The following is a 72,089-nucleotide window of genomic DNA, read 5'->3' as shown; positions in this document are numbered from 1 at the left end:
AGAAAATTTTACTGTTTTTTTACTGTTCACAGCAAAACAGCAATTTTCAAAAATGCTTAATAAATAGTAAAAAAATTCAAAAAAATGTAAAATTTGGTCTCCAAGCACATTTCAATATGGATTAAACATCTAACGGTTCGGATCGGTCGTTTGGACTTTCAAAATAAAAATACGGCGTGAAGTAAAAACGCGTTTTACTTTGCAACTCACCGTAGCCCACCTCTATATATATATATATATCTCCTCTATATTATGCACCTTAAATTGAATTGGATGACAGAAAGTCCAACGGTTGAGATTTATTGATCCAATTTCGGATTGAATCTGAATTCTCCAATTAAATAATCTGTCTTCTTTTGATTAAATACATCTTTTATATGTGTAGAAGTCTACATTTAGTTTAAATTGAACCCGCCACACCTATTATTACACGTATTGCCACACTGGAGAGGAGATAACTACAAATTTTTTCGCTTCTGCAAAAAAAAATTTCCCAGCGAAATTTCATCCCCTCCCCTCCCCGACTCTTCTTCCAATGGAAAAAAAACTAAGAGAGAGAGATGGAGAGAGAAGGGGAAGAAGGATTGTTCCCTCCCGCTCGCGCCCCCTCATATCGTCCCCGCACGCCTTCCTCTACCCCCTCCCTCGCGCATCTTGCCTCAGTCGTGCGCGAAGGTGATGCATCATTGGACCGATGAGATGGCAGCAAGAGATCCGATTCAGCGGAGTCCCCAACTCCCAAGTGAAAACGAAAGAGGGCCGGAGTAAGACGGGGATAGAGAGACAGAGACAGAGAGAGATGAATTGATATGTGAAGAAGAAATTGTAATTAGATCTTACCTAAGGTGGATTGATAGTAAAAATTGACGATTATTTGCCTTTGGAGCATATATAGGTATGTGAATGTAATTGAGCAGTTTTCTTTCCTTTGTTTGTTTCTAACATTGATAATTGGTTTTAAGTTTTAATAGATTTAGTTTGTTTCACAATTTTTGCATATAATGGCAAGTCAATTTTTACCCTATTGACGAAGCACTATCAGAGATATATAGTGGTGGACAACTAAGATGAAAGATGAACCAGAAGTAGATATCCAAAAGGTAGAACCAGATAACAACAAGCTTGTTGATTTGGATTCCGAGAGCCGTCAAACTGTAGAGCAAATGATGGTAAAAAATCTTTTAGATTTTTTATCATAATGCAAAGATATTAGTATATTTATTACAATTGAGTGTTGTTATAGTAATTAATTATTTTCTTGGTATGAGGTAAATTAATCATGGCCAGCTGAGAAGTTGAAGTTTTACATTGCCATTCCACTGTTTCTCCTTTTTTCTACACTTTATTTCAGGAGAAAGAAATTATAATATGGAAGGTTCAGTCTCAAATTTCAATACTTTCACACCTTTAGCAGTAAAAGATATAACTTTAGCAGTAAAAGATCCCCCCCAAGTAAGTGCCAACACAATTTCTCATTTTTATGTTACCAGTTTGTATTTGATACCACTGTGGAGCAAAGGGTGTGATCGGATGCTAGATACTCAATTTGGTACCACTATAAGTACCTTTTGTTGCAATATTTATATTTTTCTTTTTTGAGTGATTATTTGGACTAATGATGCAATTATTCATTTACTTCATCATACTTTTATAGTTAAATTATGGAGAGTATATTTTTGGTATTAGCTCAAGAATGAGTTTTCAGTTGTGGATATCGATATCTATTAAGGCACAAATTATTTCTCTAGCAAATAATAACCTCTCATGGAAAGTGAGGTTATCGTTATTACCATGAGTTTGTAAGTATTGGTCTTTGTCATCAGAAAATGATTGGCATTAACAATATACCAAAAAAAAAAGATAAAATAGAAATAATAAATGAATGAAATAAACTAATAATATAGCATGTTTTACTGTTAAAAGGGCACATTTGTGAGAATATGTAATTTTGTAGTTGTCGATTCAAGTAGTCAAGCAGTTTATGTGCATAACATGTAATTCCTATTTGATGGGGTTTTGTTTTGTTTGATTTGATTTGATTTGATTCAGGAAATATGAAGAGAGAACCGTAAACCCCATGTTGAGTTCTTCTGTTTTATGTCTAACAACACATGCATTAAGGAAGAGGTGAGCATATTTGTCTTACTCTCTCACTTTAGTCCCTAATTTTGGAATATTACCTTGCTATTATGAGTATTATTAAGTTCTTTCCTTTATTTCATACTTTTCAACTTACGAGTCCATTCAAGTTTTCTGACAAGTGACAACACTTATCTTACCTTTGATTTTTTTTTTTAAATCTAACATAAACATAACTTAAACTCAGTCAGGTTTTGGTGCTGGCATGTACCTGAAGGTCCTGGTACAACACTGATAGTGAACCTCCAATAAACACGAAATTAAGAACCATACCAAAAATTGCAATTGGATCATACCTAAGGTGGAATTGGGTGGAGCTTACACAGTGTGGTAGCTTCTGGCACAAAATAAATTATGTCTTAGTAGTAATTGCCTGATCACTCTAATGCTTAAAATTTTCCTTTCAGGCTAGATTAGTGTTGACATTCATGACGCGACTATTGTTGTTGCTATTTTCCCCTCTATAGTGTTTTGCTATGATTAATTATACTTTAATGTCACAGAAAGTGAAATCGTTTAATATTAAAGACATGGATGTAGTGGCTAAACCAGAGTCGGATGGATCGCACTTGATGAATATCTGAAACCATATGGCCATATTTTTGCACTAGATCCAGGTATGAAACCATATGGCCTTATTATATTTTTTGATGAAATCCATGCATTTAAATGTTATTCTTTTATATTGGGATAATTTTGATTCTTTCTTTATTTTAATTCAGTTTGTGATTAGTCAACAGGGTTAGGTGCTATGTATTGTTCGTAGAAGAGAGATTTGAATATCTTGGCGTGCTCAAGATTGCTTGAATTTTAGTTTGTCTGATTGACATAGAATTTAGAAAAATTATTAATATTGATTAGGAATTGCAGATGTCTAAGGACAGGGGAGTTCTTTTTATGGTTTTTCACCTTTGGTACCAGTGTTTTTTGTCATGCGGTACCAGCAGAATTTTAGTAGTTTATTCAATCACTGGCGGTAAAATCAAAAAGTGATTTTGTTATTTCATTCTCTTAAACGAAATTATTGCATTAAGAAATAGTCTTTACGTTTGTGCTGTATCAAACTCTCTGTCATACATCAAAGAGGATCAATGGCAATGATACTTCAAGAATTTTTTCATGTTATATTTTTTTTTTCATTTATCGTTGTTTCTTTTACTGTTATTTATTATTTGCCTTATCTTTTTTTTTCTTAATTATGTATGAATATCTATAACAATTATTTTTCATATTTAATTTAATTTTATAATATGTCCCCGTCGCAACGCACGAGTACGATACTAGTATATATATATATATATAACAATTTTGAGAATTTTTGGTCACTAAACTCTCTCCATGATGATACCGGTTCATTACTACAGCCACAACACCTAAACAATACTCTGTTTCAGAACTTCAAGAATCTCCTTCACAAGATCACTGGAAACACTCAAGCCTTATGGTGCTGTGGAAATTGTAGGCCCCTGCAAAGGTCAAGATCTTCCTTTGGATAGCTCTGCAAAATAAAATTCCGACGAAACAAATTTTAACTACTAGAGGGTGCAATACTCGCTGTGCAGAGACAACAATCTAGAGATGAGGGATCACATTCTTTGCCATTGTAGCTACTCCAGGCAATTTTGGAGAGGGCTGCTGCAACACTCCAATTTCCCAATACCAACTGGTAACCATGAAACGGTACAGGAAATCTGGTGGTACCAAAGGGAAAGACTACAGCCTCCATCACAAAAGAGTCTTCTCCCAGTAAAGTAGAACAGTGGAGATGACCGTAAATGATACCAGCAGCGAAATTAAAAACTAGTACCATAGCATCTAGAGAAACTAAAGGCGTAAACCAGTATAGGCAACATGTGAAGGAGCAAACTTAAAAGCCTTTACTGATTTCTAGTTTTAACTCATTTTTAAGTATTTTGTGCAATTTATAACTGATGTAATTATGTAAATTAATGGAGCTGTAAACACTTTTTGTTATTCAATGCTATAAACAAAAAATTGTTATGCTTGATACCTGGGTGCAGCCGAAGAGTTTAAGAGTCTTCAAGGAAAAACAGCTATCAACAATCAGGCCAAGTGCTTTTTCACTCATATTACGACAGAAGGATAGATCGAGCTTTTGCAAAGTACCACAACACTGCGTAGATATTGCTATGGCGGTTTGGTCACTTACCTACGCATAAATTGCATTAACAAAATTAGCAAAAGTATGCATTTATAGAAACAGAATAAGGAGAACTGAGTTTTGTTATTTCCAGGAATGTAAAACTTTTCTTTTCATTTGTTGTGCAATTAAGCAAATTTGCAGGTGATGCAATTTCCTGATATTCTAGGGTTTTGTTGGAAGTGTCATCTTTAGAGATAAGTATTCTATTAATCCATATAATGTACCATCTTTAGAGATAAGTATTCTATTAATCCATATAATGTACCATTCATGCCAAGAAAATCACAGAAATCACATCCACATAAACATGTAGAAAACAAGGAAAATAAAAATGATAGATACCATACAACCTTAGTACTGTTTAGTGAAAGCTCGATGAGTTTTGTTCCCGATGCTTCCACAAATGCAGCAATCACTTCGTCACTGTCATATGCAGTTAAAGTCAAATAAAACTAATATAGGAGAAATCACAATCCCACACACATATTTTGTAAACGTGTGACATCTTAGAATAAAAAACATAAATATTTAAGCTAACCTAAAGGAACTTTTGCGAAGTAGTAGTTTCTGAATGGCTCTGCATCCATTTGCCAGATGCGCTATAGTAGAGTCCTTTAGTTCAGTCAAGTTGCGGATATCAAGGACTGACAGATGTTGGCAGTTTTCTCCAATTATTTTAATTGCAGATGAGGTCAATTTGCTGTAACCGATAGAAATACAGCCCACAGAGTTAAATCAAATTATGTTTCCAAATAATAGATAAATGAACTAAAGCAAGACTAGCAGCTTGTTTGCATGCTGGTACAGTGACATCTCTTATGGTACAAACCATTACTCATTACTGGACTGAAACTAACTGGGATGGAACAAACCTCAAAGCAATAACTCAATGTTCACTAATTTAATGTGCAGCTGTAAACCAGAAAACAAGGTTCATTTTAAAAAGTTGCACCAGAATGTACCCTCAGTTGTGTAATAAAACACCAAATAAGCAGAGTAAGGTGGGGGGAAGAAGAGGGATAATAAACATGGCTCAGACTAGCGCTAACTATAAGTACTTACAAAAAAGAAAAAAAAAAAAAAAAAAAGAACAAACAAACCTACTTGCAACCAGCAAAATTAAGCTCAAAGATTGTTGATCCACAAACAGGGATCAGCTCATGGACAAATTTGTTTGACACTGATGGAATCCCTGCCATTGATAGCACCTCCAAGCACTTCACTTTCTTCAGAGAAGGAAGGATGGACATAGCACTTATGTTCTGACATTCATCAATGTAAAGTTCTTTGAGCAGAAGGGCCTGCTTATCTAACACATTTATTATACCCTCAGAGGTGAGGAGAGAGCACTGACACAAATTAAGAGAATTCAGCAGAGGCGCTGAAGAAACAATAGCAGCTACTGCTTGGTCGGATAGACTATAGGCGCCCTTGAGAGAGAGTTTTGTCAGTGAAGGCAACTTGTTTTGCCCACATGCCAAGGTAGAAAACACAACATAATCTGGCATGCATCGCCCGCATCGGTCCAGTTGCAACACCTTTATTGCATTCATATGTGAAGAGTTAAAAAATGAATATGAACAGATTTATTAGGCAGAAAGGAGCTACTGGTACCAATTCTGAATGGTCTATGCCATGTCAGAATTGACTGGCATGACCAATTCACAAACAAGATTTAGTCATTTTATTGTCTTAGTTAACCATAGTCGTATAGTGTAGCCTGACTTAACCCTAAGTCCCTAACTTTGCCTTCAGGCATGAACCTCAGACCTGGTCTTAATGATATGTTCCCTGCAAAGATAAATCATACATACTAGTACATATTGATATATAATTGGCTTGACAGGTAGTGTAGAAAATAATCCTCGTAATCATGAACAAAATCAAAATTTAACAACAGGGCATAAACATATACACCCTTGCAACTGGCCAAGCAACTAACTTGCCAAATAACACACAAGGCCAAATGACCAGAAGAAGGTCAATTTGGAGCATTTTGACCTCAAACAAAGTAAAATGCTAAGAACAAGCCAAAATATAGGAACTACTAATACTAAATTAGACTACTACTAACCTCTGTCCGTCCTTAGAAACTCACAATGTGCACTCATTTAAAAAGAATAAATTACACAAATTACTGTCCTTAAATTAGCAAAGTTACCAATTTAATTAGTCCCTAAAGCTGTCAATTTGTAACAAATCGGTCATAAGGTTAAAATATGTTTTAAAAAATGAATGAATTATGTAGTTCCTAACATTAATTGGATGCTAATGTTAATGTTCGTATCAGTAGATGATTGATCATCTAGATGATAATATTTATATCTATGCCATTTTTGTCAATGATACGGGTCAATTGGTGATAACTTTAATTATGATGCAATTGAATATCAATTTTTTTATCCATATTATATCATCAAGTCAGCATGATAGTGGATATAATGATGTGAATTCACATGTATTTCTTGATTAAACTTCAATGATAGGACCAATTTAATACATTTTTTATAACTATAGGTACAAAAATGGTAATCTTCAAACTTTTAAGGACCAAAATGGTAAGAAATGATACTATAAGGACCATTCATGTAATTTACTTCATTTAAAATGAAAGTTTTCAACGGATACAAACACAGATAGTGGTTTCCTTTTACACAATATCTTGGGTGCTAGAAAGTATATGTTTGCCTTCTCACATCAAAATATATATTAGAAATCAATATTATTTCATATGATAAAATATATCCCGAGTCAGTAGGATAAAATTCTTAGTATCTTTAAGATTGCATGTGCTTGTAATATATTATTAGCTGTTATATTAGAACTATCTTTTATTTTCTGCACTAGTAGCTTGGTCTTCCAATGACACATATTTTGAACTTGTGTGTTGTATCCAGTTTGAAGTTTCTTTAATGAAACGGGCTTTACAAAGCCTTTTATCAAAAAAAAAATATATATTATTTCATATGAAATATATTAAAACAAAAGCATAAGCTCTACCTCAAGGTTTGACTTGTCGAATTTTCCAAAAGCATCTTCGAAATTCTCTTCATTGGCCCATGAGCAATCACTCAACCGCAACTCTGTCACGCTGTCTTCCATCAAATTAGCTAGATGATGCATGTTCATTTTTCGACTTTGACAAAGCATGAGACTGAGCTGGCACCTCATAGCACAAGGTATCCCCATAAGAGATTCTATCTCGTCAGCATTTTTAGCCAAAGCCTTCAGAGACAACTCCCTCAGTGTCGGTTTCTTCATGCCAAACAACCCATTTGTCCCCTCATTAGATGGTGTCCATGAAACCGTTACTCCAACTACTCTCTCTTTAATTATCTTCATGGCCGTAGAAAATGGGCCTGGCCCGTTGGGCAAAGGTTCGTCATCTTTCATAGTCTCTTCTCCTTTTTCATTGGTAAAGTGAGCAAAATTAGGTGCCAATTCTATGGCTTTGTTTTTCTGAGCCTCCCTGCGTCGATTATGGCGTATAATAGTTATATCTCCAGGCATTGGTTTCATCCGTTTTGGTGAGGATTGGGACAATGAGAACATATTGGCAGCACCTTCCATCAGTAGTTCATCGAGCTCATCAGAATCAGAGTCAGAAACCTTAACATACTCAGCATCCAAATTTTCAATTATAATTTTCTTCCCTTTGTCTTTATAGCTCAGTTCTCTTGCAAATTCCTCATTTAAAATTCCCTTCCCCTTATCTATGCCCCTGCTAGTAGACCTAACATTCACAAACTCCTCACCGGTAAATTTGTTGACAGTTAAACCATCATTATTTGCAACATTACTATCTCCCCGCACTTCTTCTTCTTCTTCATCTTCTATTACTACAACATCGTTAAGAATCTCTATTCTGTTTGGTTGTGCTGGGCTTCGCCTGGCCACTGATTCATCTCCATCATTTCCTCCAATTCTGATGCCCTTTGGAGGTCGACCCCTCTTTTTCTTACTCTCTGATTCACCAATAACTGACTTGGGAACAAGAAGAAACTTACCACCTCTGTTACCAAGTATCCCCCCTGTGGACATGCGGGGATTCCGTCTGGGGAAACGTGACCACAGATGGGGCAACGCTGAGGTCGCTTCAAACCCTAACTCTAAAGATGCCTCAGCGGATGATGTTGGAACGACATGCATGGCTGGTTGTGGCGATTGACTGCTCGACGATGCTTCTGAGATGCGGAGACTCCGCCTAAGGGGAGATGGCTCCGCCGGCGCTGAGTTCGACGGAAACCCTAAACCTGGGGATGTCTCGACAATTCGGACATTAGACGATGAATTTGCACCAACACCTGGCGCTGGGCATCGAGCATTGTCGGGGTTTTGAGGGATTTTGCCTCCGTACCTCGAGGAAGGCATGGCGGCGGCTGATTTGTTCTTATTTTTCACTAAATTTTCTTTGATCGAACGGGGTTTTGTTTGTGAAGAAATTGAGGGAAGAGGACAATAAATTTCTTTCCTCTTTCGAAAAAGGAAAGTTATTATTTAGGAACACAGTGGAAGCGAAGAAGAGAGTAGGGGATTGGTAACTTTTGAGTTTCCCTCCCTGGGTTGGTGCTGACTGAGATTACGAAGTAACTTTTGAGTCGTACGATTTCGATCGCACGGTCCCTGATGGCTTGAGGTTTATTTAAAGGGATTTGGAGGAAGCGAATCATTCTCTGGGAGGTCATATAGATTTCTTCCCCTATTTGCCCCCGTATGAAATATTCTCTGGGGTTTGGAGGCTTGCCATAAATCGATACAGTTTGTTGCTTAAAAATTGTAAATTATGATGTGATTCATCTGAACCACATACAAAATTAATAAAATAAACTAAAATGACAACTCACCAGAAATACTTTTTGGTCACATTTTGGTCGATATTGTTCTTAGTCGGCTATTTTTTACTATTTTAATTGCGTCATATTACATTAGGTAGAAAAAAAAAACTTGACTTGTCCTATGATTAAGTTAAAGGCGTATTATCACGTCACATTATATTCAGTTATAATTCTACTTCATTTGCTAAATATGTATGAGAAGGGGCAATTTTTTTAAAGATAGATTTCTTACAAATTTTAAATCTAGTGAGCGTTGACCGTTGTAAATTTTAGAAGAAATTTTATGCATATCTTTTAAAACATTGGAAATTAATGTATTTCCTCATCTAAATTCATAATATCATATTTATTCCTTAAATTTAGAAAACTCATAAATTTACTCAATTTATTGACTTTTCTTTTAAAACTCATTTTAAATTTATAAAATACCAATTTTGTCAATTATTAAAATAATAAAAATATGTGTAAGAAAAATATTTCGTTTTCAAAATGATTGATTTTTGAGGAAAAAATAAACTTCATCTATTTTGATGAGTCCTATTAAGAAGAGGAATTATTATTCGGTCGTCTTCAACGACAATTCAAATAATTAATATTTATCTATTTTGATGAGTCAAGAAGTCGAAAAATAAACTTTTTTACTTTTAAATTAATTGTCCAACGATCATGTTTCTTATTTGTATTTTTTATAAAAAAAAAATACTTCTTATTTATATAGAGAAAAAGCATATCCGGCCGTACAGGCGAATCACTTAGTTAATTATAGTGAAGATCGTTTTTTAACTATGAAAATTACACATTGTTATTTTTCTGCGAAGTTATATATTCTTGGGATGCAGTATTATAAGGGATGATGATTATTTCATATTATAATTTGTAAATTAGAAAAAAAGAGGGTAAAAATTCAAATTGCAAAACTCATATTTCGGATGAAAAAAAAAAAACTGCCGATAGACTTATAAGATCACATCAGCATGCCATTTGCTTCTAATTAATGTATCTCAATCATAAATGATGGCATAATAACTACAATATCAATAACATGAATCTAGAATAAATTACTCATTAGCAAACTTGCTTATTTACGATCTAGCTGAAATTTACAATTACTAATTATAAAGATGTAAAATTAAAATCTGTTTAATTATTGAATTAGTCTTATAAATTGAAATTCTAAATGAATGAAGGGTGAAGATGTTTCATTTTGTTTGACAAATGATCTTTTTAGACGTAAATTTGAAATATAATCGTAAAGTTAACTGATACGATATAAAATATACATACTTCTTTATTACATATATAGAAGTACATCAGTAGATGCTATCTTATCTCAACGAGAATAAACTCTACAAATTCTTCTCTTTTGTACCCTTCTTGGTCTATTATCTATACCAATTGATATGTCAAGTAAATATTCAAAATATGAACAATTTATACGAATTTATACGAATGGATCCGTATGTGGATATATGGATCTTGAAATTGAGTTTGGATTTGCATATGGTAATAAAGATCTAAATTCAAAATTCGTTTAGAATTATTTTAGATCTGCATTTAAAATTCGTTTGTAATCTGTAGCAAGTGCCTACACGGCACGGAAACAGGTTTTATTTACTGTGCCTGATAAGCAATAACCCAGATTTGCTATTAACCAACTGTTTATGCAGGTTGACGCTTTGACTTGCTGTCATCAGAGCCGCTGGTGATTCGAAAACTATATGTACTGCTTGCCATTTTGCTTGTATATGAGATAGCGAGTATGATTTTAATGTTATTCTGTGACTGAGATTATGTACAAATTAGGCTACTTCAATTGCATTCTTCATGACGCGAGCTTGTATGCTTACCCCTTAAATTTACTTGTATTCAGTAGTTGGATATTTTGAATGAATTTCGGTAATTTCACTTTTGCATTTTCGTTTGCAGTTATAAAATTTAAACAGAGCAAGGCTCATGATGAGATTACCTCCAAAAACCAAATGTGTATATATCGGAACTTGGTGACTATTTGAAATTGGAGTAGAACTACGGTGTTCTTAAGCTCACCAAGTTATATGGTGAGCTTAACTTCAAACAATAAATCTAAACCGTTGAAACCGATTTACTTCACGAGTGATGAATTTACATGTAAAGTTTTTAAAATTTCGAATTAATTTTATATAAAGTCAAGTGGTCAAAAGGTGTTAAAAACATGAATGCACTAAATTTAATTTATATACATTTTAATTTTGACCGCTTGACTTTATACTAAAATAATTCAAAATTTTAAAATATTTGCATATAAATTCATCACTTGTGAAGTAGATGAATTTCAACGGCTTAGATTTGTCGTTTAAAACTGATATGATATATTTTTGAGTTAAGCTCACTAAACACCTTGGTAAGCTTAAGAACACCCTAGTTTTACTCTTGAAATTGATATTTGGTTTATTTTCTATCCATGACTTAAAGTAAGAGTCTGGCTTTTATGTCAACATGAGGCACTTTGATGACAAATCAACACTACATGCGCTGCTTCTCTAAATTTGCTTAAAAGCAATTGAGCAAATGGACCAAAATAAAAGAAAAGGAAAATAAAAGTGACCTAAAATGTAAGTTTTCTTGCTACTTTATAGAAACAGGTAAAAAACTGTATCATGATCCGTTGCTGGGTTTCGAGCGGTGTGTTTCAACTTTGAAGAGTCTGTGGCAAGAAATGATTTGCTTATACAACAATACAAGTGGCAAGAAATCATTTGCTTATACAACAATACAAGTACCGAATAGTTATCAGTGACTTGCTTTATTGGCTCCATGTATAATTACCGAGCTTCTAAAATAGCTAGCTATAGTGGTTTTGAACCCAGAAAGCTAAGTTACGGGTTAAAACTGCACTAATCAAGCTACGACCGCTATAGCGGTAATAGCGGTCCGCTATGCTACATGGGTTATGATTTTGCAATTTTTTTTTTCTGAAAACATGATTTTGCAATTTTAATGGGTCTTAATATCTAGATTGGTTTTTTTTTACTTTATTAAGCTATATCAATACAATGGAACATGTGCGGGCTATACCGCTATATCAATTAAATTTTGTATCATGCATTAATATATGGTAGTGGTATATTTTGAATATAAAATATATCGATAGTTTTTGAATTAGGAATATTTTGAATGACAATTTGAACTTTGTATTGGTTTAATATGAATATTAGAACTTCTTAATTAATTTGATATTTTTTTTTCTTGATGAGACATTTTTACTATTAGTAGAAATATAAAATATAATTTTTGAAATAAAAAAATGCTATTTATAATAGCTTTCGCTGTAGTTCCGCTATTCGGTAAAGCTTTTTTTTTGTGTCTCCCCGCTATGCCGCTATAAACGCTATTTAGAAGCTTGATAATTACTGAGCACCACCGCTAACTAGTGCAGATTATGTTGGTCTTTCTAAGCACTACTAGATTGGAATTGAAGAATTTAATTAACAACCCAAATTCAAAATTACATCATAAAAAATAAAAATAAAACAATCGCCGCATCCAAAATATTGCCACATCCAAAATATTGCCACAGTGCACACCCAACCAAGGCAGTCAAAACAAAAATTCTCAGCTAACTAATAATAAGTCAAATTACTTTATTCATACTATCACCACCGGATATCACTGGAGGCCGGGCCTCCAGTTATTCACATAGTCTGATGATGGCTTCATGACATACCTACAAACAAACTCACTCAGCATAGACAGCACAGAAACAAATAATAGCATCTAAAATCAGATCAGATGGATAAATCTGATACTGTACTGGTAGATTTGATATTGCTTCAGATCATGAAAATTAAAATTTTCTATCTTACTACTAATCTTATGATGGCTATTCTGTAATACATGCAAAATTTCCAGAAATGGTGCTATCATAAGCCCACAAGACTATAAACCCTAAACCTCAAAAAAACTCAAATGGTACCAATTGTCAGGTACATGCACTACTTTAGACGAACATTCTTTACCTTTTAGCTAGACTGAACTGGAGGCTTCCAGTTATTTATCCATTCTGTTAGAGTAGCCACATTATTGCTGATATCCTCTACATTATCACTACGCAATGGCATAATTATTTCTGAGGCATAGCTTTCTCTGGCCTCCTCTAACAAAACTTGAAATATTTCACACTCTATATTGTTTGTCAGCTTCGCACCCATGTAACCTCTGCATTTGATCAATTTTTAAGGTTTATTAGGAAACTGAAAAAACCCTAAAACATCAAGAATACTAACAAAGAAACACCAAAGTTTCTTGAGAAATCCAAAGTTACGTCATTATGTTAGCTGGTTCTAAACACCATTTATCTATATATTTCCAAACCAATAGAACATGGTTAACATTTCGAGTCCGTATCCTCTATGGTACCGGACCAAGTCCAATGACCTGAGATTAACTCCCAGCCGAGTAATTGGCATTCGGTGCCAATTTACACATTGGGGGGGGGATCTTTTTTTGAGATTCATGCTGCAATTAAAGAACGGTCTGGATTTAGTAATTGAACGTGCAGTACCGGGGTTGATCCGATTCTAACATTTCATAGTAGTTCACTACCAATTATAAGTTATATGAAGGAAGCTAATTGATTCTGATTCCCCAAATCTCAAAAGCACCATGTATAACCCATGAATTGAAATACAAAAAAAATAATATTTGAAGTCACAAATTGTATATGCTTGGCATAGACAGGTATGTATGGTTAATGCTAATTAGGCACTTTTTATTGTATTTAGTAATTACCGACTAGTAAGGCGATCATGCAGAATAGAATTGTCAGTTTGTAAGACGACAACAAGGTCAAACCACCGCTCAGGGAAGAACTCACAACCATGATAGTCAACTATATTACCCCCTTCATCCATTTTGTCTTCAATTTCATCACAAACCTACATTTCATAAAACAAAGATCAATTGTGAATTAAAACAAATCTGAAATGCTTGCAACTAAGTGATGCAACTGACTACAGAGCTATAGTATTATGGAGACCCCAATAAACATACTAGATTTTGTAAATATACTATCCCTTACACAATTTGTGTAAGAATTAATGGAATTTGGGGGCTGGACCCTCATGTTTCTCCTTCAAAAAAAACATACTAGATTTTACTATTATGGTAAGATGCACCTAAAGCAGTTTTTAACCATCAAAACCTGGAAAAGAACATCAATTTAGCTTCAAATGTGAGAGGCAGACTAAAACTACACCAAATTTCAATCAAATAATCTTTAGTTGAACGACTAAGGCCTCAATTAGGACTAAAATAAGCAGTTATGTTCAAATAAGAATCAGATCTCTGATATAGCCTAATAATTTTTCATGCTGGTTTAAGTCTACATGCGCACTGATAACCAAAAGGAAACCTACTTCTCCACAAAATCCTCTAGACTCCGATTTGATTCCTGCCTACCCTTCTTCCATACAAACACGAAAATCTCAAAAAAGAAAGATATAAAATCGGACCAGGTCTTCGTTGATGACGTGGCAATCGAGCTCGTCGTCCCAGCCGTCGTGCAGTCCCTTCTCCCGCGACAAATCGCTGATGTTGAAGTGGTGCATCCCGGTGGCGTCGGCCAGGAGCGAGCTCGTCGTCGTTTTCCCTGTCCCCGGCGTTCCCGTCACAAGCACGTTCGGCCTAAGCCTCCTCCTCAGCCCGCCTCCGTTCTGCTCACTCTCCGCCATTGATCTGTTTGTTGATCGAGAAAGAGAGGGTGAGGCGGCAGGCTTGATTTTATTGCTCGTCCGAGTCGAATGTTGGTTGTACTGGTGCAGGCAATTACAATGCTCTAGCGACTCACTGTTTTGTGGGACGCACAAGAAAAGTCACTGTTTTTCTGAGGTAACATAATCTCTGGGTTTAGATCAGAGCCGTCCAATCAAAATCCGAGTCAAACCGGCCCGATGTAAAAATGTAAAATGTACAAGGTGTCTTGAATATTCGTGCCATTGAAGATTCAACGGTCCAGATATAAACATAATATTTCTGTTACCTCAGGTTATATTTATTCGGTTTTTTTCATTATTTTTTTGTGAATGCTGCGAATGGACTTGAAAGTTGAAAGTTGAAACGGACTCTGCATGAATGATACTGTTAAGACGGGTAGTGTACTTTTAACGGGTCAGTCCGGGCTGGAAACGGACCCAAGACGGATTTAAGAGTTTTATCATACGGGCCAACTTGGGCCGAATTTAAATGGTCCATTTTTAAGAAATGGACGGGTCAACTAGGTGCTGCTGTTTGCTGGTATTTGAATTAAGCCGACATGTCAATTGCTAATTGAGCTTTCTTTTTGTTTTTTGAGATCACTGAATGATCTTAGGAATTATATAAGACCAAGAAGTAGCATTAAAGGACACGAATGATAATAATGAATTGTAATATATCATATTGGAAATGTTACATCTAAGGCTTAATTTTTAAGTAGCAATATAAGAAAGCTCTCTATGATAATTTCTATTATTGGTAGCTCTGCCAATAGTTTAACTAACATTTTTCTAAACAGCAATGCTAAAAAAAGAACGATTTTCATTCTGTTGCCATAGTTACTATTCTGCCAAAATTATAACAACAATTTGAACGGTTCGATTTAAATGAGCATAGATACCAAAATCCTCCTACAATGGCACACGGCACTGTGAATCTGATCACCAAAATCATGAGCAGTAGGCACAACTATAATTATACGGGGACCCGTAAACAGAACAATCGTTGCCTGTGTTAAGCAAATTGCTACAAGTAATGTCTCTTACACTGTATATATGAGTAATAGATGAGGCTTGGGTATACGTTGAACTAATACACTGTTTCTATTGCCTGACTTAAAAACAAAACCATTAACTGCATGAATATGTATACCTAAACAACTTGCCTCAAAAAATGTATAAATTCACATAAATTCACAGAAATCCAGGGAAAGACATATAATTACACGTGTTGTCTCATGTTTAACCTTCAACATAATCAAATGATATGATATATCCTGTCTCTGGTAACATATTTGTTGAGGATGATTGGTCTAGTATCTAAAACACAATGCCCACCTCCGTGTAGAAGATCACAGATTTAAAACTCGACCGAGAGATCTTCTATGAATATTTGAAGTCGAACATACTTGTTGAGGACAATTAAAGTGTTTATCAGCTAAAAATGGTATTCTTGCAATTGCTCTCATACCAATCCTAAAGTAATCTCACTGATGAAGGAATAAGCTGAATTACAGCGCTTACATGCATTCATGCATGGTTTCACTTTACTCTTAAATGGCCCTATTAATTTTCAATGTAAAAGGGAGAGCATAAACATGTGTAAGTAGGAATTAAAGGATGTTTTCTACTAAATTCTCTTAAAGAGTTCATAACTAGCTTGTCAAAATATTCCTCATGTCTTTTGCTACATGCACAGCAATAGTTTGCAAGTTGCAAGTGTGGATTCTTATCCTATCCGAAGATGAAATAGGAGAAGCGCGCAACCTTGTATGAATAAAGCTTATATGCATTCATTGAATGAAGCTTTTTGGAACTAGTCTAGATAGAGCATTTTCATACATGGCAGATCATGTTGATGTGCTTGTGTTGTTGGGCCCCAAAATTTGTATCCTTGTATAAATCAATACTGCTATTTTAGATCAAACAAGTGGGAATTAATAATGTCAACGGGTCGGTTTTGGATCGGGTTTCTCCCTCAACTGGTGACTCAACTTGTGATTGGGTCGAGGCAGGGGTGTAGCTGGGATAATTAGCAGGGTGAGGCAAAGAAATTGGTTGAGGCATAATTTTGTCATTATTTTGAATATCAAGTATACTTCTATAACTTTTTCTGATAAAAACATAGAAATAGAAGTATGTATTTTGGAGAAAAGTGTCAGGGATTGGCGAATTTTCTGAATTTATTTTTAGAAAGGCACAGAATAAAAGTATATTCCTGAAACTTTTTCGAGCAAGAAGTCGGCAAGTACCTACCTCTAAATCCACTTGGCTCCGCCCCTTGGTTGAGGGGTTCAGGTCTGGTATGGATTAATTTGAGGTCTTGAATGAAGGGGGATCTACTGTTTTTCTTTGTACCAAAATTAAAGAATAATCTTAATGCTCTATCTTATTTGGACACAAGGTTGAACAAGTAATTAAATGAAATAAATTAACATGTAACACTGTTTTCACCAAAAAATATGTAATAACATATCCATAAGAATATAAGATCAACTATTTATCACACAAAAAAATGTTTAGTCAATTCTAGGTAACTTAAAGAGGCAACCTGACCTAGAAGGTAGGTCCTCTGGTCAAGGTGGGTCTGATACTCTGATCAGGTGGAAATTGATTTGGGAAATTTTTCAAATAAGATAATAAATTTGAGTTATTTTGTGGTTAGTTATATTAGGCTTAAATTAAGAACATGAATTTCCTATAGTTTCTTATGGGGAAAAAATATCTTGTTAAATAATATAATGAAATAAAAAAAGATATGAATACAAATCGATTAGAGAAAAAAAAAAGGATATGAATTCAAGCAGCATTGACTGTATAAAAGGGATATATATTGTGATATATATGTTGATGCCAAGGACATATTAAGTGCTTCCAGGAATTTGAGTGAATCTGAGACCTTTTGAATTATTGCCAAAAGTTGGAATAGGGATATTGCTTGATAGAGAACAATAGATTGGAATAGCAGCGCACATTATGTGGAGAATATATGCCTATTTAATTGGCCAGATCAAAACATTAGTTTAACTCAATTATTCAATATTTTGTCTAAACTTTACCAGCATATCTATATATACTTTAAAACTTTCTTACCACACTCTCTTTTTGTTTTTCACTAGATGAGGTTAAGTAATAATGAGATTCAATTCCAATTCAAGGTGGTAACTAGTGAGGTTTTATATGTCCTAGATTGGATTCTCTGCAACCTGAGTTGTATTTTCTCCATTTACAATTCAAAGCTACAAATAACAATTTTAAAATTAATATTGTTTTTAATTGAATATCTCACCTCATTTCCAGGCTGGATAAAATTATATTTGATGAACCATGAATAATAGGTTTCATTGATAATTCTATATCTTTAAAGTAAGCAATATTATAATCTTGATACCATTACAGTATCATCGGAAACCTACACTTTCCGTATTAAATTCCACATTGCAAGTTGGGACAACTTGTTATCTCAACAATAAAAATAAAGAAGTTGGGACAATTTTACGAGTAGCCTATTAGGTTAGGTCAATTTATTTTTTGAACTATAGCTCCTGGCCAAAGTACAACAAACTTTATATCAATCTCCTATTGAGAAAAAAAAAAAGACTACTTTTAAGGGGAATTTATATAGACTCCTCAAAAATCTTGAAATTACATATTAAACTTCTAAAATTCATAATATCATACACACCCTTATAAATTTCAAAAAATCTCAAATTTGTCCAATTTATTGTCCTTTTTTTTATTAAAATTCATTTCAAATTTATAAAGTATCCATTTTAGCCTTTATTAATATATATATATATATATATATATATAGGCTGTGGCTAATTTGCTGCCGGCAGCATTTCTGCCGATGGTGCTGCCACTGTTTTTTCTAGTTTTTGATGTTCAAACAACAAATCTAAACCGTTAGATGTTTAATCTATATTATAATCTACTTGGAGACCAAATTTTACATTTTTTGGAATTTTTTTACTATATATTAAGCTTGTTTGAAAACCGCTGATTTCAATGCTGCAGAAATTTACTGAAATCAGCGGTTTTCAAACCAGCTTAATATATAGTAAAAAAATTCCAAAAAATGTAAAATTTGGTCTCCAAGTAGATTATAATATAGATTAAACATCTAACGGTTTGGATTTGTTTTTTGGACATCACACGGCTAAATATAGCCCCGGCAGCACCTCTGCCGAAATGCTGCCAGCAGCAATTTAGATAGACCCTATATATATATATATATATATATATGTAGCATGTGTAAAAAGATTCAATGGGCCAGTTTGTGAGGCTAAACAGCTCATTCTCTACTTCTGATGCATACATGGTGGCATTTAAGTATACGTTCGTGCGTGTGTACAAGTAGAGAAATGAATCATTTGTCCTCACAAATAGGCTAATTAAAAAGTTGAACAGTTTTACATATGCTAAATATTTTTATAGGATAAAATAGAGATTTCATAATTTTAAATGAGTTTTTATAGAAAAGATAATAAATTGGGTTATGAGTTTTTGAAATTTAAATGGGTAAATATGGTATTATGAATTTTAGAAGGGGAGATATGTAATTTTGAGATTTTGCAGGGGTATACATGAAATTCCCCCTTTTTATCCTCAACCCTCATCTTTCAGATCTATTTCGCTATTCTTTTCTTTTGCTTGTAAAACCCTTCCCTAACCCTACCAAAAGCAAAACGTAAAAGCATGAAAATAATATCGCTCTAAACATCAAACGTTGCAAAACATCTAAAATATTGTTTCTCATTTAAAAATGAGAAGGGTTCAAATGCCTTCATTTTTTGTGTCTCCATCATACATTTATTTTTAAAAACTTTAATAACTCAAAATTTAAATCCTAAAATTCAAAATAAAACCGTTGGATATGAACTACATCATTTTATCTATGCAAGTGTAAAAAATTATGTCATTTCAACTTTGTTTTGATTTTTATCTTGAGCTTGTAAAAATGTATACTAATGTGGATAATTTCTAGACATTGATTTTTTAACTTATTGATTCACATAAAAGCAAAATCAAAATGTGATAATTTTTTATGAGTACATAGAGAAAATAACATAGAGAAAACGACATATTTTTTATCTATATTATTTTCTCTATGTGATTTTTGAGGCACATAGATCACTTAAACGTCAAAAGATTGTGATCTTTGGGCACATAGGTCACATTTTTCGAGATGTACCGTTAAAACTAAAAAAGTAATAACAATAATGAGAGAAAACTAAATTACACGATAAAATAATTTTGTTACTTTTTTTCCGCCCAAAAAAATAGCCAATTACCCTCTGTTAAAAATAATAAAAATAGAAGTACCACAGAAAAACCGGACTCTAGCTCTAGCTATTAGCTAGTACTAGAAAATTATAATGAACATCCAAAGTAGAATATCGGAACAAACGTCTTCTCGCATTAATTCACTGACTATATTCTGAAGACAGTTATTAATAGTTTAATTGCGTGGTAAGGATGAAATGGAATATAAAAAAAAGAGTTTGATAATTGTATCTCAAACAAAATATCCGAATAAGTCCCTCAAGTACTTAATGTTTAACTTTTATTTTCAACGCTAATATCCAAGCATTTATAGCTCTGTTTATAAGCATTCACAGTGTTGCTCAAAAGCATGTAAACCTCTATATAAAGTCATTTAAATTTTAAATATGGATAGTTTTAACTCCTAACTACTTTTGTCTTCAAGTTAAAAAATGAAAGATTCATTTCATCCACTTTTATTTTTTTTCTCTAATCATTGTCGTTTATTTTCTCGATAATCCATAATGAATTTTGCGAATCTAAAAATATGAATATTTTTTACTTGATTTTATCTTTCAAATGAGATCCATGGAGAAATAATTTTGAGTTTTTTTCAAATCGTTATTTTTTTTTTAAAGTAAAGTCCATGGACACTTTACATTCTAAAACTTTTAAACCTCAGTCTATAATCTTTTAAACCTGACATGAAAACTATTTAAATTAACTCATGTGACAGTCAAGCATTAATCCTCATATCAAACATATAGATTTTTTATTTTTATTTTTTTTACAGCTGGTACTTTTAACCACGACAACATTCTAGAAAGTCCGTAGCACCTTTTAGAGTGAATGTTTTAAATTATTGAAACATCTGATGTCTACCATTTAACCTATTACGTTCAAGTGTTTCAGCATCAAAGCTAGGTTATTTATTTATTTATTTATTTTACAGCTGGCACTTTTGACAACGACAACCTTCTAGAAGGTCGGTACGCTTCTTGAAACGTAGCATTCCAACCATTTAAACCTCTGATGTATATCATTTAAACTATTGCGCTCAAATGTTTAAACATCAAATATATATTGTTTTATTTGCAGCCGACACTTTTGACGACGAAGACCTTATAGAAAGTCAGTACGCCTCTTGGAACGCAACTTCTCCCCCAGTTAAATCTCTTGTACAATCAACATTTTAAACAAGGTTTAAGTGTGGTTTTCATTTAACTAAAACATTCTCCATTACTTTTGCTAAAGAACAACCATTCAAACCTATAGTATCACGAGTTTAAAGTAGGACACTCAAGTATTTAAAACACACAATCAAACTTTCAAAACTACATGAAAAAAATAACACCAAATAAAAATTAACAACATATAAAGCATATGTTCATTCCATCAAGTAAAATTTAACTACATGAAAAAATTAAAACATTTAAAGCTACAAAAAGATCTAATTGTTTAATGAAACAGTAAAGCATATGTCCATTCCACTAGGTAAAAATTAACAACATATACCATCTCCTTATGATCAATAAGGACAAATATATTTTTATTTTGCTCAGCCCACTCGAGCAAGTAGAAAAAAAAGAAAGAAAGATAACTTATTATAAGTAGAGGCTTGAGTAGACAGAAATTTAAAAAGAGGCCATGATGCAGTCAATAGCTCGCTTGCATATTCCAGTCTAATTGTTTTATTTACATTTCTTAACAAAAAATGATAAAAGCCTATTTTATTCATATGGAATCGTTAGATGCTCAATTATGAGGTATTCTCATATAGATCCTTACATCTTTATCCTTTAAATTTTGCTTATAAGCCCTCACATCTATTTTATTTACAAAAGTGGCAAAATAAAACCTTGAAAAGCAATATGAAGTATATCAATTAATCATGTGAGTTGCAGCATAATGGCACCAAAATGCTCCTGCAAGCAAGAACAAATATCAATCAAAAACCTTAAAAATTAGATGGTATCAAACCTTGAAGCAGTGATGTCTTGCTCTCTCTCTCTCTCTTTTCTAAATTTTTGAGACAGGAAAAGATCTACATTTCTTGATAGTATTAGTCATTGTCAGTCAATCAGAACCGAAGTGCTAAAGATGTCAGCACAAAAAAGAAGGATTTAATATGCATAGCATGGATTGGTCCGTACTATGGATCAATATCTCCATTTTTAAAGTAAAAGTAGTTGATATGAATTGCTCAACATGATATCTATATAGAGCAAGATCTATAATCTTTAAACCTCAATGATCAAACATTCAAAAGAAAAGAATGAAGCATTTAAACCTAACGATCAACTAAATAAAATATGAAATATATAGCGATCTAACATTTAAACCTCAACAAATAAAACATATAAACCTGATTTACAAAGCATATAAACTTCAATGATATTATGATCATTAAACAACAATTCATTCAAATTGCTCAAAAGTTATAACTGGAGACAACAAAGACAACAAAGGTGGAAGAGGGGTTTCCAGTGACATGCATAGTCTTCATACGAAAGAAATCTTCTCCTTTCTTCATTTGAGACGCGCATCCATATCTAAGTATTTGCGTGAGTCATCCAAAAACAGTGACTTTGTACGTATCTAAAAAAATAGTAAAATAATTCCAAAAAATATAAAATTTGGTCTCTAAGCACATTTTAATATGTATATCATGTTGCGGTTCAGATTGACTGTTTGAACTTTGTAAACGAAAATAGAGACGTGAGATATAGTTGAGACATAAAATCAATAGTGCATTTTAACCATACTCTTTAAATAACATTTAAATATACCAAACGAATTGAAGGTACCATAAAAGTTAAATACACGTTAGAATTACTCTTATTATAATAAGCTATCTTCTTAGCTAAATGCAGAAATTTTGTTCAAAATGCTAATTAACCAACCACAAGCAGTGCTTAGGGAGCCTAGACAGTAGACATGCTTTTCTCTGATCTTACTCTAGAGCTATGTTACCCAGATACGGCCCATAGGGCTTCGTATCTGTGTCGGGTGTGTATCAGATTCGGATACGCATCTGATACGGACCCGATACGCCAGCTGGCGTATCGTCTTACGTGGCGTATCCTTTCTCTCTTTATACGGTCTCCGATACGGGTTGACTCGTCTGGATACGCGTGGTCTACTGTGCACAGCGCCAAAATTAATTTTTTTTTTGCTGCCAAAGGGATTCAAATTAAGAGGGGTCCTGTGCCATATCACCCATAAGCCTCTACCACTACACTATTTTAAACTTGTTGTTATAATAGAGTTTTTATTTTATTTAATGTATATTTCGCTATAGTGTTATATTTTCATATTTAATTTTTACAATACAAGTATTTGAATTAATAATATAGTTAAAAATATTATATATAATAGCCATATTGTATCCTTCATTTTTAAAAATTGCCGTATCGCCGTATCCGTATCCATGCAACATAGCTCTAAAGTATATATCGTGTAAAGGGTATATTTAATTGCAAAATAAGAATAGCTAGAATAGTTAAATAAAAAATAACTATTGTTTATCTTATTAGAAGTCAAACCGTTCGACAACAAGGGATTAAACCTCCTTAATGCTTACTTCGCTTTATTTAGCTTCCTTAGTCGCTTAATCATGTCGAACATCGATTCCTTAGCATGGATTAAGAACACCTCTTTTAGCCTTCTTTTGTCCGAATCTTAATCCTTTGCCCATACCTTAAAGCACCTCTACCTCTTTCTTTAGCTTCCTTAGCTTTCACTCACAGATTAAGACAATCAAACATCGGTTCCTTAGCGCTCCTTAAACTCTTAATCCTTCATTCTTAATCATTTGTTGCCGAACGACTCTAAGGAATAACCTATTATAATAAGACAAAAAGTTTAGATTCACTATTCTAACTATTCTAACCAAACCAAATACCGAATATGCTATTTCAAATAGTCTAATCCCAATAATAACATATTCACTATTAGATTGGCTTGACTTCCGATCTTTACTAACAACAAAAATAAAATTAAGCACTATCGCAGGCCTTAGGTCCAATTAATGTAAGAGAACGGCTTAGTGTTTAATTTACATCAAAAAAATTAGTTGCTATACCAATGAATTAAAAGTTGTAATGAATCGTTGGAAAATTTATATTCTCTTTCCGTACTGTTTGTTATATGAATTATGAAGCCGAAAGTTATAATACTCTGATTTCTTTGTTTACATATTGTAAAAAATGTCAAATTACTATTTAATGAGAAGCTTCACGCATTTTGTATATATCAGCTCCATCATACGAGTAAAGAATACATTTAATTTTTATTGTACATCTAATTAATTTTTTAATGTATTATGCAAATAAATAAAAAATTTAAGATAAATTGTCAATTATTTAGGTAGGTTCTTTTTATTTTTTTCCTTTTCCTTTTCCTTTTCCTTTTTTATATTATTTTTTCCTTTCTAATTCTTACCTTTTCTTTTGTCTTTTTTCTTCTCTTTTTGGTAACTTCTTTCTTTTATTTTTCTAACTATACATTTCTGATGTCCCTTAGAAATGGAATTTGAAGACATAGTCTCCGTCTTTCTCTAAAAAATAAATAAATATATTAAGATAGAACGTGATAAAATTTAAATCAATTTAAAATTTAATTGGTCATTAAATCATCATAAAAATATAATTAGTACTCCATTATTTAAAAGTTTAAACTGCTGGATGAAAGACTAAAACAATATTTCATATTGTTACAAATTTAATAGACGCGTTAAGTAACAAATAAGAAGTACTACCATAATTTTAATTTTTTATTTAAACAACCATTTTCAAAATATCAAAATCAATGTACTTAAAAGTTGAATACATGCTAAACTACTCAAAGTCTCAAACTATTCAATAATATATAACATGAGAAGGAAAAATTAGAGTCAAAACTAAGAACTTACCAATTTCATTGTTAATTAAGGCATCCATCAAATAAGGAATTATCCAATAATACCAATTTCATGCCGACCTTATTAATTAATTTGTCTTTTATTTGTACTTTTATTATTATTATTATTATTGCTGCTGCTGTTGTTGTTATTATTATTATTATAATATTAAGTTTTTTTTTTTTGAATTCATACATGTGTGAATAACAAATTCAAAGGATCAAAACCCACATGACAGAACCTATATATGCATGATTTATTGCCTCACTATTCCAAGCCGTTATGATGTATTAATATAAAGTTGATTGATAGTCAAATCATGTACCATATATATAAATAAACTAAGTAATCCTGATCAACAATTGCCGTAAAGTACACAAAAAATGCAATCAAGATAATACAACACATGCCTTGGGTTTGGGGCCAATAGATCCACCTCTTAATTAAAAGATATTAATGTTATACATGTTATGTATGTTACTAGGTAAAGCCATTTTCAAATCTGCAAATGGGACCCTCGTTTCTTTCTAAAAGAGACAAAAATCTGCAAATGGTCTTGGTTTCTCATTCCAATCTTTGGTACCCCTTTCTCTTTCTCTTTTTCCTCTTTTAGTTGTCTTTAGAGATTAGAGATTCCTTTTGTTTAATTTACCCCCCAATAGAAAGCAAGAGAGAGAACTTGGCCGGACCTCCACACCACAGCACATGTACAACAATACACCCACATCAATTATTCTACTATTATTTACGACAACCTTGCTTGGAGAATTCAATCATATATATGAACCATCCAATCAAAGTCGACACATCAGCAAGGTGAAATTGTTGTAGTAAAATATGAGTGTGGAGGAACCCCTCTATTATTGTAGGGTCCTTGCTTTTTTCTACTATAAAATGCCTCTACCTCCGTTCATCAAACAAATGCAACTACACCTTCGCAATATTACTAGACAAGAAGTCTCAAGTGTAGTTTTCAACTAACCTTTTCATAACCCTGCCGCATCAATTTTTGGTACTCTCTCTCTCTCCATTTTTTTCTCTCTCTCTATGAGCGAATCTTGCTCTTAATTAGACGATTGATAGTGTCTCCTACATAAAAGATAAAATAATAGTGAGATCAAACCAATGTTTTCATGAAATGTGTTGGTTGATATTGCTAAGATTCTTATTAATTATTATACATATGTTATGGGGGGATTAGTATCTAATATTCGCATTTCATATGATGAATGTCATTTATTTAAATTAATACGTTCCAGTCAGAAAGTATAATCGAGTTTAATTGTTTTGCCAAAAATGAAAAACTGAAAAGAAGAAAATCAACTTTTGCAAATTAATTACAATATATTAACCGTTGTTTTTTTAATTTTGTATCAAACGAACTCTAACTTTTAATTTGACGTGAATATGTTACTTTATGAATAAGACAATTAAAAAGAATATTAATCATTATATATTGGATATCATTATGGATCTCATTAGATTCGTCCTTATATATTGTGTTTTCTTTCTTTCTTCTTCTCTGGTTATTAATATGTATCATATAAAACAAAAACACCTATAAGAGTATCATTAATTACCACCTTTTATTATGTTCTGAAAGTACTCACACAGTCGCTTTCATATATCATGATAGGTATCATTAATTTTATCTCTTTTACATACAATAATACACATTTATTTTCTTAACAAGCACATATAATATAGGTCAACTACTGCGAATGAACAAGAAACCAGGTGACTGGAACTGCGGGTCCTGCAATTACCTCAACTTCAGCCGCCGGGAAATGTGCCAGAGGTGCGCGGACCCTCGCCCCGCCTCTGCATACGTTCCGCCAAGCAGCGGATCTGGCCACACCATATCCGTGTTGCGTGGCGATTGGTATTGCACTTGTGGGTACCACAACTTTGCAAGCCGTGCCAACTGTCTCAAGTGCGGTGCCTCCAAGTCAAACCCAGGCGGCGGTGCTAATGCCGAAAACCGCCCTTTCCTTCCTGGAGACTGGACTTGCACTAGGTATGTATATATATATTTTGATTAGCATCTCATTTGCATGAATAAATGCGTGTTATGTGTGTATGTATGTGTGCTAATAAGATTTTAGAGTTAAAAATATAATTGTCAGTACTAAGTATGATTACATGTCTGAATAATAAGCTTACATTTATTAAATTCTTAATGTGACATAATAAAGATCTACCTACTCAGGTAGGTAAGGCATGCACATATATATAGTTCTCCTTTCTGCACAGTTTAGATGTAATCTCAACTTGAAAACCATTTGATTGATCCTAGTTATTGCTTACTTTCTCTTGTCTTTATCATAAATGAATTGCAAATTTTACAGTACTATAGTACGTTTGATAAATCATAAATATATTGGCAAATTATAAAGAATAAAAAAATATATTGGCAAATTATAAAGAATAAAAAAGTGTTATTTTTCTTGACCCTTAATGCATGTGTACTTAAAATTTAATGGCTAAATTCAATTATATATTCAAGTAATTCAGTTGATAATCCAATTTGTATATGATATTTAATTTGATTTCTACTCATTTAATTAATTAGGCCAGGTTGCAACGAGCACAATTTTGCTAGCCGTACAGAATGTTATGGTTGCAACGCTCCTCGTGAATCAGGTAAATTTATTAAATGAAATACATTTTGTTCTTCATTTAAAAAAGAATCATATATCCATAATTTCATTAATCTAACAGCTTTTAAATTATTTTGAGGCAGGCAAAGAAAATTAAGAGAAGGCAAACATTGTTGGAGAGGCAGCAAAGGAAATTGAATCATGCTCAATTTATATATAATGTAATAGATAAAAATAAAACTGAGGCTTGTTCCTTATATCTCTACCTTAAAAAGAAGCTTATTTTGTAGCTTAACAGTTTTGGCGTAAGCATCAAATGAGCTTCATGTACCCTAGCTAGTATAAGCTGGTTAATTAAGACTGCCTTATTTATGTAATTTTGGTCAAAGAATTGTTGAATTATGTCTGAGGTTGTTTTGAGTATTTTAATTAAGAAGGTTTTGACCGTTAAACAACCTTTTCTTCACAAGAAACCTTAAATTAAACTCGTCATTTATTAACCTAATTAAATTGATCTGGGGCTTAATTTTCTCTGATGTGTTGACTGATCTTCTCTGTCATAAAAGGATGTATGCTTACGCAATGAATGGCGTCCCATTAAAATAATGTATTTTTTGCATGATAGTGAGCTCAGAATGTATATTTCTTTCCTTGCAAATTCTGTCTTGCTGTCAGTACGTATGTCTTGGTTTATTATATTACTTTATCATAAGAAAATTTCTGGAGAAAAATAAGAACGACATGATAGCATATATAGTGTTCAGCTAGCAATAGTAGAAATGATAACCTCCATGAATGTAGCTTCATAGAGGATCATCGTTGCTCCATGCATGCATGAGTCGTGACAAAAAGATAGCTTCAAATTTAAGAACAAAAAATTGTCTTACACTTGTAAAAGGCGTACAATATGATGCTAAATAGGATGTTAATTTGGAGAGTAGTCATTGAGTCACACTTGAGCAGGGAGGCAATTGCCACTTCATAATTTAGAAGAATTCAAAAAATATACCAATTATACTAATTGAGCTAGGCTTGGAAAAACATAAGCCCAATTGAGGGGTCGGAATCAAAGCCCAATTAATCTATGCTAAGAAAAGAAAAGGTAAAGATTTCAAAGCCCAATTAGTCTAGGCTAGAAAACTGGGAAAATACAAGGTCTGGATTTCAAAGCCCAATTAGGGCATCTTTTTTTTATTTTTTATTTTTATATATATCTTTGTATCTATATCTAATTATATCTTTCCATCAATCAGTCCATTAATTACATCATTTTCCTAATCTCTGCAACTAGATCGATAACCAAGTATATACCTATGTCATATTAAGCTAAAGTCATTGAAAAAACCCTTCAATTTATCCTATTTACAGTTCCACAGAGAAATAGTCAAGTAATATACCAATGTATTTTTGGGCTAAATCATCAAGAAGAGATGGCAAAAAATAACATAAGAAATGGACAGCAAAAGTGTGTGATATCCTGTATCTATGGCATGAAACAAACTTTGTCGACAGCAAAGAATGAGTAAAAACATAATAAAAATACTTAAATGCAAGTTATGGTAGCAGCTGGGTTGATGGGGAAATAATAATTAGTTCGTGCCATTTGAGCAGAACAAATCAGTTGTACAATATAAGCTGTTGATAGGGGTGTAAACTTACGGAGCGGATTCGGATACGGATAGTAAACGGATATCGAAATTTAAATCCATATCCACCTTAAACGGATACGGATACGGAGCAGATAATCAACGGATACGAAATGAATAATTGTCTGATAATTGAATTATGCACTTTAAGATATAAAAAAGTGACTTGTTGACTTAAAACAATGACTAAAACCAATTTAGCAGAGACTAAAAATATATTATATTCACGGACTAAAGTCTTGAATGGAAAATAATGAAGAATGAAGAAATGGAGGTAAAAAGGAAAGGAAATTGCGTTATTGTAGCACCATCACTAGCAAAAAAAGAGATTAAATTGAAAACCATATCGTATTATCATTTATACCACAACCAAAATTGAAATGAATATGGTATAATATATAACAACTTCTATCCAGAGCAGTAAAGTTAAAACTGGTTGGGAGTAATTTCGGATCCAGATAATTATGGATACGGATATTTATCTTCATAAAATTATTTGTATTCGTATCCGCCATTTTTTCACCATATGCAAAAGTTATCCGTATCCGTATTCGCAATTATCCGGATTTGGATAACCTCTGGATACGGAGCGAATTATCTGTATCTGTTTACACCCCTAGCTGTTGAGCATCCACACAGGTAAGGATATATATATATATACTAGTATCATACCCGTGCGTTGCAACTGGGATATATTATAAGAAACAAATATATCAATGAAAATAATAATTATCTAAAAATTAAGACACATGTTAATAGAAAATTTATATGATTTTGTATTTTTAATTAACTTTAATCGTGATCTCTAATAACAATTTGATGATGTGATGATTCTTTATTTTTAAGTACCAATAATATCAAATAATAGCTCGATTCGAATCTAATATCAAATATCATACAACAATTCAACATTGACATATAATATGATATAAAAAACATAAATAAAAAGTGTTATCATGTGTATGTATAGAATATATATATACACACACATATTATAAGAGAAATATATACTTACACACATTCCAATTTTGTATTCTTCTTTTTCTTCTTCTTTGTTTCTAATTTAGAATACACACACACGCACATTGATATATTATATATTGAAAATATATTTTAAATTGCCCACACCAATATGTATAGAAACAAAGAAAGAGAAATAAGGAAATAAAAAAAAAATTGATTTCCATTATGATCCGTATAGAAACGAAGAAGAAGGAAACAAAGAAATAAGAAAAATGGAAGGTGGAGTCTTCTCAATTGAAGATGAGAAATATAGAAACAAAGAAATAAGGAAATGAATAAATATATCACTAAATTTCAGAATTTGTTCAATTTTAATTGTAACATATCGTGTGGCAGCACATGTGGTGAGTATACTTTTAACTAAATTTAGACTATTATACATAAAATAGATGCATTTAATCAAAAGAAGACAAATTATGTAATTGGAGGGCTGAGATCAAATCCGAAGTTTCATCTTTCAATCCTAGCTGTTGGCGGATCAGACACCCAACGTGCTTAATAATAGAATGGAGATATATATAGAGAGAGAGAGAGAGAGACAAAGGCTATCATACATTGCAATGCATAGGCATTTTTGTGCATTGGACTATAAATCACCGGATTCGAAGTCCAAATAACTGATCCAAACCGTTCATCTTGTTCTCCATATTAATAAGTGTTTGGAGACCAAATTTTATATTTTTTGGAATTTTCTTACTATTTATTAAGCCACTTTGAAAATCGGTAATCCAACATCTTTGTGTAAACGTACAGAGCGGATTCGAATCCATTCAACATATGATGTGTTGCAAAACATGTTCTAAACACACAAAGCTGTTGAAAGATGACCAACATGAATCAATTCAACATATGATGTGTTGTAATTAATTGTAAATACTGCGATAAATTTTAGGGATGTTTATTTGAGTGTTTATGTTGCATGCACATGGTAACTTTTATATGGATTAATTAATTGTCACATGTCCATTACGACACTACCAAAGACTTGGGATGAAAACATGATTTGTTCAGAACATGTTTATTAGTTGAAAGTTAGTTTGACTCATTTCTTTGTAACCTAACCAAGATAATTGATAATTGATATTATAAATTTAGTGTCTAATAAAATATAGTGAATTAATTAGTCAAATCAAAAGAAATTGTTGCATATATATGATGTGTTGTAATTATAAATAAGGAGATGAATTCTATATATGGATGTTTATTTGAGTGTTTATGTTGCATATATGCACATGGTAAATTTTATGTGAATTAATTGCACAATTAGATAAATTACTGAATGTTGCTTGCATGTACAACTTGATCGGTGTTGTCAAGCCCCACGTATTGAATTAGAAATGGTAAACTCCAATAGAATTGGCAAATCACTACGAAATATCAACAAAACATATTCACATAATATATAATCTTCACACAATCTTTATGATTCATACATATATATAGAGATGGGCTATGGTGCATTGCAATACATGGAGGGGTTTTTGCATTGGACCATAAATCTAAAATTCAAAATCCAAATGGCCGATCCAAACCGTTCATCTTGTTCTTCATATTAATATGTGCTTGGAGACCAAATTTTATGTTTTTCTGAATTTTTTTTACTATTTATTAAGTATTTTACAAAATTGCTGATCCAACGGTGGCTGCTGATTTTACTGTTTTGTTAAGCCACCGTTGGATCAACAATTTTGTAAAATACTTAATAAATAGTAAAAAAATTCAGAAAAATGTAAAATTTGGTCTCCAAGCACATATTAATATGGAGAACAAGATGAACGGTTTGGATCGATCATTTGGATTTTGAATTTTAGATTTATGGTCCAATGCACAAACCTCTCCATGCATTGCAATGCACCGTAGCCCATCTCCATATATATATATATATATATATGCATTGCAATGCACCGTAGCCCATCTCCATATATATATATATATAGAGTGTGACTAATATGCATTCGGTAGCACTTCGGCCGAAGTGCTACCGATTCATTTTCTAATTTTTAAAGTCCAAATGATCGATCCAAACCGTTAGATATCATCTCCATATTAAAATGTGCTTGGAGACCAAATTTTACATTTTTTGGAATTTGTTTACTATTTATTAAGCCACTTTGAAAATCGCTGATCCAACGGTGGCTTGCCAAACAGTAAAAATCAGAAGCTACCGTTGGATCAGCGATTTTCAAAGCGGCTTAATAAATAGTAAAAAAATTCCAAAAAATGTAAAATTTGATCTCCAAGCACATTTTAATATGGAGATGACATCTAACGGTTTGGATCGATTATTTGGACTTTAAAAATCAGAAAATGAATCGGTAGCACTTCGGCCGAAATGCTACCGAATGCATATTAGTCACACTCTATATATATATATGTTGTTTACCCACTGCATGCACAACTCAGTAACTTTTATGCAGATTAATTGCACATTTAGTTAAATTAAGTGAATGTTACTTGCATGTACAATTCAATCGATGTTGTCAAGCTTCTCGTATTGAATTAGTGAACTCCAATATTAGAATTGGCAAATCACTACGAAATATCAATTTATAAGAAATATCAACGAAACATGTTTACATAAGGAGGGATCCACTTACAATTAACATTTGTTTTATAATTGTTTACCTTTTGCCTAAGAAATATCAATTTATAAGAAACATGCATCAACAAATGTTAATTGTAAGTGGATCCCTACTCATATATTGTTTACTTATATTAATTGCATGCACAACTCGTTAACTTTCATGTGGATTAATTGCCCAGTTACATAAATTAATAAGTAAATGTTGCTTGAATTTACATCCTCTTCAATACTGTACAAGGGAATCTTTTACAATTAATGGATTTAGATTGTTCTTTTTAACTTGGCACGAATCACAAAGCCCAATAATACTGCTAGTCCGAATCCCAAAGTGATGAGATTTAATCTCAAACCGTAAATGAGGCCCATCCTCTATGGTATCGGAGATGAGTTGAATTTAACATTGCTATATTAATAAAAATACGCGCGTACTCTTTGCATTTATATATCCACCGTATTTATCCACAAACCTCCATCGGTAGGACTATTGACCATCACTACGTAGCCGATGACATTACAGTTAAATGGGGGAGCTAGAGTTTCAAAAAATATATATCCAACAACACATAATTGTTCTAGCGCACTCTCAAAATTAATGGTCGTATCTCAGGAGCTCGTTTTCTCCGCCGCTACTCCGTCTTCACAATAGCACTCATTGCCCGCCACCTCAACAACACCGATTGAACGCTCTACATCGTAAGATTCTTGCAACTGACACTCTGTCTATATCTTAATTTCTAGGGTTTTCTAGTTTGGGGGGTTTTTGTAGGGATTTCATGTGTATGTCAAGAGGGTAAAAATCAAAATTTTTTAACTTAATACACAACGGATCTCATTTGTATGACAATTACAAGCAATATTACGTTAAATAAATTCTTCTAGCATCTCGTGTGCTTCAAATAAAATTAAATAAATTTGTTTCTCACATAAGATGAGATAAGAATTCATACCTAAAGATATTGTCAAATCTCTTGTTAGAGGGAAGTCGATTTCTCTTCTAGATCTCTTAGAACCGCCGTTCTTTTGGAAGCACCTCTTGGTTCACCTTAAACCTAAACAATGAACTAACACACCTTTTAGATAGATGGATGTGAAGTTAAAAGCTTAGATCCAACCACCTAGCAAGAAGAGATTCGTCCTAAGAGCAAGCCTTACAACTTTTGACCAAGGAGAAGCTTCTATAAATTTCGACCAAGGGAAGAAGAAAGGGGATGCTCAAAGAGGATTTTTGGCTAAGGTTTATGGCAGAAAAATTAGTGTAATAATCCTTAATTACACCCCTTTAAATAGGCAAGGGCTAAGACAACTCTTTGTGTAAGGTTTGAATCAATTACACAAATGCCACTAACCTTATTTAACCATTTTATGCTCTTTATAATCTCATCTTACTATTGGTTTAATAAATTAATTTATGAACAAATAATATTATTCATATTATTCCATTATACAATATTTATATTATTCTTATAATGCATTCAAACATTATACCAAATAATATTTGCATAACTTCATAAATTTATTTATGGTTTAAGCATGTCATATTATGACATTTTATTTTAGCATTTCATCAGATGTATTTTATCTTATACATCATTATGAAATGTAAAATACTTGTTGTTTCTCTTCAGTTGGTGTGACCGTATAGAAGATCTATGTCATCTTGGCAATAATATAAAATTTTATATTATTGACTATAAGAGGTAATTATCCAAACGACATAGTAATCATTTACTCAATCCACTAATTTCATGTTTATCCTTGTCACATGATATATTAGAATAATATGCAAAATAAGATCGTGTCATTTTTGCATTATATTCATTTTCTTGGTCTCTTAAGTGAATTATAATTATAACTATATCAGTTATATTGCATGCCATATAATTTCACTTTACTAAGGGACCTAGTAATATCATAACTCAAATTGAGGGATAATAATAATATTAACATATAGATTTCTCCCGCACAAGTTGTACACAACGAACTACTATTTCATTTCTATCTTAAGATAATATTTAAATAGTAATCACATTATATACTTCTCATGTAAAAAACCTACACATCTCATATCAAAGATTCTAAAGACACAATGGAAACATTAATGACACAAAACACAATCCATATAATGTTCCATTCGTTTAGGTTATGTTCAATATATAAAATACAAATTTTTATATATTCATGTAATTAAATAATAATCCTTTATCAATATTTTTAGAACTTCAATGTACTTTAATCTACATGACAATCTTCCTCGGTAATTAATGTTTCTCCTTAATTACTACGATCGTGAACTATTTAGTGATTAAATGTTTCTCATCTTAAATTATGAGTTCTATGATTCAAGACCAAAAACATATTCTTGAATACTTCTAAAGATATAACATATAAATCTCAAGGAACAAGAATAATAACATTCATAATAAAATCATGAACAACACATAAATTATTATTAAAAGATAACTTTCAAAACACACATCCTTCAGTTTTTGGGATAATATGGTTATAGGGTTTAATTTTAGAACTTTAGTTTTTTTAAACATTAATTTGTAGTTTTTGATGCTCCTTACTCTTTGATTTGTAATTTAGTTTCAGCAATGTCGGTCCAAGATCATTTACCACTTTCGAAAAGACTGAGAAGGCCGGTCGCTGATCGATAATGAATTCATATTACCACTGACGATGATGCTGGTTTGGATGTATGGGTAAAATTCCCTAATTTGGCATTTTTATTGATTTTTAATTCTTCAATAACATGAAATATGCAAGAACGACATTGCCTTGACATCCAATCACATAGATTTTATTTTTTGAAGATTTGCATCCATTCAAGACCTGTTAGGAGGAATGCAAAAAGAACAAGGGATTGGATATTAGCTAGAGTAAAGTCAAATGCCAATCAAGAAGCTGATTCCCCGAACTGTACTAAGGTAAGGCACCTGACTGAATAAATTAGTGTTTTTTTAAATAAGTTGCTACATGTACACGAAAGTGATACAATAATATGTACATTGTCAGGACTAGTCTATAGTATGTTATTTATTGTTTATGTTATAAGTTAGTTATGGCTGTTAGTAATAGCTGTTAGTGTAGTTAGTTACAGCTATAACCATAGAGTTAGTTATGTGCTGTTATGATGTAAAGCTGATGGCTATATAAACAGCTCAAGTGTAATCAATTCAAGCTAATGATTAAATACAATTGATTCATTATATTCTATCTCTCTGTCTCTATTCTATCATACATGATAGGGGCCTGCTGATGGGATTAATGAAATGACCAGTAAGAGTATTACTAAATTGGTGCTATCGATACAACTACTACATGTAGAAGGAATATGGGGTCGGGTCCCGCTTGTAAATCATGAGGCATTAGACGAACTGGGTCTGGAATTCCAACTGCTGCATGACAGATATCTTGCGATGCCACTATCTGAAAGAGGAGCCTTCCACCTCTCTATCGGGTCGGGAGTTTTACGGGATGAGAGCTTTTAGATAATAGTGGATTTCAAAGATCTCCGTGATTTTATGACTTTTAACGACATTGACGTCTTTATTATTCAAGTTTGGACGGTGTGAGTATTTATTATTATAAACATATCTATTATTTTTACAATCAATTCCTTTATTTCATTCTGACACTGACTATTTTCAGGTATTGCACGAAACTAATTCCTAAAGGTGCCCAAAATAATGTTGACATTGGTTTCCTGGACCCTAGTCAGCTTAGCGACACAGCTATTAAATATACTAGTGAATATTCCCTTTTGTACTTGACCGATTCCTTGCTAAAGTTGCAGGATAAGAGTCTTGTATTCTTACCATGCCACAAAGATGGGTAAGCTGCTAATTATACTCATGTTTATTGTCTATTCTTAACAGGATAAGAATCTTATTTTATTACTTAAATTGTAGAGAACGTTGGAGGCTTCTTGTTATTATTCCAAGATAGAATGTTGCCTACTTGCTTGACCTGGTGCCAAATAATAATGACCGAGAGTTTTACATTGTTCCTGTATTACAGTAGTAAGCAAAATACATATAATTTAAAATACAAAGTACTTCTCATTGACTACTTCTAGGTACGTACCGTATACTGACATTTAATAATTCTATGTCTTTTAAGTCATACATCTCCCGGAGAGGTTGGCACACATCGGGGAGAAGAGCATTGGAGGTCAGAATGTTTCAAGTAAGAAATATTTTAATCGAGTATTTCCTTGCCACTTATTTGAAGTTCCAATTGCACTATTAATTAGATCTTATTTTAAACAATACACATTTGATCAGAGCCCCACACAAAGCAATTTACAGGAGTTTGGGTATTATGTAATGAAGAACATGGAGACGCTCATAAAAAATATGCACGTTCTTCCAAAGGTTTGTCAATAACCTATTTCTATCATCATTTCAGATTTAAGTTCTTAATTATATATGTTATTCATACGTTTTCATTTATTCATGCAGTGTCGTCTGTCCAAAACGCCATACAAAGAACACTAATTACATGACATCCGTATCCAATGGTGTAAGTTCTTAGAATTATCATCAGTTTAATTGTTGTGCAGGTACTTGGCGGTGAGAGGATTTGGCAAGTTGTTGTCTGTGATTTGAAATAGTTATTGTTTTCAGGTTCTTGTGTTCAAACACTTAATTAATTTGTTGTTGGTTTTAATAATTGTGGTAAGAATAGTTAGTTTTCTAGTACAATGAACTATTGCTATGTTTATTGGTTGTATGTGTGATGTTGTTAGTGCTTGTTTAATAATTATTGTAAACTTTTTTTATATATTGCTTGTGGCATGGATTGATATATATATATATATATATATATTATATGTTGGAGTACTTGTGTATGTATAATATTAATTGTTGGTTCAGAGATGGGTATGGAATGAGTGCATGCATGTTTATCTTTGTTTTGCTAGCTATGTTTTAAAAATGACTAGGCTAGCCTGTAATACGATAATTAATAGTAAAAAATAATAATAATTATATATACATCACCATCGGCCCATAAATTAATGATCCGTTAGAATTCTAGGATTTGCCAATGCCAACACAGACAAAACAGATGGTGCAAGACACTATTGCAATCGGCTATTGAAATTCAGTAGATATAGTTAATCACATTTGTCGTTGGTTGGCAAAATGAAAGCGATGGCGTTGGGTTCGTCAAACCCGATGGCAAAACGTGCGCTGCCGATGGTATATTGATTAACGTCATCTGCTTTGAGCCGATAGCATATGTGTGTACATTTTCTATCGGGACGATATGCAACGGTTCGAAACCCAATAGCGAAACGCGATTACAACCGACATAAAAGTGTTTTTTTGTAGTAGTGAATACTATAATATGATCATAAGATGAGGAGTGACAAAATATGATATTCCTTAATAACAATTGCAATAAACATACACGGCAGCTGTGTATCAAATACCTTCTATAAAAGATGTATTGTAATGTTTAGACAAAAAACTTTTAATGAAGGGCAAACTAGACAACAACAGAGTGGACACTTTTTGCGAGGAAAAAAGTGCATTTATGACGGTACTCCCTCGTGAAAAGTATCATCGCAAAAAAAAAAAACTAAACAATGACGGTACTCCGTCACAAAAAGTTATTTTTTTATCCTCACGAGAAGTGTCTCATTCTTGTCTCTGTGTGTTCAGAATTGTAATTTACACGCTGCTGAATATAGCTAGCACTCCCCAAAAACTAACAAGGTCCATACATAACAAATATTGAAAAACTATATATAAAATGTCACAAGAAATGAATGCATCTCCCAAAATGGCTTAAACGGCTGTCTGCCTGTCTCACACACCACAAAATAAGGTAATAAGGTGATAGATTGTAAATATTGTAATGCATGCAAGGTCAAAGCAATTAATTGTTTGTACGAACGCCATATATATATGTTAGATTTGGTAGTGAATTACAATTGTAGTAGATATTCAGATCCGGTAATTGATGTAGCTGATCCTATCCGGTAGCTAAATTTATTTTAATCTGACGCGAATCTCAACTGTCAACAAGACAAGCAAGTGGAAATTGGGAAGTGAAGCCTACTGCCTCCGGGGCCAGAATTTGTACTCGCTGCGTTAACTCCAAAGAGAATATTTTGAGTTAATGCATGTGGTCATGTGGATCATCTAATACGTTATAAAACATGTGCGAATTAGATTCGCACTAATATAATATTAAAGAGCATTCATATTTTTTAAGCAGAATTCAGATTAATTTTGTTTAAAATCGAATGGTTGAGGTTCAAGATTGCACGGGCGCTTTTGTGATTAAAAAAATAAAATAAAAAAAAGGACAAGTGGGAAGTGTAAAACGAAAACCCTTTCCCTGCCCTCTCTGCCTTCTTTATATATCAGAAGGGAAGGGTTTAGGGTATAAAGCAAAGCACAACAGAAGATAAGATAATAGAAGAGATAATAGTGAGTGAAAGGAGAAGGAAAAGAAGAAGAAAAAATGGGCAAGGTATCCTCCTTTACCCCGCCATTCACTCCACTCCACATCGACAGCGTCGCATTCCCCGCCTTGGTCACTCCTCCCGGATCCTCTTCTAAACCTCCCTTATTCCTCGCTGGAGCAGGTTTCTTCTCTCTTCTCTGTTTCTGGCTTTTCATTTTGAATCTGAAAAATAAATACAAATACAAATACAGGTGTGAGGGGAGTAGAGATAGGAGGCAAGTTCGTCAAATACACTGCCATCAGCATTTATCTGGAGGAGTCCGCTCTCGGAGTTCTGGCTGAAAAATGGGCTGCCAAATCAGCCGACGAATTGATCGCCGCACCTGAATTCTATACCGATATAATCAATGGTTTCAGTTTTGCCTTTTGGTTTTTTTTTTCCCCTTTTGTTCAAAAATATTATTATTCTTATCATACCACCAGCACCGCCACCATTGTTAGTACATAAAATTAATTAATTTTGAAATGTGCCAATAATTCAGGTCCGTTTGAGAAGTTCATTCGAGTGACTATGATTAGTCCCCTGACCGGTCAGCAGTACATGGACAAGGCGGGAAAGTACACCATGGAGCACATGAAGGCACACGGGTTCTTCAACGAAGCAGAGGTTGATGCCTTGAACAAGTTCCACGAAGTCCTCAAGCCCGAGAATTTCACTCCTGGTCGATCCCTCCTCTTCACCTTCTCACCCTCTGGCGCTTTTTCGGTACGCACAAATGCACAATTTTAAATATTAGATTCCAATCCATAAATTGCATGCACAACTAAAATAGATTCAAATACAAACAACACTATCAATTAATATTGTTCATTGCTCCAATGAATCTCAGATTGCCTTCTCCAACGACGATTCGGTACCCGAAACCAACAACGCGGTCATAGAAAACTTGAACCTTTGCCGTGCTTTTCCGGAGACTATACTTGGTGTGCATGGTGTTTCTCCGGCAGCTAAGCAAAGCTTAGCAATCAGATTTTGCGAGCATTTCAAGTTGCTTAGCACTGCAAATTAAGAGGAGGTGCATGTGGAGAACCCCTGTCGCCGTCGACCCTTGAAGGCTTGAATGAATGTGATCACTACATGAATGTTTCATGTAGTCATTTTAGGACGGGATTCATTTCCTATTAAGGTCATTCAAGGAGATGTGTTGTACGAATAATGAATGTATCCTTAGTCATTGTAGTGTCCAGTGGGTTCACGCTTGTTAGACTGATCTAGTTCTGAATAATTCGATATCAATTTAATTTTCTTTCTTTCTTGGAATTAGAGAACAGAAACTTATTTTAGAACTTTTGACTCGATCAACGGTCATTTAGTCACAATCACGTGGTAAAAAAAAAGTAATATTATCTTTCTTGGATATTGGAGATCAGAAACTTAATTAAAATAAGACACTAAACGACATTTTTCTTTTTTTTTACTTTTGATTCCGTCGGCTAGCCCGAAATATGCTCGTGACATCAATGACGTTTTCTTGGAATTTTTTTCAGAAACCATAATTAATAAATCGAAAATTAGGAAACCAATATGATTTTTTTTTTTTTTGAAAAACCATAACGACCGTATGGTCTTTACGGTCTTCAAAATTGCATTTCTCCAGACCGTAGGGATCATACGGTCTTACCATTTTTTTTTTTTTTATAAAACATAATTTTTTTAAATGTTTTTATTTTTTTGTATTAAAATATTAGAAATATTGAATATATTTCTTTAAAAATAGATGAAATATAATATAATTTGATATATTAGAAAGACTGCAACAAATAATCCGGATCAATATTTTTCAGGTCGGATTTTTCGCGGCGGTAAGAAAAATTAATATATTTCTTTATGTATTATTGGAAAAAAAATAAAAATGCTTAGATTCTGAGTTATTGATCCCGGTTCAAAAGTCACTTCTAGGTAATCCAGAAAATATTGTGATCCTTCTATGACATTTAATTTATAAAAAGTTGTATCTATTTTGAGAATTCTTTTTGAATAATAATCATTAAATAACTTAAAGTTTTTGTTTTTTTAAATAGATACAACTTTTCATAAGACTTGGCTCCTAACACTTAGATGTGCGCATTCATCTAACGGGATGACTAATCAATTCAAGCAAGCACAAATAAAGCAATCAAAATACTACTCAACAAGGTAAAAACAAAGCATTCAACACAAAATCCAAGTAGCATGCAAACAAAACCAAACTAGAAACTACATCTTAACCCTAGAAACAAAGTAAATTAGCTACTCATGTTCATAAGATAACACAAATAACAAGAGATGAAAGAGTTCATGACAAAACAGTGAAAAATCCGAAGATCCGTTGCAAACTCGCGTTTTTCACTTTTCTTCCTCTTCTCCTCCTCTTGTCTTTTGCTCCAAGAAAGCTTTTTCAAGTTCCAGTGGTGAATCCCCCTTTTTGGTGAGGAAATATCTCATTTAATGCCCCAGATCGCGCCCCCAGAGGCTTCCTTTTCGGCCTCCTTAAATTATGCTCATTTCATATTCCAGCTGGATTTTCCGAATTAGCGCCCTACGGGCCGTATGGGACCCCGTACGGGCCGTATGCCTGTGCTTTGTCTTGGAGACTTTGTGCCTCTGTTGTGGAACCTTATGTGCAGTTGGGCAGATCCTGTACAGGCCGTACAAAATGTCATACGGGCCGTATGAAAAGTAGTCAGATCCAGTTTTTCGCCCTTTTTCCTGCAAAATACCAAACAAAGCATAGCAGTACCACATTTCATCGAAATATAAGTAAAAAGTCCACATTTATAGGCTTTAAAGCACAGGTTTCAGTGTAAATCAGGGCTGTAATTTAGATATAATATGGAGATATCATAAAGCATGCCTCCACGATTTTGATAATTAGAAGGCAATGTGAAAGGATTTTGTCAATCCTATTAAAATTAAGGGGCCAAAGCCTGCTAGTAATTTACAACAAGTAGAGTACAAGTATAAGACACCAAAACTAAATTTATAAGGGGAAGGCTGAATTGACTGCTCAAAAATGACTCTGACCAGTCAGAATATTGTTGGAACCTTATTGTTACACATAAACAATTCAATTCTATATGCCACTATTGATCTACCTATGCCAAAATGGTCATCATGCAAAATTCATCAATTCTTAGGGAGCAGACACAATACCTGACTCCCTTAGCGTATTTATGCAAAGCTTCTCTCAAAAGCGGTTGATGAACTTGTAAGACGGCGGCAAGAAAAACTTCGTGTCGATGTAGAGGTTGAAGCGTCGGCGGCCTCCTTGGTGGTAGGATAAAGCCTTCCAAAGCTACAAGACTGCCCTTGTGAGATCGTGTTCACAATTCCTTAATGATCTCACATCTCTATTCTTTAATAGGGAGAAGTAGAGAAGGATACATAATTGACTAGATGACGGCTAGAAAATTCTGCAAACTTTTCGTATATCCTTGTGCTTTGGGGACCAACCTATTTATAGAGAGGAGTTGGCATATTGCCAAACCCTAACCCTAAACAGATTTTCTGACCTTATGCCAACTTAAAAAAGGTATTTTGTGCTATTGCATCAAAAACCGTGCAGTCACATCAAAATCCGTGCAGCTGCTGAAAAATCTGTTTCCTTAATTGCAAATCTCAGAATCAGTCCATCAATGATTTGATTTTTGTCTAAATTGTTCTACACATTTGTGGACCACATCCTAATGAATATATTGATTGTCTATTTCTTTATTTGATCACTTTAATTGACAACCATATATGACAGTAAACAATGCATAATTAGATTACATATATGCTCAATGTTGACATTAAATTCAACGAGGTTGACAATAAATCCAACAAACATAATTCAGGACAGACAACTATTTTGTACGACCTAGTATATATACGGATATTTGCATATATCATGGCACGCACGGCGCCATCCTTTCTGTAAAACGAATTTATGAAATATTCATTTTTGGTCAATAAGATAAGGTTTATATTTTCTAGTGTGCTGTTATTATAACTGAGTTGAGTATATATGATGACTGTACATTGTTTAAGGAAATAAATCTGTTGTGATTCTAAAGGGATCGCAGACCCTGTTATTTCAAATCCATCCATTTATCTACCTAGAGATTTGTGCAAAAAAATAAGTGTTGTTGAAATTTGCGCATTTCAAAAAGTGAAAGGTTAGATTTGGAATCACAGGTCATGTGATCCGTTTAGAATCAGAGCAGATTTATTTCTATTATTTAAGGAAATAAATCTGCTAGATTCTAAAAGGATCGCAGGACTCTATTATTCCAAATCCATCCATTTATCTGCCTAGAAATTTGTGCAAAAAAATAAGTGTTGTTGAGATTTGCGCATTTCAAAAAGTGAAAGGTTAGATTTGGAATCACAAGTCCTGTGATCCGTTTAGAATCACAACAGATTTATTTCCATTGTTTAAAGCATTGATTAGTAAGTTCTCTTGTTATAATTAAAAAAAAGATGGGAAATATTTCAAAATATACCTATTGGCCCTCAAATGTATTAATTATTGGAGAGCTAAAAGAAGTGCATTTTGCTGCGGACAACATTTGATTATAATTAGAGGAGAAATGATAAATTCACATACAATATTTTATGAGGAGGGTTCAAATTCCTCCATTTTTTGTGCCTCCATCATGCCTCCATTTTTAAAAACTTTAATAACTCAAAATTTAAATCTTAAAATTCAAAATGAAACCATTGGATATGAACTATATCATTTTATCTATGCACATGTAAAAAATTATGGCATTTCAACTTTGTTTTGATTGTCATCTTGAGCTTGTAAAAATGTATACAAATGTGAATAATTTCTAGACATTGATTTTTCAACTTATTGATTCATATAAAAGAAAAATCAAAATGTGATAATTTTTTATGGGCAGATAGAGAAAATAACATAGATCACATCTAACGGTTTTATTTTGATGTTTAAATTTTAAACTTTGAGTTATTTAAGTTTTTAAAAATTGAGGCATGATGGAGGCACAAAAAATGGAGGCATTTGAACCCTCCTCATATTTTATAGTTACAATATCTTATATTATAATTTTTCAAAGTTCAAACAGTTGGTTTAAATTGTTTAACATAATCTCTATATTAAAATGTGCTTGAAGATCACAGCTTTTTGAAATTTTTTTTTACTATATTTATTAAGATTGGTACAAAATTTAATGGTTTGAAAACAATAATTCTATAAAATACTTAATAATATGGTTCCATTTGAGCTTGATTGGGATCTATTTAGGTTTAATTACCGTCTAATTCGAATTTACTGGACATTAAAATGATTTGAATGTATTTTAAGATTTATTTGAGGTGATTTTAATTAAGTTGAGGTCAACAGGGCTGATTTGTGATATTCAAAAGTTGTCAGGGGTGTTATACAAATTTGCAGGATGTCCTTCCTCAAGGTCCTATTGGCATTGTTACATTATCTTCGATTTTTTTAATTTGCCATGCGGGGGCCGCCGTCAGCTTCTCCATTCCCTTGGCGCCTGTTTCCTGTTCTTTGAAAAGCATCAAGATTCGTGTTTGCACTGCTTTGATCGCGCCATGCCTTATATCTCTTGGGTTCGATCTTAACGGGTTTGACCCGACCAAGGGTTTACACCCATTAAATAGTATTGGCTTTACATGGAAAATTTCATTGGTGGCAGATGACCATCGACAGGACCAGTCCTCAAGATTTTAGAATTCGGAACGGAATAAAACTTTGAGCTCTTTATATATATAATTTTTTATGAGACCGGCAATACGCTTCCATAAATACTTCATAAAATATGCTTAATTACAAGTCATTTTTGTATGTTCAAAGTCTAAACAGTCGATTTGAATTGTTCAACATGATATATATATTAAAACGTGCTTGGCGACCAAATTTTACATTTTTGGAATTTTTTTACTATATTTTAAGTAAGATAGAAAATCCATTGATTCAAAAGATTCTGGATCATAAAAAACAATGATTTTCTACCTACCTTAAAAAATAGTAAAAAAAATAAAAAAATGTAAAATTTGATCTCCAAGCACGTTTTAATATGGATATCATGTTGAATGATTTGTTGACTATTTGGACTTTTAAAACATAAATTGAAGTCCTTATGAAAGCGTATTAGTCTGTCTCATTTTTTATTGATATGCCAATAAATCATATCTATTTATAGAAAAGTTTGGGTTCTTTTACTTCTTTATATATACAAAATTTGGTCGTTAATATTTTATTTATTTATAATAAATATATATACATATATATAGAGATGAGCTACGGTGAGCCATGAAGTAAAACGCGTTTGTACTCCACGCCGTATTTTCATTTTGAAAGTCCAAACGACCGATCCGAACCATTAGATGTGATCTCCATATTGAAATGTGCTTGGAGACCAAATTTTACATTTTTTGAAATTTTTTTACTATTTATTAAGAAATTTTGAAAATTTCTATTTTGTTATGAACAATAAAAAACAGTAAAAATTTCTGAACCATCGGATCAGCGATTTTCAAAATTGCTTAATAAATAGTAAAAAATATTCCAAAAAATGTAAAATTTGGTCTCCAAGCACATTTCAATATGGAGATCATGTTGAGCGGTTCGGATCGGTCATTTAGATTTTCAAAATAAAAATATAGTACCATGAAGCGTCAACTCATTTTACTCCATGGCCCACCGTAGCCCATCTATATATATAAACTTTTTTTTTTTTGGGCCCCTTGGATCTTGGGACCTAGGACGGTTGCCCTGGGTACCATGGCTCCTTTCTGGCTTTGTTTGTTTTAGTTTTGAGAAGGGTTTTTAAATTGAATTTGTTCAATCCTCCTCCTTGCTTAGTACCAGTCCTATGGTTGATTTGCTGCTTTGACACTCACTAGTCAATTGAACTTGTTAATTCTCAATAAATCTCGTTAGAACATGTTCAATATCTCATGGTTCCAAATTCTAAGCAAAATCGCCCTTCTTCTTATCAAATAGGTACCTATCGTCTGGTACCAATTATGAATTTTCTTGCTTTAGACTCTCTATCAGGGTTGATATATTTAAGATTCTGGGTCCATCAGCATTTTATCATGATTAGAACCTCTTCTCCAGTCATTTATTCATTTCATTTAATTAAGTGTAACTAACATGATAATTTCATGAATTCCAGGAAATTGAATCTAGTGTGAGTTCCAAAACAAGTGGTTTCATCTACTACACAATATTGGATCAGCGTATAAAAGAAAGAAGAGTATAATATCTACTACACTATATTGTACCAGTGGTTTCATTAAACTTCAACATGTTCAGTTTTCAGGGAATGGGCATCTGACAATGAGAGCATGTAAAACTTACAAACATGCCCTTGCAAATTTTCATTTTTATGCAAGTGTACTGAATCCTTTACAATCCAGATGCATGGTATACTTGTATAATGACAGTGCATTAAGCTAATATTCTAATAAGTTTTTGTATTTTAGCATTCACTTTTGATGCCTAATCGATGCCTAGCCTTTATTAATTGTAGTGCAAATGCAAAATTTAGAGAAACTGAAGATCAAAGAGAAATTGACTCAAGCTTTCTAAACAGATCATGAACAAAGATAAAAAGGCATGTATAGAACCCTTGAACTATATTTGACATAATTAATTAGTTCTACCTACACAGTTAGGTAAGGCATGCACATATAATTAATTATACGAATTTCTTCACAGTTTAAATGTAATCTCAACTTGAAAACCATTTGATGGATTCCTAGTTGTTGCTAAGTTTCCTTTGTCTTTATCATTAATGAATTGCAAATTTTACAGTAATTTGATATAATTAATATTGGCAAATTATAAAAAATAAAAAGGTATTAATATAATTAAAGTAAAGTAATGTAGTTGGTAACCCAATTTGTAAATGAAACTTAATTTGATTTGTACTCAGTTTAATTAGTCTGGGTTGCAACGAGCACAATTTTGCAAGCCGTAAAGAATGCTACGGTTGCAACACTCCTCGTGAATCAGGTAAATTCATCAACTGATGAAATTACATCATTTCCCAGCTTCATTTATTAAAATTCAGACGGCCTAATTGTTTAATAAATTTAAAAGACTCATATCCATAATTTCATTAATCTAACAGCTTTCAATTAATTTGTAGTAGGCAAAGAAAATTAAGAGAAGGCAAACATTGTTGGAGAGGCAGCAAAAGGACTTGAATCATGATCAATTTTATATATTGCGTTATAGAAAAAATAAATCTGAAGCTTGTTGTTATATCTACCTTAAAATTAAGGAAGCTCAATTATGTAGCTTAATGCACCCTAGCTAGTATATATAATTAAGCTGGTTAATTAATTAATACTGCTTTAATTATGTAATTTGGTCAATGAATTATTTTTTAAATACGTCATAAGATTGGTTGTGTATTTTAATTAAGAAGGTTTTGACCGTTAAATCACCTTTTCTTCACATTTCACAACAAACCTTAAAATAAACGCGTCATTTATTAACCTAAATTCTGGGCTTAAAATTATTTTCTCTGATGTGTTGACTGATCTCATCCGTCGTAAAAATGATGTCATGCTTACGCAATGATTGGCGTCACATTTGAAGAAACTACATTTTGCAGGATATTGAGCTCAGAATGTATATTTCTTAACAAATTCTGTCTTGATGTCAGTATTCCTTGGTTTACATTTATATTATTTTATCATAAACAGATTTTTAAATAATAAAAGAAACGGCTCAAATGCCTCTATTTTTTGTATTTTCATCAGGTCTCATTTTTTAAAACATAAATAATTCAAAATTTAAAATATAAACATCAAAATAAAATCATTACATTATAAAAAGAATTATCACATTTCGATTTCTTTTTATGCGAATCAATAAGGGGTCCAGATCCCCTAAAGTAACCCAATAGGATTTTGAATCGGGATCGTTCGATTCGAATCCATCGCTTGAGATTACTTCGCAATTCGAATTCATCTCTCGAGATATGTGCGCTCCACTTCAGATAGATCATCACGGATTCAAATCGAATGGTTCTGTTCCAAAATCCAAAGGTTGGGTTACTTCACTGTATCTGAACTCATAAATAAGTTGAAAAATCAACGTCTATAAATTCAAATTTTTCACATCAGTACATTTTTACAAGCTCTTGATTACGAACAAAACAAATTTGAAATATCATAACTTAAAATGATATAGATCATATCTAACTGTTTTATTATAAATTTAAAATTTAAAATATTGAAAATAAAAATATAATGAAGGCACAAAAATTAAAAGGCATTTAAACCCTCTCATAATAAAATTATAAACAATGATATCAATTATGACAGTGTTCAACTAGCAAAAGCATAAATGATAACCTCCATGAATTATAAGATCATCGTTGATCCACGAGTCACGACAAAAAATATCACCTTCAATTTGAGAAAAAATGAATTGTCTTAAATATATATATCTAGAAGGGGTGACCGAGTCACACTTGGGCAGTGAAGGCACTTGCCACTTACACCTTGTTTGGATGGAGAGTAGAGGAGGGGAGGGAATAGAATATTAGATAGAAAAATTTTCCTCCAATTATGTTTGGTTGATAAAATTGTAGTGGAGGTGAGGGATACTGGAGGGGAAAGGATTAACCTTGTATAACTATAATTAATAGAATTGATTTCCTTTCAATTTGGAGTGTAATAGATGGAAAGAAATTGTGTTGCAAATGTTTTCAGAAAAAATGACACAAATGCCCTATCTTATATATCTTATTTCTATATAATTATCATTCAACTTTTTTTATCTCAAATCTAGCAGCCACCACCGTAGTTGATTGAGCAAGTTAGTTTTTTTTTTTTTAATATCAAACTTCTTTATTTTTTATACATCAAGTTTGGAGTCAAAATCGTTTTTTCATAGCCGTTTATACATTCTTCTGAAGTTACGTTTTTTTTTTTTGTTCTTTTGCAATTTGAAGCATATGTACTTAGCACCAGTACCTCCATTTACCTTGATAAACCAAGTCACAATTTGAAGCCCAGGTACCTCTATTTATCAGTATACATTCCTAGTGATATTTAAAATGTTATGGTTTTTTTGTTTACTGTATTAAGTTATTGTGGTCGTTTATTTATTTTATTTATATTAGTCATTCATTTATATATAAATTATTATGTCATTTTTTTTTTATAGATTTTGTAAAATGAATGTTTCTAGAAATTTATGTGTTATCATCCATCGTGAACATGTGATGCAATTAGTGTAACTATTTTGCTTACTAGTTTATTGGGTAATACTAGAACAACGGGCAGACAATTGAATTTCTCAAGAAGTTCGAGACAAAAGAGATGAAGTGAGGCAAGAATTATTAAATGAAATCTTAGTTAGTGATAGAACTTGTGATATCATTATAATGAGCCCTCAAGCCTTTACTGATTTCTGCAAAAGGCTAGTGATGTACGGTGATCTTAAACCAAGTCTTCACGCATGTGTCGAAGAACAAGTTAATAAGTTCCTCTGCATATTGGGTCATAACGTTAGGAACCGTTCAACTTGCTTCTTCTTTCGTTGGTCTGCAGAGTCGAACTGTTGACATTTTCATAATATTCTAAAATCAATAATTATGCTGGAGGAGATTTATTTCCAACAATCAGATGGATCAGAAGTTCCAGTTAAAATAACATCGAACAACAAATACAATCCATACTTTAAGTTCAAGGTAAAAATAATTAATTATTGATTCAATATAAGTAAGATAAATAACCACATTATCTAAATTTATTGTTTGAGTTTCTAAAGTTTTTACTATGATGCCAATTGAAACACACACACATTTAAGGACGCAATTGAACACATTCACTATCTAAACGTTGTTAGTATTTCTTTCTTTTTTCAATTTGGTACCGGTACTGGACTTCCAACTTATTTAAATTGAACGATATATTTAGAATTTGTCGCATGGTTTTCTTCAAGGTAATCATTGTTTTTATTTTTCTTGACTATTGATTTATCGAAATGATCATCAGGTGCTGGTACCGATACATTTGTTTTTAGAGAGAGTCGTCGTTTGGTACCGATGCAATCTGACATTATTAGAAAGGAGAAATATGAAGGTCAGAGATGCAGTCATGAGTGGAGAAGTCTTAAAGAGTATAATAGTCAAATACACTTAAATTATTTGATTAAACTTTTGTAATTTTAATTAATCAAACAAGAAACAAGACGGAAAGAAAAATTAAATTTATTTTTCCTCATTAATTATTCAAACACGAAGAGGTTAAACATGTTAATCTTCCTTTCTATTCCAATCCATTCCATTCCATTCTTCACCTCCCCTCCCATCCTCTACTCTCCATCCAAACATAGTGTTAATGATTCAAAAATTTCAAAATATACTATGCAATACCATTTTTGGAAAAAGATGTAAACAATGGACTTTTGATATAAAATAATTTTATAATTACGTTATACCCTAAATATTTTGTTCCATTGTATGATATTATTTATAAACAGTGGTTTCAACGGTTTAAAGAATGAAGTGCTTATTATATAATACTTGCATTTGCAAATTAATCACCTCACTATACAAGTTTAAGGGGAAAAAAGTTCCTAATGCGAGTTGACAAATATACTATACATGTATACTGATTGTATGCCATAATTTGTTGTAAATCTTACTACTTTTTAATATATGGAGATCACAATAAGTATTTTTTTTATTAAAAATATGGTAGTCAAATTTAGATTGTCTTTACAATTTGTGTTGAAAATTTTGAAAAACAAAAATTGACTATCATTCTTCAAGGATATATAGATCCTATGTTTTATAGTTAAGTATTGTGCTATGAGTGAGTCTATGGTACTATGCATATTACGATTTGTTACCGTGCTACGGCTCTATATTCGAGTTTTCAAATCCTAACGGTCGATTCAAACCGTTCATCTTGTTCTCCATATTAATATGTGTTTGGAGACCAAATTTTACATTTTTTGAAATTTCTTTACTATTTTTTTAGATTTATTGAAAATTACTGTTTTTGGATGGTCCATAATTTTCATTTCAAGTGATTTTCTAAATATCTAAAAAAATAGTAAAAATTTTTCAAAAAATGTAAAATTTGGTTTCCAAACATATATTAATATGGAGGACAAGATGAACGATTCGGATCGACCGTTAGAATTTGAAAACTCGAATATAGAGCCGTAACACGGTAACAACTTGTGACATAACAACCCGTTATATGCATAGTACCATAGACTCACTCTTGTCACATTGACATGTAAGATTATATAATTTTTTATTAAATGGACGATTCCAGTTCTTTTCAATCATTGAATTGGACCCGCAAGGCCGCAACCAACCAACCAACCAACCAAAGCAAACCACAAATTCCAACAAACGTAATTACCGGGTGACCAACAAATGCTTCTTTTCCGACCTTCATTTTCATCTCTTCTCTCTCTCGCCAATCCCTTTCTCCTTTCCTCCATTTCTAGACCACTCGCCATGGCTACCTCCCACGCCTTCGCTGGAAATCCTCTCAAATCGTGCCTTAAGCCAGAGTCTCTCACTCCCTTCCTCCTCAGCTCCGAGGAAAATGATTCTTCTAACCCTGACCGTTTTCTCATTCTCCCCATCAGGAAAGGTCGCCCCTTGGCGCGCACTGACGACTCGAATCCGCCAAGGTGGAAGCTTGGATGGCTCGATTCGACTCGTTTGAAGGAAGTTGCGGTGAAAGGTGATGAGTTTGTGTATCTCGGCTCGGATGATAAAACCGAGGGGTGTCAGTGCCATTACTGGTCGATTGATTTGTCAGAAGGGAATAGGGAATGGGGGGAAGGGATGGCGTTTGTTGAATTGAGAACTTTGATGGTTGCCACTGACTGGGCTGATGCTGATTCGATGGGTCAATTGGCGATTGCAGGGCATGTAATTTCATCAAACACTTTGCGTGCTTTCTCTAAGTGTACTCCGTTAAAATTTCCTCAAAGTATTGTGTATTTTAATGAGTGGATATACGACTTCCGTGCTTATGCCAGTTGAACAACCTAAAGTTTCACATATCTCTGGCATTAGTTTCTACTGCTCAATGCACAACTAAATTATCTCCATAGACCATAGTTTTACAATCTTAATTTGTGAAGTTATTCTTTAGTGGCAGTGTCCATGTTTGACTATAACATTGAGAGAAACACTAAGCCAATGCCAGAATAACCAGAAATGAGTTAGGAACTAGCACAATTAGACTTAATGGAATTTCATAGCTAATAGATTGAGCATCAGCTCGTAAACTTTCATTGCTATTGGTTAATTCCATCTTATGGAGGCAACCTTCAACCAGATAGGGTTATTGTATTGTTAGAAGGTAACAATGGTGTTATTGCAATTATCTTGATAATATCGGGGTGTTGGATGCCAAAAGTTGAAGCTTTCGATGCTACTGTCAAATTGCAGAAAGAACAAATATAAACAAATAAGATATGCCTAATAATCTAATTAAGTGATTAATTAAATAGGCAAGAGCTTTGCTAGAATGGCATGGCTTAACAAAATTTTGCGGGAGTTGTGGAACAAAGATGGTACCAACCAGTGCTGGTAGGAGAAAACAATGTACAAATGATTCTTGCAAAAAACGCATTTATCCCCGGGTCGACCCGGTATGATTCTTCAATTGCTCTGCAAGTTCCATTTTCAGACATCTTGAATTAAATGAAATCTTATTGGTGATTCTGACTGTTTTAAGTAGGTTGTTATAATGCTGGTAATTGATAAAGAGAACGACCGAGCTTTATTGAGTCGTCAGTCAAGATTTGTGCCACGGATGTGGAGCTGTCTTGCGGGCTTTATTGAGGTAAATATTTTTCTTTGTTTAAACTAGGTATGATTAGAAATACAACTGCTTTGGGTTTTATTCGAGTGATTAGAAAAACAACATGCATTTAAACATTGACGATTTTGCCCTTTCTTAATTTTGGTTTTGTTTTTTGTTTTTGTTTTTTAAGACCGAATTGAACTATTTTTAAGGTAATGTTTTTTTTTTTTTGTATAATTGGATAATTTGATCAGTGGCGGAACTCAAGGCCAAGCCAAATGTGGCTAGCCACCCTATGAATTGAAATTTTTCACTTTTGTCCTTTAATTTTTTTTTTATATTTACAAAAAATATTACAATTACCCCCCCTCATAAAACGAAATTACATCACACCTATTCATCTAGCCCCCTCCCTATCTCAATTTTCTAGTTCCGCCCCTGAATTTGATTGAATTTGTTTGTGTTGTATTAGCCAGGAGAGAGTTTAGAAGAGGCAGTGAGAAGAGAAACTTTAGAAGAAACTGGTATCGAAGTTGGTGAAGTTATCTATCATAGCTCTCAACCTTGGCCAGGTATTTCTACACTCTTCCTATGAAATTATCATCCTAACTTCTCATTGTTCAATAAATTTTGATTGACTAGTAATGAGTGCATGTTTTTATTGTCAGTGGGCCCCAGTAGCATGCCATGTCAGCTGATGGTTGGTTTCTTTGCATATGCCAAGTCGTTGGACATACATGTGGACAAGAAAGAGCTCGAAGGTAATATTTACCAGCTTGTGCTGCAAACTAATTTTATTTTCTCTGCATTTTATTTATTAGTGTTACTGATCCTCATATCATATACTGACAGCCACTTCTGATATTTTAATTTGATTTTTAGATGCACAATGGCATAGCAGAGAGGAGGTGAAGAAAGCAATCACATTTACTGAATATGAAAAAGCACAAAAATCAACTGCAGTTAAGGTGGACCAGGCATGCAAAGGGGTGGGGCAGGGCCCTCACGGGTTTTCTTTCAATGACTATGCTCTAGAGAGTGGTGAGATGGCGCCTATGTTCATACCAGGACCATTTGCCATTGCTCACCACCTCATCTCTACATGGGTTAACCAAGACGTGCCTGTAACTGGTGAAAGCGGAACATCTCTAAAGAGAATGAATTCTTTATCCAACTTGTGATAAATGCATAGGTTAATGTTTGTTTTGTCAAATTCCACATTGCAATGTAATATATAACAATTAGATGGGATAGTACAAGGGCATATTTGGCTTGGATGAATAAGATGGGATTCATATATGCATGATTCCATGAATAAAATTTATATGAATTCACGGACATAAAAATGTTGGCTTTGTCCCGTGGAAATTATTGTGAGAAATGTTATTTTATTTTTTTATTTTTCCAAATGTTGTAAATGCAATCTTTAGTAGCACTTGATATGCATAACAAGACTTAGAAAACAGGTTTGTATTGATTCTTTTTACTTTTGAACATATTCAAACTAACATAATAAGTAAATATACAATGCCTTTCAACTTATGTTTTACCGCAATCAGAGCAGTGAATTTCTCTTTTGAATCAAAATAAACAATGTAAAATCGGATCAAATATATACTGTGTTTTAATGAAGGCGAACACACCTACTAACCATTTTTTTGTGACAGTTGTAGAAAATATCAAATGAATATAGCATAAATTAGATGTACGTATGGATTGCTCTGCATTATAATATTTTTCAAGCATACCCATCTTTCAGAAATTTATTATGCCCAATTTTTTGAGTAAAGGTTGGAGATCAAGCCACCAATCAAGCCACTAATCAAGCCACCAAACTATTTAATATCCACAACCAATTTGATCTAACTAATGATATGAACTTAGCTGAAAATGCAAATGCAATAATTTATTTGCAGCAAACCTAATCTACTATGTATGGACGGACTAGCATTGAGTTGGCCTGATAATGGAGGGTTGAAATTGTAAGAGTTGCCCAATTTATTACTTTATTTTAGTGAACAACACTGAGCAATTACTTGATTAGCGATCATCATTGAGATTTTGGATTTGTTTTCCTTGAATGAATGAAAATTCAAAGAATTAATCAGAGGTTTTGAACTACTGGGTCAGAAGTTCTTCATGTATTTCTTTATGCGGTCCCTCCGGACTCTTGGTTTTGTGCCGAGCGGTTTGTTTTTCCTAAGAAAACAAAAAAAATTGGGGGCATTCCGAGAATTGAACTCGGGACCTCTCGCACCCTAAGCGAGAATCATACCACTAGACCAAATGCCCTCTTTTGATTTCGATAACTACTACTTTAAGATTTAACTGCGTTTTCATCCCCACAAGAAAACATGAAAATGTCGAAGGCTGTTTAGCGGAGACTAGAACAATCCAAGACAGACAGAGAATGGCTGTGCTACGGCTACGCCACTCAACAGTTATCACTCCAGACCGTAGAACGAGAACTTCTTCTCGCTCCTCAAAATCTCTATTTATCAAAGTAAGGGCCTCATGGCAGGAGGTAGCCGGGGTGGTAATTTTCTCGGCAATACCTTTCACTGCTGTCAAGGCCATAGCCAATAGCTCCTTAGGCGAGCAGCTTCGCTCCCGCTTGGAACAGACGAAGAAATCGGCTCTCAAGGAGGCAACTTCTTTGAAAGCGCTGTCTAAACAAGCTAGGCAAGCCAGGTAAGTTCAAATTAAAAAAAAAATTATAATAATTAAAAGAACTGATTCCATTTGTGTGACTTTTGGTGTTTGGAGTAATTTTCTTGTTGGTTTGCATTCCATGTAACTAGAGCAGGCATTTTTAGAACAGTACTGTAGTTATCAGGTTATATACCGCCACCGGTATTGTATCTATGTAATGTTTGCAATACTTGAAAGGCTGATATTATCTCTTAATGAAATATTTGAAGTATAAATTTAGTCATAACTAAGAAAAACTTGTGGCAATGTTAGATCCTTACTGGCCTGGCAGTTAGTACTTGCCCGTGAGGCATATCAATCAGGAGACATCAGTTACTGGTACCATACTGCCTATTAAAATTTGGTGGCCTCAGTTATGTTTATATGCTTATGAGATCATAAGAAGTTTCTTTAATTCATAAATTTTTTGTTAACTCAACTCATTTCAGTGATTTCACTTGCAATTAAATTCATTCACAGCCCTTGGTATGGGCCTGACAGGCCTCGCTGGCTTGGCCCAATCCCATACAACTATCCATCTCATCTCACTGGAGAGTTTGCAGGTGATTATGGATTTGATGTTGCTGGTCTTGGAAAAGATCCCATCGATTTCCAAAAGTACTTCAAGTATGTCAATTTCCTTTTTTCCCTTTTTCTTCTTCATTTATGTGATTTTGTTCCCACAAAGAATTAGATTTCTTTTCTTTTGTCAAAAAAAAAAAAACTTGTTAGCTGTTAATAACATGTGAAAATGGCTAGTTTGACTTTGGAAATTGAATCAAGGGCATAATTTTTTTATTTTCAATTTACTATATTATCATCATTTGCTGAATCATTTTTTAAGTACTTTGTTGTTTGCTAGATATATCATTTCAGATATTGTATGAATACTTTTGTAACTTTTGTAAGCCCTTTCAAAATGCTTAAGATTGAAAATTACCATTGTAAAAGAGGCAGCATAATTTTCACCACTAGATTCAACAAGCAGACATTCCATTTTGACCATTTTATGTTATTTGCTACTGTGTACTAATTTTCCTTTTATATTTGCGGCTAATAAGTTCTAGTGTTAATGTAGCTTTGAGATATTGCATGCAAGGTGGGCCATGTTGGCAGCACTAGGTGTGGTTATCCCTGAATTGTTGGATCTACTTGGCATTGTACACTTTGTTGAGCCAGTTTGGTGGAAAGTTGGATATGCTAAACTTCAGGTGAGTACAGAGCTTGCATATAAGTACTAGCGTTTGCAAATTGGTATTTCTACTACTTAATAGTATATTATATGAATCGTGATCTAGACTTTAGATGAACATATTGAAGTTGTATTAAGCATCTGCTACTAGTTTGCATTTTTCCAAATTATATGAATTCTTTGTGTTTAGGCTACAATTTAAAGGAATCTTTGTGGATCAAAATAAAGGACCGGGAGAACTCAGCAAAGAAATTATGCACCGAATGCGATTTCTATTGTTAAGTTTTGCATAAAGGAGATCTAAAGTTCATTTAATTAAAAATATATTTCGTTGAATATGTGAGGAGATGCCTTTGGATGCTTCATAATATAGTGTCCCAAACCTCTTATTTTTTATTCTGCCATCTATATCAAGGTGGTTGATTTGTTGCACAACACAAAACTTCTCCACATTATGAACTGTTGACCTTGCTGAGTTATTCTGAAACTATGAACTTGTTAATTGTTTTTATGCTTAAGTTTAATACTGCCTGGTTCTTGGGGAATGCTAGCAATGCATGACTTGCTGTAAGTTTCTTATAATTCTCTCATTCAAAATTGTAATTGCAGGGTGATACACTTGACTATTTGGGAATCCCTGGATTGCGTATAGCTGGCAGTCAAGGTGTCATTGTTATTGCTATTTGCCAAGTTCTTCTTATGGTACCAGCAGACTTTCATTTATTTTATTTTATTTCGTAACAAAAATTGTGTTTTTTCTATTATTTAGATTATAAAACAATAAAGAAAAGTCTACATTTCACCCCAATCCAATTAGAGAATTTATAAACATGATTTAAAAAAGATCAAGGATCAAAGTTCTTGAATTGATAACTAATTAATTAATAATTTAGGTGGGCCCTGAATACGCAAGATACTGTGGGATTGAGGCACTGGAGCCACTAGGTATATACTTGCCTGGTGACATTAATTATCCGGGTGGGGCATTATTTGACCCTCTTGGTCTCTCTAAAGACCCGCTCTCATTTGAGGAGCTTAAAGTGAAGGAGATAAAAAATGGTCGCCTTGCAATGGTTGCCTGGTTAGGGTTTTACCTTCAAGCGGCATTAACGGGTAAAGGGCCTCTACAAAACCTTGTTGAACATGTATCTGACCCATTTCATAACAACATTGTGACCAATCTTCTAAAGTTATGGTAATCTCGTTCTGTTCTAATCTCTGTCCATAACTTTGTACATCTTGTATATGTGCATTTTACCACATATTATTATTATTATTTTATGAAGTAGCTGATATTAACTATACTAGAATCGTATATATTGTGTCTACTGTCCCAAATAAAACTGCGGTGGTTAGCTTTTACTAAATAAGGCTTGCATGATTGTTGACCCTTCTTTTACATGATAGAAGAGCAGCATAGACCATAGTGATTCGATCAATACTTACTAGGACCATTTTGTCTCTTTGGCCCTTTTCTTAGTTTTTTGGTTATCAATCGGGACTAAATTGTGATTGAAGTAGGGTTTGGTTGTATGTAAATATTTTGACAACAGTTTATATTATTTGGGTGAAGTTGCAACTTCTATTTATGACAATTGAGCTGCTCGTTTATCTGGTTGAGTTTTCTTTATAGAGCCAGATGATAAAAACTTCCAATCTGTTATGATAGTAAGTTTAGTTTGTTGAGTACTGGAGAATTATATTAAATTATAGTTTGTCACAATAAAATTTAAAATAACGTAAGATGTTCAACGTTACAGATAACCAAAACTAAGACATCCTCTTAATACAACATAAATATAACTTGCAAAAAAAAATGTATAACGGTATGTGCCAAAGCTAAGATAGATAGGGTGGAAAAAATGTAACTTGCCGTGGCGTGATTAACACATTGTGATTTTGGTCTCATGTTGTGCCGTATTGTGATAAAGTTAATTTTTCATGTGCTGTGGTGTGCCGTGATCAAAATATCAATGAGTGGTTATAGCACGCGAATAGTCACACCACTTGAGTTATGCCGTGCCTAAACGTGCATCGTGTGATAATTTGATTATAATTTAAGTTAGTTTATTCAAGATTTACCATTTGATTAATGAGTTAGGCTAATATGACACTAGTGTTATATCAAACTAAATAACACTACATCTTAAACCCTTAGATTTGCTTTAAGATTCGTACAAAATGAAGTGCTTGAACAGTAAAAACGGATAGTACGAATCTTAAAGCAGATCTAAGGGTTTAAGATGTGGTGTTATTTAGTTTGATATAACACTAGTGTCATATTAGCCTAACTCTTGATTAATATCTAATGGTTCTAATTACACATGTCTTGTTTAACCACGTGTCATGTCGTGCTGTGACTAGGTCTTTCATGTGATGTGTTATGTCTCGTACCAAAATTTTAAAAGATAATCACGGCACGGAACACGCGAGTCACGGTATGTAATTGACACACATATTGTGCCGTTCCCTAAGAGAGTAGGATCTGCCGTGCCATTTTTCCCACTCTAAAGATAGATATCTATTTACTAATCATTTCCACTACATCATAAACTCGGAAAATCAAGGATGTAGTTGCAAAACATCATAAATCATTTGCATATTGCACTTGGGCTTTCAAACATTTAAAAGTAGAAGCCGTAATTATTGCTCAAGGAATCTGTATCTTGCATGAACGTGTCTATGAAAGTATATTTGTCAAATGAATAGACATTCATATATACGATAATGGAGTGGAGTAAGTTATCTAATTTATGGACAATTATGATTTAACATGGACATAATATGAAATATCACACAAAATAGCGAACAATTTTTTTGCTTAAAAGTGAAAATTGATCTCATATAATTAATGAATGAAAGATCTGTCATGAAAAGTTCATCTGCATTATATTGAAACAACAATTTTGTTCCATTACACTCAAAAATCGACAATGAACAAAATAAAACTTCCACATTTATAGATAGTATAATAAATATTTACTTGATACGTGATTTGTAATATCTTTTATATATCTTCACCTATTTCTATGTTTACTATATGAAAATAAAAAATATAGGTCAATGCATGCCGCAATTTGTCTTTTACAATTAGCAGCTTCATGTTTCCCTTCAAAAAAGAATTAGATTTTATTGAAATATGTTACCAATTGACGACCAATAAATTAATAATTGTCATTAATATTAATAAAGGGTACAAATGTTAAAACAGTGGGCTTCAGGTGAGTATATTAGTTGTACGATACATGTCGACAATAGATGTTAAACAAATAAGTGTCAAAACAGAAATTAAATTGTCCAGCAGCATATTAGTCAAAAGACCTTCGAACTCCTAGCTAGAATCAAAATGTATAAGGGATCACTAAGATTTTTGCACAGGACCGACCGACTTTTTAAATATAATTTCTGTATACAGAAGAATCATTTAGATTAATTCTTGAAATTGAAGTAGACACACAAGTAGCCTTCATCTTGGATATAAGCATCTACATTCCAGCAACTCAAATGAGTTTCTAAATAGCTGTTAATCACTTTTTAGAAATTATGATCTCTAAAGTTTTTAACTCTAACATCCATAAAATTAAATTTAGAGTTTCTACTAAGTCACATCAGCAATAAATTAAAAAAAATAAGTAATTTGAGTCAATCATTTGACCATTATGGAGTTTATAAACTAAGAAACTTTCTTGCATAGTTTCTAAATAAGAAACTCTCTCACATTCTTAAAACTGGGTTAGAAACTGCCACGTCAGATTAGAAACTCCAATGGTTTCAGAGATGTTGAAATTTTAATACATACGTCTAGCTAAAGTTGTCATTCGGCCGGACTCGAACATAATTCCACCAATAGCATGTTGCTTTGAAAAAAGAAGAAGAAGTACAATTCCACCAAAAACATGTTGTTATCCACCCTAATTCAAAACATTACCTCAAGAAAATACAACTCGTTTGACTTGCAATAAATTACGGTCATAAGCCTCATTATGGGCCCAGATGGGTGAGGCTGAGCCCAATTCAATACTACCATGAATTTGTTAACGACTTGTTAGCCACATTCTGATTGTTAGCCTTTCTTGAATTTTTATTACTTATGAGAAATCAGGACAAAAGTAGGGTACGTACATGGATTAATTTAATTTCGGTAAAATTAGGTGTAATTTGGGTGTTAGGCCACATTTTGATATTATCATCTTCGTCTTTTTCCTTGGAGCCAGATCCTTGTCAAATTTACAGAGCTTTGTTCTGCAACAATTTTGAATTGAGTGTTAATCACTGCCACATTTTTTTATGATTTATTAAAAATTAAAACAGAATCATATGTAAGTGCTCTATGCTTAGATATACAATACCACAAGACCACAATTGAAGTACCACATCAATGACATGTAATAAAACAGAGGGAGCAACGTTCCAACATTGTACATTAATGATAAACACCAGTACGGTACATTGGGAAACAAATATCCATATATAGGATAAAACTTGCATACAAGAGCAAACAAATCTAGCGTAAAAAAGAAAAAGGAAAAAGAAAATTAAAAATATTACAAGCTTATTAGGAGAACAAGATGGCAAACAGTAAAAGAATCAAAAAGTAGCAGCTAGTTACTTTGGGTTGTAATATGGATAGATAGTGTAGAATGTCTGAAGTCCTGCAAGAATTAGCAGGGTCACACCTGCAAATACTGAGATGACAGCCCATGGGCTACTGAAGTAGTTCTGTTGCAAGCTCGCCCACTTACGGTTCCAACTTGAGTCGTAGTATTTCTGCACATCTCTAAACAAATCGAAAAAGAAGTGGTCACTGTAGTCAATGAAACAAAAGTTGCCAATATCATTGAAGAAAGTGGCGGCCATCTCATGGCTGCTCAGTGTGTTATTGATAACACCAGATTGCTGAAGCAACTCCACATCCTTTTCTGAATCAATGAGTTCATCCATAAGTTTCAGGTAGATGCTAAAAGTTCTCATGCTGGGTAATACGGAGTTCTCAAAGGCAATCAGATTTAGTAATAAGGTCGTCTGACTTGAGTCAATCGTCATGCATGGCATCTGCATGGTGCCATTGGAAAAGATGACATCAAAACCATCATAATTACCTTCACTGTTTAATTTGCTATCACATTCATTGTCTCCCAACTTAAAGTTTGACTTCTCAAATTTTATACCTGCTACTTGGTGAAGTGCGGTGGCATTTGCTATGACCTTTGGTGTACAAATTGGTAGGTTGTATACTGCCTCAGTGGGTTTGTCCCGCTGAAAACAATCTCTTCGAAACTTACTGAGCTGTTTATTTATCTTGGGTGACGAAGAGCATCTCCAGTAGAGGTCGAGCAAATGAGCTGCTCCGCTAGACATGCGACCCGGATTGATTCTCCAGGGCATATCGATGCATATAAACGGTTTCAGTACACACTCAAAGGGGGGGAATGCTCTGGAGTCCGTACGGGGGATAAGTAAAAGCCAGTCATACACCTCCCTGATAAAAAAGAGGGGAATTTGATTTTCCAAGAGAAGCAAGTCAGATCTTACCTCTTTTATGTTCCTATCAATGATAGGCATGCTCTTCTGTACTGTTTTTGAGAGGGAGAGAATTATTCGGATAATAAAGAAACTGTCAAGAACTAGCATCCTGACAAAATCAAAATCACTAAAATGGTTGAACTCCTCTTTATAGAAAACACGAGCATAGCTTTCAAACCTCATAAATTGGGTACATATCTTGTGCATGTCGTCAGGCATACTGGCACCAGTTTGGTGCTGCTTCAGAAGGTTTGACATGCACTGGGGTTTTACTTCTTCCATGGTTTTGAGGTTTTCTCGTCCATGGTAGTACGGGCCAATAGAAACCAACTTTGGTTCAAAATCAGACCCTCTACCGTATTTGTTGTGTGCCGGGGCATGGAAGATAGAATTCCTTGATCGGTATCTTTCCTCTGGCCCCACTACCTGATCCATTTCCATTTAGAGTGAGAAGTGGATATGGATTGAGGGTGTTTGCTTTTTCTTGGTTTGTTTTGTGCTTTGCTTTGTTTCTAGTTTTATAATTATATGGTTGGGTGTATGGGGTTTATATATATAATAAGACAAACAAGATCAGGATGCCAGTGCTTTTTATATTAGTTCAGGAACATGATAAGAATCAAATTTTGGTCTGCTGGTAAAAGTCTATCAACATTTTTAAATAGAGAATTTTAGTAGTTTTGTCTCCACGGATCGTCAAACGGCAATATGCAGATTATGGTAAAAATTATGAACTTTATTATAAACCGAAATTATCTAATGTCACGTAAGTTTTCATAAATACATGGTTCAACAAATTATATTTTTCTGGACGTAATTTCTGTTTTTATATGCAACGTGTATAGAAATATAATTCATTTGTCATTTCTCAAATAATTCGAATTTATAAGATTAGAAAAAATTCGAAGTCCAGGACTATATATATACCAGACCATTCAGAATCTAAATTGATTTATCTATGACAAAAATGGGCTCTGCTGTCTGCTCTATAACAATTGCACCTGATTGTCTTATTGCTGCTTTGGCGGTATTATTATAAGGAGAATTCATATTGTCAACGGTAACAGTTACTGCAGAAAGAACCTAGACCATCCGTTTCGAATTGAAACAAATAACAAAGCGACTCGTGAATTTCCGAAGTAATCGATTTGGATTGGCTCTCGATTCTGATTGGATGGTCGAATGGACACAAATAATATAGCGTCTAGTGAATTTTCAAAGTAATCTGGATTGGCTCGATTCTGATTGGATGGTATGGATTTTAAACTCAAATTTTATGATACTGTAAAGGATATGTAGTGATGATTGGTTTAGTTAGGCCTTGAAGGTCATGTCATGTAAGCTATCAAACGAAATAAAAAAGAGAAGTAAAATGGAATTATGGCATCGGACTAATTTAAACCATATTTGTATGTAGACCGACTTATTTCACACTTTATCTTTAAAAATAGAACTTTAGAAATAGAGATTTATTTTCTTATTTCACTCTCCTTCTTCTTAGTCGATAATTTAAGCCAAGACTTAAACCGTTAAACAAGATATAAAACAGGAGTAAGATGGAGCAAGCAACTTAATCTTCATATTGAATGCTATGTAAATTTAAAAATGATTATATATGATGCTTACTTCACATTACTACTCATGTTTTACATTTTGTTTGACAGCTTAAATTGTGATATAAATTATTGACCAAGGAGGAGAGATAAATTGAAAATAAATCTCATTAATTTATAGTAGACTCTACTATAAAATAAGTGTGAAATAAATTAATCCACTTTAAGAACTGATTGAAATTACTTTGCTGTATTTCTATCTGCTATTTACACCATGTTTGGTATCAAGTAAGAGATTCAATCCATCTCTTACTTCAGAATTAATTAATAGGTACTAATTAATTTGGATTAGTAAATTAGTTATGATAGTACTGTACCAATCAGGCCAAAATCTATTCTCTGTAGCATGCCGTAATTCCAATGAGACTTTTTCCGACACTAATTGGTGATACGAGACAGGATGCAAACTAAAGGAAACATGCACAATATTAATACGTTTTAGTATGGGTTTACGAAACTAAGGAACGGTAATAATGGTACAATTCCAGCTGAAAGAGTTGACCAATATCATAACTATTACTTAAAAATATTTTGTTTTATTTACCAAAAAAAGCTGAAAAACGATCTATATATTACCCGTAATACTAAAGTATTCAAAATAAGTTGGGCTTAACATAGGAGTGTCAACAGGTACCATATGAGTTAGGTGAAAGCATTTTCATATATATAATATCGTTATAATAACGAAAAAAAAATCTTATTCTTATACCTGTCTATTTAAAATATGTTACGAATCAAGCAAACAAATAAAAATGTGCCATGGCATCCCTATTTGTGCTTTTCATAAAATATTTTTTCAAAACAAGAAAAAAATAATAATGAATACAACTAATTAATATGTATTATGAAAATTTAGTAAACTAAATACAAAATTTTAACGTATTATGTATCTATATATATATATCTATCTATCTAAAATGGTGTAGTGTACACCCGTCTATTTAAAATATGTTACGAATCAAGCAAACTGATAAAAATATGCCACTAGCATCTTTCTTTGTGCTTTTCATAAAATATTTTTCAAAACAAAAAAAAATAATAATATATGAATACAATTAATCAATCTGTATTATGAAAAATTAGTAAATTAAATACAAAACTTTAACAGTATTATGTAAAAAAATTCCAATTTTTTTAATAAAAATAATAATTTTCAAACCATTTTAATAAATAGTAAAAAATTTCCAAAAAAATGTAAAATTTGGTCTCCAAACACATCGTAATATAAATTCAACATCTAACGGTTTGGATTGACTGTTTGGACTTTGAAAATCGAAAAACTGAATCATTTGTTCTAGAGGGCTAGCTAGGAACAAACCTTTTCAGCTTAGTCACTCTCTCTCTCTCTCTGTGTCTACACACACACACACACACACACACATATATATATAGAGGAGGGATCCAAGTACACCATTTTTTGATGACACTACTACAGAAATGGTCATTGTACACTCCACATTGTACACGAATTTGGCAATTATATATAAGAACCGTGTAGAAATTGTAATTTTTTGGAAGCCTAAAATATCTGTGGGATCTCTACACAGATATTTATTAAAGAATCAGTGTTGAAAGCCTTGAGAGAGCTACACGGACGTTTATTAGGAATTGTACACGGATGTTTAATTAAATAGCAGTGTAGAAAGCCTTGAGAGAGCTACACGGGTATTTATTAAAGAACCGTGTAGAAAGGTAGGCATTGTATACGGATGTTTGTTTAAATAACAGTGTAGAAAGCCTTGAGAGAGCTACACAGATTTATACTTAAAAATTCGTGTAGAAAGGTTATTGTAGGGTTTTGGTTATATAAAAGGCTTTCTCCTTCCAGCGTCGTTTTGATCAATTAATACTCTCTCTCTGTATTGAATGTTGATCTGATTTCTGCGCACAAGAAGGCCGGATCTGAGATCTTTTAAGTTAATTTGTATTTCTTCTCTCTATCTTACTAATGTTAGTCATGTATATATTTATTTATCTTTTCTTCCTCTAATTTTCTATTACTTATTATTGCTTATTTAGGTCAATTATTAATTAATGCATGCATGGTTGATTTGTTAAGAGAATGTAAATAATTAGTGTATTATGGACCATTTTTTGAAAGTGAGAAGTAAAGAAAACGCCTAAGGTCCATCATCAGATATGAGGAAAACCGTTGAAGATCAGTCCTAACGTTTCTGCCTAAAGATGTCTGCACTTCAGAACTGTAAGATTTAAATTACTTTGCTATTTTATTTTGGATTTACGGATTCTGGATTACTTGTGTTTTTAAATTACAAAATACGTCATGAATTATTAAAACTATCATTTGGTATTAGAGCCATCGTAAATTCATATAAGATGCAATAATTTCTTTTTTATGAAATTGATTTTCAATGGTTCGTATAAAAGCTATACAGATTCAACTAATTTTATATAGAGGAGGGATCATGTTACAATATTTTCTGAGTTACAACAAGTTACAACAAGCATTTTCTACATTTTGAAAGTCCAAATCGTTGATCCAAATTGTTAGATGTGATCTCTACAATAAAATGTGCTTGGAGACCAAATTTTACATTTTTTGGAATTTTTTTACTATTTATTAAGATGGTTACAAAAACTAGTCAAATTTATACCATTGAATTAGAAGGTTAATAAATTAATTTTAGTGCATTCATTTTTGAACGTTTTTTGACCGCTTGACTTTACACTAAATTAATTCGAATGTTTAAAAATTTCACATGTAGATGCATCACACGTAAGGTTGGTGGGTTTCAACGGTTTGGATTCGTCATTTGAAATCGATTTAATGAGTTTTAGAGTTAAGCCCAAAACTTTGGTGAGCTTAAGAGCACCCTAGTTCTACTCATATATATATATATAGTGGCTAATATGCTTTCGGTAGCATATGGACCGAAGTGCTACCGGTCCAAATTTGATTTTTCAAAATCCAAATGGTCGATCTGGACCGTTCATCTTGTTCTCCATATTAATATGTGCTTGGAGACCAAATTTTACATTTTTCTGAATTTTTTTACTATTTATTAAGTATTTTACAAAATTGTTGATCCAACGGTAACTTAACAAAACAGTAAAATCAGCAGCCACCGTTGGATCAACAATTTTGTAAAATACTTAATAAATAGTAAAAAAATTCAGAAAAATGTAAAATTTGGTCTCCAAGCACATATTAATATAGAGAACAAGATGAACGGTCCAGATCGACCGTTTGGATTTTGAAAAATCAAATTTGGACTGGTAGCACTTCGGTCCATATGCTACCGAAAGCATATTAGCCACTCTATATATATATATATATATATATATATATATATAGAGGTAGGCTAATATACAATCGATTGTTCCTGAGGTCCCGTACAACCAAGTCATTTTTCAATTTTTAAAGTTCAAATGATCGATCCAAACCGTTCATCTTGTTCTCCATATTAATATGTGCTTGGAGACCAAATTTTATATTTTTCTGAATTGTTTTACTATTTATTAAGCCACTTTGAAAACCACTGATCCAACGGTGGCTTAACAAAACAGTAAAATCAGAAGGCACCGTTGGATCAGCAATTTTCAAAGTGGCTTAATAAATAGTAAAACAATTCAGAAAAATATAAAATTTGGTCTCCAAGCACATATTAATATGGAGAATAAGATGAACGGTTTGGATCGATCATTTGAACTTTAAAAATTGAAAAATGACTTGGTTGTACGGGACCTCAGGAACAATCGATTGTATATTAGCCTACCTCTATATATATATATATATATATATACGAGGAGGGACCTGATTACACCCTTTTTTTGGTGACACCGGATTACACCCTATGATTACAAAGTCCAAACAGTCGATCCAAACCGTTCAACTTGTTGGATATGTTAAAATGTGCTTGCAGATCAAATTTTACATTTTTCTGAATTTTTTTACTATTTACTAAGATGGGTACAAAAATTCAACGGTCTGAATATAGCGATTTTGTTAAATACTAAATAAATAATAAAATTTTTTTAAAAAATGTAAAATTTGATCTGCAAGCACATTTTAACATATCCAACAAGTTAAACGGTTTGGATCGACGGACTTTGTAAACTTTAAAAATGGAGAGTGTAATTCGGTGTCACCAATAAAGGGTGTAATCGGATCCCTCCTCATATAGTACGGCTAACGTGCTTCCTCTAGCATATGGGTCGAAATGCTTCCGGTGGAAATTTGAAATTTCAAAATCTAAAAAGTCGATCTGAATCGTTCATCTTCTTCTCCATATTAATATCTGCTTGGAGACCAAATTTTACATTTTTCTAAAATTGTTTACTATTTATTAAGCCACTTTGAAAATCGCTGATCCAATGGTTTTACTGTTTTGTTAAGCCACCGTTGGATCAGCGATTTTCAAAATGGCTTAATAAATAGTAAAAAATTTCAGAAAAATGTAAAATTTGGTCTCCAAGCAGATATTAATATGGACAAGGAGATGAACGGTTCATATCAACTTTTTAGATTTTGAAATTTCAAATTTCCACCGGAAGTATTTCGGCTCATAGGCTAGAGGAAGCGCGTTAGCCGTACTCATATATATATATATATATATATATATAGAGAGAGATGAGCTACGGTGAGCCATGGAGTAAAATGAGTTGGTGCTCCATGACACTATATTTTTATTTTGAAAATTCAAACGATCGATCCAAACCGCTCAACATGATCTCCATATTGTAATGTGCTTAGAGACCAAATTTTACATTTTTTGGAATTTTTTTACTATTTATTAAGCAATTTTGAAAATCGCTGATCCGATGGTCCAGAATTTTTTACTGTTCACAGCAAAATAACAATTTTAAAAATTGCTTAATAAATAGTAAAAAAATTGCAAAAAATGTAAAATTTGGTCTCCAAGCACATTTCAATATGGAGATCACATCTAACGGTTTGGATCAGTCGTTTGAGCTTTCAAAATGAAAATACGGCGTGGAGCACAAACACGTTTTACTCCATGGCTCACTGTAGCTCATCTCTCTCTCTCTCTATATATATAGTATGGCTACCATGCTTAGCAAATTAAAATGAGCATTTTAATTTACGCTCATATATCTAGTTTCAAAGTTCAAATAGTCAATCCGAACTTCTCAACATGTTATTCATATTGAAATGCATGTGCTTGGAGACTAAATTTTACATTTTTTGGAAATTTTTTACTATTTAAAAATAATAATTCAAAATCAGTGTTTTTCTAATTTTTTCATTTAATGAAATACATTGATTTTGAAAAATTCTAAAAAAATAGTAAATTTTTTTCAAAAAATGTAAAATTTGGTCTCCAAGCACATTTTAATATAAAGAACATGTTGAGAAGTTCGGATTGACTATTTGAATTTTAAAACTAGAGATATGAGCGCAAATTAAAATACTCACTTTAATTTGCAAAGCATGGTAGCCTTTCTCTCTCTCTCTCTCTATATATATATAGTAACGCTACCATACATTGCAATGTATAGACATTTTTGTAAATTGGACTATAAATCACCGGATTCAAAATTCAAATAACTGATCTAAACCATTCATCTTGTTCTTCATATTAATATGTGTTTGGAGATCAAATTTTATATTTTTTGAAAAAAATTTACTACTTTTTTAGAATTATTGAAAATCACTGTTTTACCATAAAAAACAGCGATTAGTGGTTAACGAATCTAGGGCAGTAATCACATATCAAAAAGTTAGGTTTTCTTAAAGAACTTCGCGTGTTTTCTTGGCAAAATTAGGACCAAGTTCCAAAGAAATGGGTTTATGGTTTTAGTGTATGTTGTATGTTTGTTGATGTGTATATATATGTTGAATGTTGATTAATTATTAAATGTTTGATGTATGTTGAAATGTTGAATAAATGAATATTAATTTTTATATGATGTGAATGTTGAATATTTATTGAATTAAGGTTGTGTAATATTATATGTTTAATGACTAATAAATATGAATATGTAATATAATATGTTTAATGGCTAGTAAATATGAATGCTAGTCATTATAAATCGTATAAAAGAAAAGAAAAAAAAGAAGAAAAAAATTATGTGCAGCTCTAAATAACAAACTGTGTATGGTTTCTAAAATAATATACGGATGTCTTGTAGAAATCATGCATATAACTCTTGTTATTGTACACGGTTACTTTGACTGTGTAGAAACCATTATTTTCAGCACATTTTTTTAGATCTGACACAGTTCAAGTCTATTAATTGTATATGTTAGTAACAGTTCAAAAACCGTGTACAATGTACTCTCCTATTCTTTCACAACGCTCGTGGACATTGTTATGTAATCGGGTGTCATTAGCTTTTCGAACCATGTATAGCCGTTTTCTATACTAGTGGTTACATTAAGATATGTCCCTGTTTTGTATAATATTTTGTGAAAACTCGCGTGAACAATTTAAATATAATTCACCAGACCACTTAAATTGATGAGTTAAATTATTAGTATGAATCTCAACACATATCGAATTGAATTAAATTTTAAATACAATTTGTCCAGCAACAATTAAGGAGCTGTCTACGTTCCTAGCTATGAGCTGTTGAGAAAGTGATTGCCATAATTTAAACTTACCGAATGACGAAGTCATATTTGACAGCAAGGAGCGACGTTCCAGGAGTTGTAATTAAACATAAATATCTCGAATTCTGTGACATATCCTCTAGGATATTTCAACTTTTCCTGACCGACGTGTACGGTGTCTAGTAGGAGAGCAAATTTTTACAAAATATCCTTTCTTCAAAAATTATCAAATAAAATATTTTTCTTTTAAAATTATTAATAAAATGTCATCATAGATCCCTAGGGGTGGCAACGAACCGAACCGAACCGAACTTATCTTAGGTTTGAGTTTGGTTTGAATTAATTTCGAACCGAACCTGGTTTGATTCGTTTCGAACCGAACCCATTTCGAATCGAATTAATTGCGAACTACACATTTTTCGAATCGAACCCGAATCGAATCACGAACTAAATTATTTTTTAGCAGCCCTACTTATACCGGTAGTTTATACATTAATTTTTTCTCGTGGGACAAAATTCACATGGCTTCCTTTTACCGGTATGAACTATGAAATAAGTGTTTTTAAGTTAAAAAATTGTTCATGAAAAAATACATCAAAGATGGCTTTCCTAGTATGAACTATGAGAGACGACCGAAGAGAGAGGAGAGACAGTCATCTAGGCCGGAGAGAGGAGTGACAGCCGGAGAGACAGCCAGTCGCCGAGAGTGTCGGCTAGATTTTAGAGCTAGAGGGAGAGTGAGTTAGGGAGAGGTGGAGAGAGAACTAGGTTATTGAGATTTAAGAGCGAGGGAGTGTCGGCTAAGTTAAATTATGACTCTCTATCTTGAATTTTAATTTCATCAGGTAAATGGATGGCCGGTGATTTTATGAGATTCGAACCACAAAAAAATCACGAACCTATTTCGATCGAACCAGGCTAGGTTTGAGTTTGGTTTGAATTAATTCCGAACCGAACCTGATTTGATTTGTTTCAATTCGAACCCATTTCGAATCGAATTAAACTCGAATCAAACCCGAATCAAACTCGAATCGAATCACGAACCTCGAATTTTTTTTGCCAGCCCTATAGATCCCCATGTTTCCCTCTCTCAGTCCCCGTCTTCTACTCCCACCCAGAGGAGATTTTTATTAATACCCTAAAAAAAAGTTTATACAAATCTACTCCCGATTTTTATTTAAATGCCCCAACCGCCCCACCCTTGGGTGGTCCACTCTATTGAGACTTGACCGCTCTCTAGCGGTCCGCTATGGATTGGATATAAATTTGATTTTTTTTCTCTCTCCTGCCCACTTCAAACACACTCCAAAGGCAGAGAGAAGAAGAAAGAGAAAGATAGCGATTTTTTGGGTGACTACATGTATTTTTTTTAAATATTTTTTAATTATTTTCTAATTAGTCATTAATTACTATA

General features: G+C 32.9%; 7 protein-coding genes and 1 non-coding gene across 9 annotated transcripts in view; 4 read left to right on the top strand and 4 right to left on the bottom strand.

The window, feature by feature from the left end:
- The window catches only part of LOC144563790 (uncharacterized), a 10,376-nt gene extending 1,536 nt beyond the window's left edge, over positions 1-8,840 (bottom strand). The window contains exons 1-6 of one of the 2 annotated variants that reach the window (XM_078313246.1): positions 7,304-8,840; positions 5,408-5,841; positions 4,842-5,003; positions 4,654-4,726; positions 4,151-4,309; positions 3,448-3,637 (exon numbers count right to left, since the gene is read on the bottom strand). In XM_078313246.1, coding sequence (XP_078169372.1) covers positions 3,572-3,637; positions 4,151-4,309; positions 4,654-4,726; positions 4,842-5,003; positions 5,408-5,841; positions 7,304-8,674 — 2,265 coding nt within the window. In that variant the 5' untranslated portion in view covers positions 8,675-8,840 and the 3' untranslated portion in view covers positions 3,448-3,571. Of the gene's footprint in view, positions 1-3,447; positions 3,638-4,150; positions 4,310-4,653; positions 4,727-4,841; positions 5,004-5,407; positions 5,842-7,303 lie in introns of those variants that run through there. The other variant, XM_078313245.1, reaches the window with a different exon arrangement.
- Positions 8,841-12,583: 3,743 nt separating this feature from the next.
- AAK6 (P-loop containing nucleoside triphosphate hydrolases superfamily protein) lies at positions 12,584-14,908 on the bottom strand. The gene is made up of 4 exons (XM_078313244.1): positions 14,628-14,908; positions 13,906-14,051; positions 13,134-13,332; positions 12,584-12,841 (listed from the first exon to the last, which is right to left on the bottom strand). Exons 1-3 carry the CDS (start codon positions 14,844-14,846, stop codon positions 13,137-13,139), a joined length of 561 nt encoding a protein of 186 aa, XP_078169370.1. The 5' UTR covers positions 14,847-14,908; the 3' UTR covers positions 12,584-12,841; positions 13,134-13,136.
- Positions 14,909-25,951: 11,043 nt separating this feature from the next.
- On the top strand, positions 25,952-28,084 carry LOC144563788 (RNA-binding protein involved in heterochromatin assembly dri1-like). The gene is made up of 4 exons (XM_078313242.1): positions 25,952-26,044; positions 26,740-27,049; positions 27,605-27,675; positions 27,776-28,084. The coding sequence occupies exons 2-4, from the start codon at positions 26,754-26,756 to the stop codon at positions 27,787-27,789; spliced, it is 381 nt and encodes a 126-aa protein (XP_078169368.1). The 5' UTR covers positions 25,952-26,044; positions 26,740-26,753; the 3' UTR covers positions 27,790-28,084.
- Positions 28,085-39,362: 11,278 nt separating this feature from the next.
- LOC144563890 (chalcone--flavanone isomerase-like) lies at positions 39,363-40,406 on the top strand. Its single transcript, XM_078313356.1, has 4 exons — positions 39,363-39,486; positions 39,557-39,715; positions 39,848-40,071; positions 40,196-40,406. The coding sequence occupies exons 1-4, from the start codon at positions 39,363-39,365 to the stop codon at positions 40,373-40,375; spliced, it is 687 nt and encodes a 228-aa protein (XP_078169482.1). The 3' UTR covers positions 40,376-40,406.
- An 11,295-nt stretch (positions 40,407-51,701) lies between these two features.
- On the top strand, positions 51,702-54,536 carry NUDX19 (nudix hydrolase homolog 19). The gene is made up of 6 exons (XM_078313836.1): positions 51,702-52,238; positions 52,826-52,966; positions 53,056-53,160; positions 53,594-53,693; positions 53,790-53,882; positions 54,004-54,536. The coding sequence occupies exons 1-6, from the start codon at positions 51,732-51,734 to the stop codon at positions 54,300-54,302; spliced, it is 1,245 nt and encodes a 414-aa protein (XP_078169962.1). The 5' UTR covers positions 51,702-51,731; the 3' UTR covers positions 54,303-54,536.
- Positions 54,537-55,341: 805 nt separating this feature from the next.
- TRNAP-AGG (transfer RNA proline (anticodon AGG)) lies at positions 55,342-55,413 on the bottom strand. Its single transcript has one exon. It is a non-coding gene; the product is annotated as a tRNA-Pro (tRNA).
- Positions 55,414-55,475: 62 nt separating this feature from the next.
- On the top strand, positions 55,476-58,266 carry LOC144564561 (Chlorophyll A-B binding family protein). The gene is made up of 5 exons (XM_078314159.1): positions 55,476-55,812; positions 56,293-56,439; positions 56,891-57,023; positions 57,614-57,706; positions 57,898-58,266. The coding sequence occupies exons 1-5, from the start codon at positions 55,532-55,534 to the stop codon at positions 58,201-58,203; spliced, it is 960 nt and encodes a 319-aa protein (XP_078170285.1). The 5' UTR covers positions 55,476-55,531; the 3' UTR covers positions 58,204-58,266.
- Positions 58,267-61,609: 3,343 nt separating this feature from the next.
- LOC144563889 (UPF0481 protein At3g47200-like) lies at positions 61,610-62,968 on the bottom strand. The gene has a single exon (XM_078313355.1). The coding sequence runs from the start codon at positions 62,966-62,968 to the stop codon at positions 61,610-61,612; it is 1,359 nt and encodes a 452-aa protein (XP_078169481.1).
- Between the last annotated feature and the right edge of the window lie 9,121 nt (positions 62,969-72,089).

Source organism: Carex rostrata, chromosome 13 (genome assembly GCF_964058835.1).
Source record: "Carex rostrata chromosome 13, lpCarRost1.2, whole genome shotgun sequence".
In the NCBI taxonomy this organism is placed as follows: Eukaryota; Viridiplantae; Streptophyta; class Magnoliopsida; order Poales; family Cyperaceae; genus Carex; species Carex rostrata.
Note: the sequence above shows the minus strand (reverse complement) of the source record. Positions and strands in the feature narration are given on the sequence as shown.

Coding starts and splice junctions, on each gene's coding strand:
- NUDX19 (XM_078313836.1), top strand. CDS start 51,732: ATGCTTCTTTTCCGACCTTCATTTTCATCTCTTCTCTCTCTCGCCAAT. Junction 52,239..52,825: donor AATTGGCGATTGCAGGGCAT/GTAATTTCATCA, acceptor TTAATTAAATAG/GCAAGAGCTTTGCTAGAATG. Junction 52,967..53,055: donor TTTATCCCCGGGTCGACCCG/GTATGATTCTTC, acceptor TGTTTTAAGTAG/GTTGTTATAATGCTGGTAAT.
- LOC144564561 (XM_078314159.1), top strand. CDS start 55,532: ATGGCTGTGCTACGGCTACGCCACTCAACAGTTATCACTCCAGACCGT. Junction 55,813..56,292: donor AAACAAGCTAGGCAAGCCAG/GTAAGTTCAAAT, acceptor ATTCATTCACAG/CCCTTGGTATGGGCCTGACA. Junction 57,707..57,897: donor TTTGCCAAGTTCTTCTTATG/GTACCAGCAGAC, acceptor TTAATAATTTAG/GTGGGCCCTGAATACGCAAG.
- AAK6 (XM_078313244.1), bottom strand. CDS start 14,846: ATGGCGGAGAGTGAGCAGAACGGAGGCGGGCTGAGGAGGAGGCTTAGG. Junction 14,052..14,627: donor ACGTCATCAACGAAGACCTG/GTCCGATTTTAT, acceptor TATGAAATGTAG/GTTTGTGATGAAATTGAAGA. Junction 13,333..13,905: donor CATGATCGCCTTACTAGTCG/GTAATTACTAAA, acceptor GATCAAATGCAG/AGGTTACATGGGTGCGAAGC.
- LOC144563890 (XM_078313356.1), top strand. CDS start 39,363: ATGGGCAAGGTATCCTCCTTTACCCCGCCATTCACTCCACTCCACATC. Junction 39,487..39,556: donor CTTATTCCTCGCTGGAGCAG/GTTTCTTCTCTC, acceptor ATACAAATACAG/GTGTGAGGGGAGTAGAGATA. Junction 39,716..39,847: donor CTATACCGATATAATCAATG/GTTTCAGTTTTG, acceptor CCAATAATTCAG/GTCCGTTTGAGAAGTTCATT.
- LOC144563889 (XM_078313355.1), bottom strand. CDS start 62,968: ATGGAAATGGATCAGGTAGTGGGGCCAGAGGAAAGATACCGATCAAGG.
- LOC144563788 (XM_078313242.1), top strand. CDS start 26,754: ATGAACAAGAAACCAGGTGACTGGAACTGCGGGTCCTGCAATTACCTC. Junction 27,050..27,604: donor GGAGACTGGACTTGCACTAG/GTATGTATATAT, acceptor TTAATTAATTAG/GCCAGGTTGCAACGAGCACA.